General features: G+C 32.5%; 5 protein-coding genes across 7 annotated transcripts; 1 reads left to right on the top strand and 4 right to left on the bottom strand.

Moving 5' to 3' along the window:
• Window positions 1-2,844: 2,844 nt before the first annotated feature.
• RTFL12 (ROTUNDIFOLIA like 12) lies at window positions 2,845-3,401 on the bottom strand. The gene has a single exon (XM_089724661.1). It carries the CDS (start codon window positions 3,318-3,320, stop codon window positions 3,129-3,131), a length of 192 nt encoding a protein of 63 aa, XP_089580787.1. The 5' UTR covers window positions 3,321-3,401; the 3' UTR covers window positions 2,845-3,128.
• Window positions 3,402-5,534: 2,133 nt separating this feature from the next.
• Window positions 5,535-14,131, bottom strand: LOC149494430 (2-oxoglutarate (2OG) and Fe(II)-dependent oxygenase superfamily protein). 2 transcript variants are annotated; one of them, XM_089725271.1, is made up of 15 exons: window positions 13,797-14,128; window positions 13,363-13,440; window positions 12,359-12,408; window positions 12,194-12,247; window positions 11,279-11,331; window positions 10,629-10,701; window positions 10,324-10,385; window positions 10,123-10,191; window positions 9,234-9,339; window positions 8,287-8,357; window positions 7,891-7,991; window positions 7,250-7,345; window positions 6,642-6,709; window positions 6,209-6,254; window positions 5,535-5,762 (listed from the first exon to the last, which is right to left on the bottom strand). In XM_089725271.1, the coding sequence occupies exons 1-15, from the start codon at window positions 13,980-13,982 to the stop codon at window positions 5,682-5,684; spliced, it is 1,194 nt and encodes a 397-aa protein (XP_089581397.1). In that variant the 5' UTR covers window positions 13,983-14,128; the 3' UTR covers window positions 5,535-5,681. The 2 variants fall into 2 exon arrangements, with proteins under 2 accessions (XP_089581397.1, XP_089581396.1); XM_089725270.1 differs by lacking the exon at window positions 5,535-5,762 and adding an exon at window positions 5,882-6,098 and having other exon boundaries at window positions 13,797-14,131.
• Window positions 14,132-31,392: 17,261 nt separating this feature from the next.
• On the top strand, window positions 31,393-35,216 carry LOC105639274 (nudix hydrolase 20, chloroplastic). Its single transcript, XM_089724887.1, has 9 exons — window positions 31,393-31,816; window positions 31,892-31,956; window positions 32,057-32,246; window positions 32,441-32,521; window positions 32,617-32,742; window positions 33,293-33,372; window positions 33,558-33,673; window positions 33,838-33,958; window positions 34,928-35,216. Exons 1-9 carry the CDS (start codon window positions 31,496-31,498, stop codon window positions 34,995-34,997), a joined length of 1,170 nt encoding a protein of 389 aa, XP_089581013.1. The 5' UTR covers window positions 31,393-31,495; the 3' UTR covers window positions 34,998-35,216.
• Window positions 35,217-35,628: 412 nt separating this feature from the next.
• On the bottom strand, window positions 35,629-41,193 carry LOC105639273 (3-hydroxyisobutyryl-CoA hydrolase-like protein 3, mitochondrial). 2 transcript variants are annotated; one of them, XM_012223275.4, is made up of 10 exons: window positions 40,898-41,193; window positions 40,506-40,607; window positions 39,978-40,030; window positions 38,849-38,983; window positions 38,650-38,746; window positions 37,767-37,896; window positions 37,339-37,517; window positions 37,041-37,168; window positions 36,825-36,926; window positions 35,629-36,001 (listed from the first exon to the last, which is right to left on the bottom strand). In XM_012223275.4, exons 1-10 carry the CDS (start codon window positions 41,133-41,135, stop codon window positions 35,900-35,902), a joined length of 1,266 nt encoding a protein of 421 aa, XP_012078665.1. In that variant the 5' UTR covers window positions 41,136-41,193; the 3' UTR covers window positions 35,629-35,899. The 2 variants fall into 2 exon arrangements, with proteins under 2 accessions (XP_012078665.1, XP_012078664.1); XM_012223274.4 differs by lacking the exon at window positions 39,978-40,030 and adding an exon at window positions 40,216-40,280 and having other exon boundaries at window positions 40,898-41,191.
• Window positions 41,194-49,129: 7,936 nt separating this feature from the next.
• LOC105639272 (alpha/beta-Hydrolases superfamily protein) lies at window positions 49,130-52,218 on the bottom strand. The gene is made up of 2 exons (XM_012223273.4): window positions 51,718-52,218; window positions 49,130-49,812 (listed from the first exon to the last, which is right to left on the bottom strand). Exons 1-2 carry the CDS (start codon window positions 52,113-52,115, stop codon window positions 49,374-49,376), a joined length of 837 nt encoding a protein of 278 aa, XP_012078663.1. The 5' UTR covers window positions 52,116-52,218; the 3' UTR covers window positions 49,130-49,373.
• Window positions 52,219-60,948: the final 8,730 nt, after the last annotated feature.

Below are 60,948 nucleotides of genomic sequence, written 5' to 3'. Positions count from 1 at the left end.
AGCTAGTTCAATAGATTAAAATCAACTAAACGTATATTAAAATAACATCATTTTGATTTGATAGATTTTGAGGTGAAGTTGGAGCTCTGGACGTTTATGGTTGTGGACAACATTTGTAAATTTGCTTCCTAGTATATTTCATGAGCCTGTTTGGTATGGAGAACTTGTCAGTTTTGAGTCTGTGAATAGGTCTACATTTAGGCCCAATCCATGTTCAAACTGTTCATCACTAAATAAAATTGTGAATTTTTATTGGGCCTAACTCAAGCTAGGCCCAACCTCAAGTAAAAATTGCTATGAAACTAATTTTATAAACACAGGCACTTTAATTTTAAAAATGTATACACTTGTGTCAAACACTTAACTTTTCCTATGCATTTAATGTTTAAAATTCAAAATTTTAAATGGAAGAACAAAAAATTGTAATGAAAGCAGAACAAAACATTACGATGAAAGCAAAATATAAGAATAAAGTAGTTTTTTTTAAAAGGCATAAATTATTTATTTTTATAAAATTTTCGGATAAGACTATGATTTTATCACTATATTTTGGCCTAATCATAACATTATCCTGCATTTCTAGAAATACATAATTTTATCTGTATTTTTTTTCTTCCGTTATAATATTAAATCCCTTTGTCGATTTTTGAACTTTTTCGCAATAAATTACTAGTAGAATTAATTAATATTTACATATATTTTTATTAACTATTTTGTCCCTATATTTTATTAAAATTAACTAATATGATCCTATATTAAACAAGAAAAGTATAAAAAATTGAAAGAAGGATATAATAGTGTAACATAAGCAAAAGATGATGATAAAGACTGTATTTTCAAAAATGCAAGATAAGTCATGTAGGGGGCATTCAGTCGGTTCTGTTCAAACCAGATTGAATCAACTCAAATTGACTGAATCGAAATTAAAAGCATAGCAAACCGACTTGATCAAAATAGGAATTGAAACCGAATTGAACCAATTTGGTTCGAACTATTCGGTTATGTACAATAATATGAATCATTATTTTTTGTCTAATAAAAAAATAAAAAAGACAAATATATATATATATACTACTTGTTGATTTTATTTTTATCAAAGAAAGCATAACAATTATTAAAAAATTGAAAAATCATGAAGAAACGCAAATAAATAATAAAAGAAAAAGAAAAAATAAAAAAATAAATAAAAATACCAAAAAAACAATACTCGCAGTTGCAGTGTTGTTGGAGACTTGAAATTTGAAATAAGATGAGTGAGATGAGAGGGAGATAAGCGTGAGATATTAATTACATAGAATAAGCTTAGAGTCGTAGCCTGTGTCTTTAAATGAGTAGATTATATCTTTAAGTAGGACTATGGGAGAGAATTTGAGTAAGCGTGAATAGTTTATGTGAAGACGTAAAAACCCAAAAAAAAAGAAAAAGATAGTTTTAGCTCAAAATTTTGTGTTTTATTTTTTGGTTTAATCAGGTTATTCAGGTTTCTTTCTACGCAATTGAACCAATAACCAAATACCGAAATATATGTTCATATCTTATCGAACCTAACTAAATAACTTGAAAATCGAACCAAATGGACCGAATTGGTTTGGTCCGGTTCACAAAATGGGTTCCCTAAAGTCATGTATTTTGGCAAAATACAAGGAGAAAATAGTAGTTTTCTCTTATTTTTATTTACGGAAAATAAATTGTCAGGAGGAAGAATGAAAAAATTATAATCTTATCTCTATAAATAACTACTTCGTCCCCGTCATTTGAAAAAAAAAAAAATTCTATCGTTGTGTTTTGCTGCATTACAATAGTTTATCTTTCTTTTCATTTTTTTTTTTTTTAACTTTACCAATTAAATGCCTCATAAACAAGACAAAAATGTTCTTAGTCAACAAACCACTTTATAGAGATTATCAAACAACAAAACGCCATTTACTCAAATTGGTTTCACCGCCACCATCTTTATTTCATTTAAACAAATAGATGCAGAAATCTCAATCCTAAAAAATCCACCATTGATGAGACCAATTTGATATAATCGTTAACGAATTTTCACTATCAGTTAACTTATCTCCTGATAATCGACTCATCCTCTTCGAATCAAACTCCTGAAACAACCTCTCAATTCAAATGCGACTTTAACGATGGCATCAGATTTGTCCAACATGTTTTGTCGAATTCGCCCCTATTATCTCGATGCCTTATCAAGCAAATTCACATTATTTTCATATAATGTCATCAAGCATCACGAGCCCAAATGCAAGGGTTTCAGCAGTTGAAAACTGCAAGTTATTGCTAGGAGGCTTAAAGCAACTAGAGATTTCAGCATTAGAATCCATAATTAGTTTAGAAAACGAGTTAGAGATGATGTCAGGGTCAGGAGAGAGGAAAGAGATGAAGAGGAACCCAAGAGGCAGTTAAAAATGCAACCAAAGCATGGAACATAACTTGGGAATTAATTTTCAATTGCATGGGATGAAGAAGGGAAAGAGAATGCATTTTGTTATATTGTAACAAAAAAAGAGATTGAGATATATCGAAATTCAGAATTTAATTTTGATATGTTAAAGAAAATTTTTGATGGCAATGAAGAAGAAAAAGAAGATGGCTAAGATAATGATCGCAACAAAGAGAAAGGAAGATGGAGACTTTCAAAGAAGGAAACTTCGTACAGAAGTAGAGAGTTTGATTAAGCAAACACTTAAATAAATGCATGAAATGGGATTAATAGGAGTTGCTTAGATTTAATCTTATGCAATATGCATTAGAATTTTTTTTTTTTTAAAGAAAAGAAAACATAAACAAAAATAAATTAAGCATACTGGAGAAATCCAATTCAACCGAACAGGGGAATAGTTAAGGATTCGTTTTTGCAATTTGTATTCTCTCTCTGTTGAAAATTTTATACACATGATTTCCTTAATTAGCCCTAGTTGATTCTCTGTTCTCTCTATACACAAAATTTCACAATTCCTTTCTCTTTTCCCAATCATCTACCTAATTATCTAGAAAAAGAAGAAAGAGAATATGGATTAGAGAGGCATATCCGATCAAACTCGATTCGTTTTGATTATAATTTCGCTTCTGCTCTGCTCCATCTAAATCCACGGTTACTGATCTATCTCCGCGTACGCATGTCAATCTCGAATAGCATGGTCATGCCAGCAAAGAAGCATGGAGATGCAACGACCAAGGATGTAGAACCGAGTCTTCTGCTGCTTAACCATTACAAAACACCTTCTTCGAAAACTGTCTTTTCTTCTGTGACTGTGACCCTTTCTCTTGCCGGCGGAGGCCTGCGGCGGAGGAAGGTGGAAGGCAATTGACATTTGTTATATTGGGAGATGAAACCGAAAAAGGCAAAAACTGATAACCGAGACGAAGTTGAAGATGAGAAGGAATTGGTTGGAGTAGTTATGTTTATATAGGATGATTATATTATTGTTGAAGCAGGGCCAATTTGGTCCCATTTTTTGGATTGTAGGCTGCCCCACAACTTGCTCTTAGTCTCTGATAATTTCGTAGAAGGTTACTCTTTCTGTAATGGCATTATTACCCTTTTTAGAATAATTAATCAAATTGAGATTCTCCGGATTAATGGAACTTCACTGGTGAAATTTTATCAATTTTTTTATTAATAATGACATTTAAACTATTTAATTTTATTACGAAAATACTTTTTAAATTCATAGACGTTATTTCTCAATCACAAATCTATGAATCATACGTTCTATTATTTTGTTAATTTATGAATTTTACGAGAGCGTTTTGGTTCAGCTGATTCGTACAGTTGATAGTTCATTCACGTTCAATTAGATTATAAATATTTAATAAACTATTCAACCAATAGTCCCAATCAATTTACATTTTGAAATTATTTCATATTATTCGACAACTAATTTATATTTATATTATGTTTGAATTTCACTAACCTCATAAAAATAATTATTTATAAAATTATTTTCAAAATAATATTTTTTATGATCATCTTATTTATATTGATAGTTATTCAAAATAATAATTTTCTAATAAATTTTGTTTTAAAAATTTAATTAGATATTTTTTATTTATATAATACTTCAACATAAAAATAATATATTTACCATAAAATCAAAAATAAGTTGTATATCAAAATTTCTAAAAATAACTATATTTTTAATAATCATTTTACATTTTAAAATCATCTATTATTAAAATATTATCGAATATCAATATATATCAGATTAAACACTATCAATTTTCACTTGAGTATGAGCAATTGAAACAAACCCGGCCTACCCCTCATCAATTCAAAGGGGCACTAAAAGTACTAAAGAAAATCAAATTCAAATTTGATTCTCACAAATAAGTCAAGGGTATTTTGGTCATTACGGTATATAGCACCTAGCTTACTTTGCATGGTCAAATGAATGTGGGCCCTGTTCAAACATTGAAAAGGACTTGACATGACATCAAAGAGAAGCCGTGTTGGAAAGAAAACGGAGTCCCACTGCCATAAACACACATCACCCAGCCCAACGTGGGTTTTTTGTCCTTATTTGAGCCCACGTTTTTAATCTTCCGTCCTTTATAAGCTTCTAGGCTCTGTGCAACTATTTGGTGGCGGCCCAGGAACAGTGAATTTATCTCGTCTCTCATTTTATCGTGAAAATTCGCTCAGCACAGGAATAAAACTCAGAGACAGGCAGCCGACATAATAACATGGTAGAAGGGACTCGTATCGTCATATATCGGCAATTTCTCGGCCGACTTCTTATGATAAATTATACGTACCCTTCGTTATAGTTTATTCTTCTTTTACACCACCAGCAATGAAGAATTCCTTATTAATATTATCCCCATCCAAAGAAAATTTTTTTGTTACATATATTTTATAATCGAGGCACGAGTTGGCGAGTTGCTTTGGATTAATTAATTTATTTATTTTATATCTCAACAGCCAATATCCAGAAAACAGCATCAGCCGCGGACCCACCTTATCCCTAATGACGTGGATGAGAGATAACATGCCATCTTTTCTTTTCGACGACTGAGACCAGTACACATTATCTTAATAAAATACAAAACAAAATTTCATTCTAATTCCATTATATACTGTTTATTTATTTATATTTGACCCGATAACCTACCAATATGGGTGAAATTTAGGTCACGTCCCATAATTTCACCAGATTATTTACTTTAAATAAAGAAAAAACCATAATTAAAAATTAATATATTTTACCATAACTTCAATTCTATTATTTTAAAATCTCATCTCAATTCTATAGATTTTCATTAAACGAAATTTTAGAGTTTGCATTCAACCAAACCAAGCTAAATACTTGTCAATCAGGTGGTGGTCTAGTTGATCTTCTCGCTTATATGAGAAGTGAGATGCTTTGAGTTCAAATCCATTAATTTGGTAAGCCAAAGGAACGACTATCCCCTGTTGTGTAACCCGCATCGCTATTTTAGCCTACTGGATTTTCAATGAATTAAAAAATAGCGCCCAACACCTTAATTAACCATTAAATTACTTAAAAAAAACTAACAGCTCGTCAGAAAAAGAAACCGAAAGCAAGCCGTATCAATTATATGCAAACGAAAAGTTCACAATAGATAAGTTGTTAGTGATTCCCAGGCATCAAATTCTAATCAGGAAGGGAATTTATTCAATAAGCAAGCACTGTTCTATATAAACGCTACCTTTACATTTTCATGTGGTAATACTTGTCCAACAACTTATCAGAGTATTCTCCGAATGTGAGAGAACAATTTGCCAGCATCAGCTGAAAACAACACCAACCAAAATTTTAAAAGGTCATTCTCATATTCTATTATGCTTTGACGAGTACGCTACTAGAAGCTTAACATGTAATATAGTAAGGAAATTATTGGCAAGAATATTTTAACAATTGGGAAAGAAGCTACTGTCGTGTAGGAATATAACTTCTATTTCTATGAACTCAGGAAAGCGACACAGACAGCGCCTAACTTTGTTAGCATTCATGCTTTGACTAATTCCATACTTTCTTGAGCTTTTTTTTATTTTTTACCTTTTTGCTAGTTGTTTTAAAAAAAATCCCCTCCTCAAGGACAAGAATGGAATTCTCCAGCATATATTCCTGTCATTTTTAAGCTATTACTCATCCTATGTGATCTCATATATGATTTTCACATTTCACGTTCTGTAAATATTCAGATTGGTAATTCATGAGCCACGCAGATTACGTACCTCTTTGTGAATATGCATCTCCTCAGGGAAGTTGAGCTTTTCATCCCTGCAATTGGGAAAACCATTAACACACAAAACATGTGTATTCATAGAAAATTAAAAGTTCATATCATGCAAATACTAATGCTAAAATAATCATGGGACAATGATGAATCACCATGGATCTTGGTTTCAAATTCCATCATTGTTAATCCGTTAAAAATAAAAAGAATAAAAATAAAAAGTGGATAAACTAAGTTAAAAGGAACACACTCAAGCACGGCTACAAAGGGCCAAGGCTAGAAGTACTGTGAGTAGCTTCATCAGCAGCCTCCAGGTACTAATGCAACTGACTGATAGTCAATATTAAGCATAGTTCTTTCATATTGCTATCATTAAAAGTACAAGCAAAGTCATGTCAACAAACTTTTCCTTTTGTGATTCACTAACATACCAATCAGGTTGCATAAAAAGTGCAAAAGTTGATCGGTCAACACCAGAAGCCTCCTTTCCTTTAGGTGCCTGTGAAACAAACATTAAGGTATGAAAGATTAAGGAGATAAATGAAATATTTGCGCCAATTAGGCACAGTGCACCTTTGGCTTGATGTAGAAGCATCTATCTTAATTTAGGTGCTCTGACTTAAGACTGAAGAAAAATTTGAGCTCTAGTTCAAGATTGAGATACGAAAGAAAATGACTACCATTTCAACATGAAAACAAAATAAGTGACTGATAATAATCTATTGTTCAATTTGTCAATAATCCTCATTAATTAGTCGAGGATAACTCCAATCCTACAGTAACAAGATGGTGAAACAAAAAAATAATCACCCTCAAAGGCACTAATACCAAGAGGATGCTTTCTGAATGGTTACAATGGACAATTCCGTTACCTTGATTACGGCAATGCATGGATAAAGACAAAAAAAATAAAAATAAAAAATAAATAAAAGAGCAATTTTGACCATATAAACATATGATGTTGATCAGAAATAACATTTAAACAAAATAGAAATACAAGTGAGCCCCAAATTTTATGAGATCAAATTATAGACAATACCCGAACACAGTGAGGTGTTGCACAAAGAAAACCTCTTGAAAGTATTTCAGTGGTTTCACCAACTTGGTATGCTATTTCATCTTCTCCAAAGACAACCTAATGCGTGAGAAATACAGATGTTTACTTATCATTCAGAATTTACTTTTGAAAAAGAAAATCTAAACATGAACAACTTTGAAACAGTATCAGCAAGGCAATTTAATATGACAAGCGATCTTGGACTAGCAACTTGTAATTCTCATGCTTATTTTAAAGGACCATGTTCTGGAAGCAAATTTTCTCACACAAAACTATTTTTGTTGCAACCTTTCCATGATTTAGAAGACATATCCTCAAGAATTTTAAGTTAAACTCAATGCTCCAATGTCCCTCCTAATATTTGTTTGTCTTTTACAATGTCCTGTTCTTTGAATGAATGCTGATACTTCAGGAACAATCAACATTTTATCTCTTAAAATTTGTATAATGAATTCACCCAAAAAAAAAAAGTATGATTTAAAAAAAGCAACACATGCAGTGAAATTGCTCCTAAAAGATAAGCAATATGCTAGGGACATTTTGAAACATGCAATTTATTAATTTTTCATCATCATAAATAGCATTTTTGTATTAGTGAGATTTTTAATGTCAAGAAAGTATACTTTCACAATTTGATCGGTTCGTGTTTTAATATAAAGACCAGCAGCACTATCAGGGCAAGGTATTTCTACACCATCTCTCTTAAACATGGCACAGGTCAGACCTACATATTGAATTAAAATGGAAATCAGAAAACAATAGTGACAGTTATAATCTATGTATTTCAAGAAATGTATATTTCAATCCATCTACCAGTTTATCCATCAATAAAAGAAACAATGGACATATTTTAAAATCAACAAGAGAACAAGGTGCAGAAAAATTTTTGGCAAACACAAACATGGCATACCATACAAAAATAAACTATTTGTTATGCAAAATGCATAAATGGAAATAACATCAATTGGTCACTTGGCTAGTAAGAGCAATAAAAAAGAGAGATTCAAAAAATTGACTACCTGTTAGTGAACTGTGATCTGTATGCCACCCACACCAAGATGATACAGAGTCGCCATTTTGGATAGAATCACTGAAAATGGTTCTACTTATTAAATAATCACTTCCAGAAACCTAGACAAGTCACTCCATCATTTCAAATACATAAACTAAGGTACCTAGACTATTTCAAGTAAATTTGTCAGAATGCATAAAACAAAGTTATCTAATTGATGAAGTGCAATCTAGAGTTGAAACAAAAAAGTTTCTGCGAGAGGGTAAGAGCTCCAAGCTTCAAAAACCATTGCTGGAAATATGACTATAAGTTATAATAAAGAAGCTTGCATCAAAGAGCAACTGCCTGATAATACGGTGTAGTGAATCCCAATTCAACAAAACACAATTGTCTCTCATCAAATCAGTAAAAATAAAAGACTTTAATAGAGTCCTGTCGTGACATCTCCAAATTCAAGCTTAATTAAAAACCACCATAATTCCTTAAAATTCAAAGCAATTAAAAAAAATGCCTCGCTGCACTAACGAGTTGAGGGAGATAGAAATAACCATTATTAATGTCTAGTGATTCAATGTAAAACTATAGCTGATTGAGAATCTGACATCTAACTTCAATCTTATCTAAATGGGTATGCACACAAGCATATATTCCAGTTCTGGGATCCAAGATAAGAATTTCTGATTGCCTGAAATATTACTGCTGGAGTAAGACTTCTTTCAGATATAGCATGGCACATCTTCCATTTCATGAATTGTAACATGCATGCAACAAAATCAAGGATGGAGGACACAAGAACAACCATGTTTCAATGCAGCTGTGCATAACAGATTAAGATATATCAAGAAGGATCATGATGACAAAAAAAAAAAAAAAAAAAAGGAATTTGATCTTTTACAAGCAGTAAAATTGTTCAGCAATTAGAGAACTTAATGAGACAATTGTTCAGCAAGGTACCTCTCTTCTGTTGGCAAATAATAAAGCAACCTGCCTTTATGACACCTAGAGCGAAGAAGTAGTTGTTCAAGGCTTTCATCTTCATTCATTTTGATCCCCTTGGACACTGCAAATCAAAATTTGAAAAGGAAATGAGAGTCAAAAACAAAATGTATATATAAGAAAAACATAATTGCAATAAACAGAAAACAGCAGTGTTTTATGGGGGGGACAAGCAAGAAGGCACACATACAGTAGGCAATCTGATCAGTAGCATGGGCTAGATGCCTCAGTCTTAAATTCTTGTCAAGTAGCTGAAGACAAACCTTGTTTCAAAGACAAGTATAAGACCACAAGTCCCTGGATGGACTATCCAGAGACCAGAGACTGGAGCACAATCGCATACTCCACCAGCCATATAATATTTATTCACATGGAAACTTTTTCATAGGTGAAATATGAATCATGTATCAATTTAAACCATGTAAAAGCAATACTATGAACTCTAATCTCAACCAGAAAACCATCAATGAAAAATATTTCTAAATCCAGTGAAATCCTTATATATACAAAGATCCATATATATTAACCCAAGAAATAAATGGCTCTTTCCTTAGTTTGGCAAACCCCAAATGCATGATCCACCAACAAAAAAAAATTATCTGTTACCACAATGGAACCACTGCAAATGCAATGGAATTTTATGGATGTTGCCACTTCAATTTCATTTCTTGAGAAATGTTTAGATAGGTCCTCAAAGTGGTGGATTTTGTTCCTCAAGGCTAAAGATTTTTATTCTAATAATCAGTTGTTCCAATAATAATCGTGGAAACTGAGAACTAGAAAATAGAAGGTATGAACATCATAATTATTTTCATGCAAACCAAATATTGAATTCTGAAGAAATTACCATATTGATCGCAGTGATAAGCTACCATCAATCCAACATCAAGGATCAGCTTTCCAAGTGATTTAAAAGCTACACGTAAACAAGTTCGATTCAGCAATTAGATAAGTGAGACTAAAATTTTGAAAGGCAACCATCATCATGCATAATACTTCAATTTTTCAACAAACAAGCAATTAATTTAAATTATGACTCCAAACATACCAATTTCTAGTTCTGGCAAAACCTTATCAGGCCATATGTTTGATCCACAGTAATGAGGATACCTATAAGATAGAGCATCATTATCAACTATGCAAATGAACACAATTAGATTGTCGTAGATAGCATCTGTATTTGAGTAAATATATTCTTCAAAACATAACAAAAAAGTTTCCTCAGCCAATTCAGATGTTCTGTCAAAACCAACGTACAAATTAGATATCAGTTACATTTATGACCCACTTCAGTTAGTCATCACAAGTGTTTGGTTCAGCAATATAAACAAGTTGTATCCTTTCCCACTTTACCGTTCTATTAGATTGGGATCAGTCGTAGGCACATCTAGCACTGGATTTGCATAAAAGGAACCTTTGAATAAATCTGCAGAACACCAGGAAAGAATTATGAAAATAAAACATCCACCTTCTTTCACTTGATCAACTTGCTTTGTTTCATTTCAATGCAGTTAAGTTGCTACCAAATTAAAACTGATGACTATGCATAATTATGCACCACTAAATGCATTGCACAAATTAAGGCAACCCAACAAAAAAAAGATGTCTGTTTGAAGTTCCAATGGGATCAGTCATGTAAACTGTAGCTATGTTTTATCAAGTTGTGCAGCTTGTGCACTATCTTCAGTATGCTGTCAATGTCAAAAAGGTTGTAAGAGTCCCATCAGGCAGGACAGTCACCATAAAGCCTTTTGTGAACAGAAACTGCATTTTTGGAAAAACAATATTCTAAGCAGAAACACAGAAACAATCATCCCATAACATTGCATTTTCAAGTTTGCATATTTTAGCCACATTCTTGTCATGACCTGCACAATCTTCCAATATAGAGCTGAGCAAAAATAAGATTAAGAACAAGATTGTAGCCCCATATCCTAATTATCACATAATGATAGTTGTGGCAGACCAATCATATAATTCATAAATTCATTATGAATCATTACCAGGCTTCCCAGATTCAAGTTTCTCTTTTCCATGGCTCCATCCAAAGTTGTACCTACATATATGTAGTAGCAAACCAACAGTTGAGTTACTTGTGAGTGCAGTAAGCATAATGACCAATTAACTGGCTTCAAAAAGTAAGAGATGGTATTGCAATTGAAGTGCAAACATGTTGTGTTTACCCAAAATATGATCTACAAAAGGGAGAGAAGTACACAATTTTTTTGTTTGACAACCATTCTGAGTATAAGAAGGCCGTACTTGAATCGACATATACACAAAGAATTTAAAAAAAGAATGTGCTACTGACAACGAAAAACTGGTAAAGACTTCCTATGGTACAAAAAATATAGGTCATATAGCAAAATTCCATACTCACACTGTGTGTGTGTATAAGCACATTTAAACATGAAAGTAAACTCTTTTTCTTCTAATAGGTGGAAGTTGAAGTGAAAATAATGACTAAATTAAGATCAGAAAAGCAAGGGTTGAATGTATTTAAAATGGGACAGAGATTCAGAGACAATAAAATACAAAATTTTGATCCAAGTATCAACATTAACCCATTTTCTTTTCTGCATTAATTTAACATTATTGTCAATTACAGCCAATATAGAGGAAGTGTGTGCCAAAGCACCAACATGCTAACATAAATTATATTTTACGCGCAAAAAATGAAAAATGATTGCTGACTTAATATTTTGAATTATTACAATATTTAAGAACTAAAAATTTGTAGAAATACGTTTAAGATTTTTTAGGTAAAAAATTTACTTAAAAAGGAAATGAACAAAAAAAAACTTATTTTACAAAGAATATATTCTATATCAGTACGTGGGTATTTTGGCATTACTCCTTTAGGATGCATATTTAGTACAATGTCGAAGTAGCTGAATTTAATTGATTAAAAAAATTACCTGCTATTTGGATCTTCAAGCTGCTTCTTCTTCTCTTCAGGAAGGCTGGCTAATCTGACAAAAGAGAAGCATAGATTTGTAAGAAATAGAATAGACTTGATTGGTTCTCTTTTTAAATGTTTATATCCAACATGGTGAAATTGAAATCCATTTTGCAGCCTATACCTTGGCGAAAGCTGCAGAAGATTTTGACGCAATGAAGAAAACTCAGGCACCTGTTACAATAAATATCAAATTCAAAAAACGAACAAGCATTTATGCATTCAGGGAAATAACCACTGCAATGCAGGTTGATGCCGTTTCATTATTGTCTTTTTTTTCTCTCCTCATGAGAATTTGCCCTTAATGTCAATGTTGTTTTTTTCTGCACAATCATAATGTGGGAAACACATTTTCGTACTGAGCACAATGCATGCACCAATTTACTAGACTTGAACATAGAAATGGGAACCAAGCTTCCCAAAAAAGTATATGACCATATGCTACTAAAGTTTCTCAAATGCTTCACAAAGGACCTTAATTTATTATAACACCCTTCATCAGTTTCATCTAATTCAGGCCATGCATTAGCAATGGTGCATAGTGCACATATGCAAGTAATGAAAAACCATCCTTGTTAATCTCAACCATCTCAATTTTCTTTGACATAATTCACGTTCATTAGCAAATTCGTAGTTGATAAGCAGTCATATTAAAATGTACGTTCTCATAAAATAATGCAACTTGCAATGCATTTGGGGTGCCTCTTAAGATATTTGCGTTAAAAGACTTCTTGTCAGTCTTACCCAAGAATGTCTATAGAACAAAAAACTATCCATTGTATTAACTCGTCTATTGTATTTGGAACAAGAAACTAATGCATAAAGACAACATCGAGGTTGTTTCATTCAGGACTTATCCCTTAACCAGTTTTTAGCATTGCTTGAATCTAAACATTTTTTCATGTGAGCCATATGATCCCACATTTACATATATCTGAAGCCAAATCATTTAAATAGAGAAATTTTTTATTTCAGGAAATATGGCTTCGTCCACGGGTACCTCTACCTCTACATCTTGATGCAATTCAACTAAGGAAAACAAAGTTACGAAAAGCATGAGCACCATAGTGTTTCACATCATATTGAATACAAACCATTTGACAAAATAAAGAAAAAACGAAAACTTACATCTTTAACTGATAGAATCCCCAGTCCATTCGGTCCAAAACCTTCCTCAATTTTTGTTGACAAGTCTACGTTTTTGTCCTGTTCCATCAGTTTCAACAACAAAAGATTCAAAATTAGAAAAAAAGAAAAATGCATACTCAATGCACAAACAATAAATAAAATTCAACAAGTTCAAGTTTAAAAAAAACCTAAATAACACAAAATCAACGCCAATGATTGACTATCTGTTTTCATGAAACATAGTAATATACGATATAAACCCAGACGATCAAAACGAGTCAACTCAACTACAAAGTCTATCTGCTATTAACTAAACAAAAGCAAGGACATGAAGGAGACAGGCAGAACCACTATACAATTCTTTTTTCCTTTCGCTTTCCTTACTTTTCTCGGCAACCAAACAGAATCAGAGAGATAAAAACTCTAAAACTCACCTTGAGGTCGGAAAAAGGTATTGTAACAATCTTTAGAGTAGGGAAAGCAGTTTGAGACGAGCAAGACATCGTCTGACACGTAATCCTCCGGCGGGAAGAAATCTGATTGGACGGTGAAGGAGATGGTTTACAGGATGAATTGCAGAAGAATTGGCTGCGGCTTTGGGTTTTATAAAGCATTGGCATTGAGAGCAAAAGTGTTCGAGTGAATCACAAGCGTAGAAGGAAATAGCATAATCCTTGTCTGCTTTCGCTTCATTGAAATTTATTTTTGCAGTATCGGGTTCTTCTTGTCTAGGACGCAGACGCACAGTCAGTAACCCGCCCTGACACGGGACTGAACTGTCTTTTTGCTATGTTTGACCTTTTAATAAATAAATCCAAAATTGATAGGTCCAAATTTTTTTTTTTTTACTAATAAAGATTTTCTAATTAAATATAATAAATTTATTATAAAATAATATAAAACAAGAGAAAATGAATAGAGAGCAAAATATGAGAGAAATACGAGAATGCCTTTATTAATGAGAAGCCGCATATATATATAGTTACGTAAGTGGAAGTCTAATAAAAGTCATTTACAAATCAGGAAGATAGAGTTCATAATAATTAAGACTATAGACTTCTAGCTCATATAGGACATCCATTTATTTCATAACGCTTTCCATTGGATGTCCATTCTTCAAAAAACATGCCTCGTTAAAAATCTTACTTAGAAAAAAAAATTCGGTGGGAAAAAAAATTTAGTAAAAGAAAAAAAATACATTACTTTTTTCTTAAATACGATTAAAATACTATCTCATTACGAACCTTTACCATGAAAATCAAATGGGAAAAAATCTTGATTAAAGGAAAAATAGTACAATGCGTATTTACTCCCCTAATGAAGATAAATCTTGAGATCTTTGGGTTTATGCATTTCAATTTTTGTACAAAAATTCTTCAAAACTTATGATAGAAACACTGTAGTAGAAAACTTGTAGTAGAAAATATTTGATGAGCAAATCAATAATGTCATCATTTGAGTGATTGAACTTTAATATCACAATTCTCCATGTAATATTGTAGGAATTTCTCTTTGAAAAGTAGAGTGCACATACTTTGAACAAACACATTCTTGTCTTTTTTCATAAGTTGCTAAAATTTCTTCATGGTTAAAAGAAATGACAGTAATATTTCATTTCTTGAATGCCATAAAATAATTGTATCTCCACATGTGATTGAATGGCTTGTTTATGATATAATATAATGTCGATTAGTCAAGTAACCTGCATTTTCATAGCCAATCAAAAATGATTTTGACATGTTAGTTATAATATAACTCATATATATCGTGTCATGGAGATGTCAAAATATATGTTTGACTCCATTTAATTTCTTCATATCCAGGAAGAACTATATCTTGTTAATAAAATTTATAAAAATCAAGTCAAGTATGAGTAGTAAGATACATTAAGGCTTTTATTACACTAAGATATGTTATTTCAAAACAAGAGTTCTTCATAATTTTCTCAAAATGAAAAATTGTCATCTTCTCATCAAATGACCTTACTATTATGTATATAATCATTGAATAACTTAATAATATACGAGGATTTATTGAAAAATTTTCATTTATGAGATGCTCGATCTTCAGGCCTAAACAAAACTTTATATTTCTAATATCTTTCATCTCAAACTCTTTTCTTACGGAATTTATAATATTTGGAAGCTCTTCAGGAGTTCAATAATGTTCATAAATCAAATAATGACAAATTCATATTCAAAAATTTCTATAAAAATTCATGAATATATAACAATATTATTAAAATATCCTTTCAACAGATATTTATTAATCAAGAGATCACGTTAGTCATGATAGTATATAAAGTAAATATCAAAATATACTTTCAATAATAAAATATTATAAAAATAATTATAATATAATATAATATTTTTTTAGCCATAAATATCATTAAGACAATTATACCATATGTATTGAGTTTTCTTTAATTCATATAGAAATCTTAAATATATTTCTCGGGGTCTTGATTTGCTTGCTTCAAGCATTTTTCAGTATTCCATGGATATCATTATCTAATAATTTATATAAAGGTCTATATAATTTGATTGAATAAATTTTTTGAGAATTTAACTATGTCACGACCCGTTTCCGTGGGCCCGACCGGCACTAGGGTCCAGGTAAGCTTAAGGCCTCCGAGGCCCGTAGTAAGCCTGAAACACTAAAAATTTACTATCTCGATATAATATTAAACATTCAGCCCATGTTTATAGGAAAATAAATCTCAAGATTTCATTAAATCTCGGCCCAAATTTATCAGCTACAACATTCCACAATTTGAGCCCAATTAACAATACACCACATTTTTAATATGGGTTCACATAATTATATTGTCTATGTTAATACACGACTAATTGTATACAAATTCTACAACTGCGGAGTCACTAACTAATAGATATACATAGATTTTTATACATCTAGATACATAGCAAAATATTTATTGGTCTAGGAAAATTTTCTTTCTAACTCTGCGACGAAGGAACATAGCTTAACCGAATTAAAGAGAAACTTACTTCCTGAAAAATTAGACAAGATATGTGAGCTTTCTAAGGAGTAACTATTATTGCACAACGCACACATTCACATAAATATGTAAATATATATCAATCTAGTCATTCGACTAGTTATATGCTCACGCAGCCAGTCACACAAATGGCATGTCACCAGCACTCACAAACAATATCACCTTCAAATAATCACATCACGTGGAAATTAGTCAGTGGAGTCACCGAACCCCCGATGAGCCGTCCTCTCACATGGCTCATCCTCTCACATGTGCACCAGGGAGCCGATCCCCCATACTGGCCGACCAGTCTAATCCTCACTTGACCAGCCCTCTCATTGTTTTTCTATCCTCTCATTTCTTTTTCATACCAACAGGAGGCAACCCGGTGGTCTCCATCCAATCTAGATCATCAAGCGCTCACAACAGGAGGCCACCCTGCGGGCTGCAATCAAATCTAGACTGTCCGGTGCGCAACGACGAGAAGCCAACCCGTGGTTAATGGTAACGGTAATAATAGGTGCACACTGGGGCGCCGATCTCCCATTTACCCGGCTAACAGAAACAGAATCGGGATCCATATAACAGAATCAGAATATAACAGAAATCAGAATCAGGATCCGTATAACAGAAACAGTCTCACAAACCCATGGTGACCCACTTCATCCCAATTCCACACAAGCAAAGCACAAAAATATCACAACACAATTAATCAAACATTGCAATCGAATGCAGACAAATTAATCAATTAGACATCGTAATGTAATGTACAATTAAACATCCAAAATCAATGCAAATAAATAAATAAATAAATAAATAGTAGTAACAATAAACAATAATAATAAAATAAATAACAATATTAATAATAATAATGAAGATAAATAAATAAATATGTAAATAATTAAATGAATAATAAAGATAATAAATAATCAGAGCACTATATTTATTATGTACCAAATTATAGAACTAATCTAAATAAACTTATTAATTATGTTGTTAATTAAAATTTAGTCTAATTTCTATTAAAATTTCGACAGCACCTCCCCTAAAAATTGGACTATCCACCTGTTTAAATATCACAATATTATTATATATTTATCAATCAATACATACAGCCCATCCGTCGGGCAATCAATCAATTTAAAATCCCATCCTCCTTCCAAAATAACAATCATGTCCCAATGATAATAGCAATCAATCTTTACTTCATATAATTATAACTAGCTTCTATAGCTAATTACCAAACAAATGAAAGCTTTAAAACATATATAATCGAACAAAACTTATATCATTAAGTTAATTTCAATTACTTTCATTTGATAGTTTCGTAGTATCTAACTATTATAGTACTCTTTATCAAACTTTCATTTCTTCATTCTTGCTTAAAGATAATAACCACATATTTATACCTTTATTAAATTTTAAATTAGCCACTAAGAACAAATGCTTCAATTAAACTATAATTTAATGAATACCTCAACTAAGAAATCCAATTTACAACTTAAAATATACCAACTGACTAATTCTTAAAAAGAATTAGATCTAGTACTTCAAATATTCCATATCAAGCAATAATCTATATGAATTATTGAAAATAGATGCTGCCACTACCAAAAGTTTATCAATTCTCATCAAATTTAGTCATTAGAACCTCTGCATCCACAACAAGTTATGAAGAGCACATTTATTCCAACAATATAAACTTGGTTCAAGCAAAAATCCATGATTTTCTCTAACTAGAAGCTGCCATTATATCAAAGAACCCTTGAGTTATTGATTAAACTCATACATCATATGCTACTTAACCCATTTCCCACCAAGAACTTAATTTATAACTTTGTTTGCATTATACCGCAATAATTGTTCAAGCTAATTAGTTAAAATGGCATGCTGCCATTTCAGGTTTCTCAATTCTTTCGCCATTTCAGTTTATAGTTCAATTGAAATGGTACAATCAAGGTTTCCTTCACAACATACCAAGAATTCAACCAACGACCAAAAATACCTACTATCGTACTAACGAATCATCGTTTCCTTACAGAAAATTCATAATAGATTCAATAATCTAGCTATTCTATATGTAAATTCAATTTATAGCTTCCATTTATATATTATTATTATTTTTATTTATTATAATTTTTTTTTGTATCAAAATTTCTTAGTTAATCTCAATAACAGTAGCTGAGAAGTTCCATTTCTATATCAACTCTCCAATTCAGGATCAAAATTCATGAAATGTATTGAAAAGGGTTGAAAATAATTTACCCAACTCATTGGAAATTGAAAACGAAAGCAGATAGCGCGACTGTACCTATTGCGAGCAGCTCTTGGGTTTGATGCGCCGGCCGGAACAGGATGGAGAGAGTGAAGAAGAGACCGAAGCTTCTTCATCGACAAGAGAAGAATCGACGCCGCCGACAAATCAAGCAGGAGGAGGCTCGACGCGATTTTCCGATCGAAGGATGTCGCGGCTCTCCTGCACCTTCTGCGCACGCTAGAGACGAAAGAGAGATGAGAGGGGAGGCCGGAATCCGCTGTGGCGTGGAGGCGACGGCAAGGCGTGGCACTGGTCTCTGGTGATCGAAAAACGAGAGGAGAGGGCCAGGTGAGGTCGCGCGCAGAAGAAGAGGGGGAGAAGAAAAGAAAAAAAAGAAGAGAGGCGGGTCTAGAAACTTCTGGGCCATTCCGGTTCGATTTGAACCGGTTTGGTCCAAATCAATGGTTTGACCCGATTTAACTGTTCTCAAATCGAAAATTCCAACAATATACTTGGGCTTGGGCCCAACTCGCAAAATTTTGGACTCAAGTTAAGATTGTTTGGTGTTTATAGCCCAAATAGTTGAAAATCAAGATTTTTGATTTAATAAAAATTCGATAGTTTTGAAAATAAAATTACGGGGTGTTTCAAACTATATGCTTCAAGTAATTAAAATCCTTCAAGAATTTTCGTATAGATATCTACTTCAAATTAGCATATAGATAGGCAACCATTAATTCATTAGACTGAAACACCCTGAATTTTTATTTTCGAAACTTTTGAATTTTTATTAAATCAAAAATTTGAATTTTTGACGGTATGGGCCGTAAACAGTGAACAATTTTAATTTGAGTTCAAGTTTTGCAAATTAGGCCCAAGCCCAAATATAATGTCGAAATTTTGAATCGAGAACAATTAAATTTTTGAGTAATAATATGAAAGTCCAGCAATTAATCTATTATGTATATATATAAACCAATTATCCTAAAAATCAAATATGATTACTAACTATATTTTTATTTTTTTTATTTAGTTAATGGAGGAAATGTTATGAAACCTAATTATATAATTAAAATAAATTGAACCGGACCCGAAACTCAGATTGATTTTTAGAAAACCACACGAATAATCTGAAAACCAAGTGAAAAACCTGCAAACTGGGCAAGAACCGAGCCAAATCATTAAATTAGACCGAACCGGTTCGAATCGAACCGGAATGGTCTAGAAGCGTTAGCCTTCTTTCTTTTCTTTCTTTTTTTTCTTTTCCTTTCTTTCCTTCTTCTTCTCCAGTCGCGCGATCCCTCCCCTCTCCCTCCACGTTCTCCGATCACTGCACGACCAGGGTGGGTGGCGACTGCCTCCTAAAGCCTTAACGACCACGATTCTGGCCTCCCTTCACGCGGAAAGAGTCCCCCATCGGCGCGAAACGGGACTGTCACTCCGACAGCTCCCAGTTTGGATTTCCGTTGATCAAGCTTGATCCAGGCAGTTGATGGCCACCAGGTGAGCTCCGATCGATTCCTCCGCCTTGTGTGAACGATTTCCATCCAAGAAACGATGGTTTTGGTGGAAGAAATTGAAAACACCATGGTCGGCGGCGAGGAAGGGTCTGTCGGGCTTGTTCCTGCCAAACGAGCCACCGGCTCAACAAACTGATAGCAGATTTGGACTCCTCGCGAAAATTGGAGTCGGATGGTGGTGACCTTGCAATTTTCTGGGCGGTTTAAATTTTCCGGCCACCGTGCACGGCGGCTGGCGACGGCGGTCCGGTGACCGGCCGGCGACACTCCGGCGAGGCCCCAAGAGGCAGAATGATCTCCACTTCGCGTTGATCATGGAATTGAGGTCCGATTCTCAAATAGTTTATTATTATTATTATTATTTATTTTATCGTTGCTGTTATTGTTAATATTATTTATTTAATTATTTAATTGCATTTGAGAATGGATGTTTAATTGTACATTGCAGTCCAATATGTAATTGATCGATATGTCTGCATTTAATCGCAATGTTTGATTAATTGTGTTGTGATATTGCTGTGCTTTGCTTGTGTGGAATTGGGATGAAGTGGGTCACCATGGGTTTGTGAGACCGTTACCGTTATATGGATCCTGATTACCGTTACCGTTATATACCGTTACTGTTATATGGATCCATTACCGTTAGCCGGGTAAATGGGAGATCGGCGCCCCCGTGTGCACCTACCGTTACCGTTACCGTTAACCACGGGTTGGCTTCTCGTCGTTGCGCACCGGACAGTCTAGATTTGATTGCAGCCCGCAGGGTGGCCTCCTGTTGTGAGCGCTTGATGATCTAGATTGGATGGAGACCACCGGGTTGCCTCCTGTTGGTATGAAAAAGAAAAGAGAGAATGGAAAAACAATGAGAGGGCTGGTCAAGTGAGGATTAGACCGGTCGGCCAGTATGGGGGATCGGCTCCCTGGTGCACACGTGAGAGGATGGGCCATGTGGGAGGACGGCTCATCGGGGGTTCGGTGACTCCACTGACTAATTTCCACGTGATGTGATTATATGAAGATGTTAATAATTGTGAGTGCTGGTGATATGCCATTTGTGTGACTGGCTGTGTGAGCATATAACTAGTCGGATGACTAGATTGATATATTCATACATTTGTGTGAATGCGTGTGTTGTGCAATAATTATTATTCATTAATAAACTCACATCTCTTGTTTAAATCTTCCAGGAAGTAGCATTTTCTAAATCCCAGCTATAACTCTGCTCCTTCACTGTTAAAAAGAGATTCTTTAATTTTAATGTTGATATATTAAGTAGATAAATGTCTGAAGACTTATCTGTATACATCTGTTAGTGAATTCCGCAGTTGTAGAATTTGTGTGCAATTAGTCGTGTATTAACATAGACGACGTAATTATGTGAGCCCATATTAAAAATATGATGTATTGTTAATTGGGCCCGAACTGTGGAAATGTTGTAATTGATAAATTTGGGCCGAAATTTAATAGAATCTTAAGGTTTATTTTTCTATAATTATAGGCTGAATGTTTTAAATATTATATTGAGATAATAGTTATTAGTGATTCAGGCTTACTACGGGCCTCGGGGGCCTTATGCTTACCTGGGCCCTAGTGCCGGTCCGGCCCATGGAAACGGGTCGTGACAAAGTTGGTATCAGAGCTTAGGTTGGGGTTCTAGGACACAACTGCGGAGTATAGGAAATTTCTTTATGTTGGGATCGGCCGTAACCAACATAAGGAAGGAAAGTTGTGATTTTCCTCTCTAGGGATGGTGGACGCACTAGACCCTATGAGGTGGGAAAATCCACACCTATTGTGTAGATCAATAGACTATAGAAGAAGTAATTCAAGGTTTGAAGTGAAAGCAGTAGACAATAAGACAAATCCATCGCAGTACCTATAGGGGCTAGAATGGTATCAACCCTTAAGCTAGGGAATAGAGTAATACCTGATGGTAGTGGATTGGCCTGATCACCCAGTACACTACTTTTCATGTGAACTCTATTCTTGTCAGTGAGTAGGATAGTGTAGAGAATAAATAGGATTTTCATTGGTATGGTAGATTCATAAACAAATAATAACTTTGAGGTAATTAGAAATTTGTGTCTAGTTTTCAACACAGCTACTGAATTTCTTTAGAGTTATTCAAAAATATAAACCTTTTATTTTTGTTTTCATTTTATTTACCTGACATTTTAAATTTAAAACCCCATTTTAATTTTGAATTCAAATTGTGTTATGATAAATAATTTGAAATTGATTATTTATATAGAAAAGTATTTTTGAAAGCTGTCTATTTATATCACGGGGCCAATTGGATTAGATCATAAAATGAAATGATTACAAGGATAAAAAAAAAAAAAAAATTCTGAAAGAAGATTGGAAAAAGAAGAATAAGACTGGTGGTGATAATAATAAGTAAGTAAACAGTTAGTAGTCAAGTTGAGAACATGAACGCTGAAAATGTTGGGTAGCCGATTTTGGTATAGAAGTTAAGTGGCGAGTAGATGTGGAGTATAGGGTTGTTTAATGTAATACATGGAAGACATAACATTAGGAATGGATTTGAATGATTTAATGGTATAGAAATGATATATATAACGAGTTGTAATATATATGAGGAGTAAGTGGTAGATAAAAGTTTGAAGAATTTATAAATACCTTACTAGACTTGAATAAGGGAAAGATTGATTGACTAAAGATAAATAAAATAGGTAAGTTGAATATGGAATTGACGTAAGGTAGTGATAAGTAGATGCGAATCTTGAGTTAATAATTCCACATAGAGAATTGAACTTTTGTTTAAATAAGGTTCTAATTAAAATATTAGAACTGTAGGTTGTAAATTCTAATTTAGGCTATGAACAGGAAGTGAGAAGTTAATAGTAAATATAAATTGGACAATGAGGAGTTATTGAGATCAACTTAATGTAATATTTGGATGGTAAGGTAGTATTAGGTTGGGAATTAACGAAATTTAATTGAAAAATCTGTGTTGATAGGTATTAGATAAAGGTGAATATTTAAGATAGGTAATAAATACTAAGTTGAATTATTGGTGATTAGATAGATCGCGATTAATGATGATTAGTAGACAAAATAATTAATAAGAATACTCTCTTATCCTTAACAAATTAATAGGCAACATCAGTAGAATGGAAGGTTATCAAATGAGATTTAGGTTGTGAACGGAAGTGCGAATTACTAAGAGATATTATTATGGCAGTTAAATTTTCGTGATGAGTATCAAGGCGACATAAGGAATAAGCGTTGGAAAGAGAAATTGATGGTTAAGTGGAAGGAGTGAAAATTTTTATAGGATTGAGATAGCTAAGGGATGCAGTGATTTAGGAGCTGTATAACACATGAACTAATCCATAGTAAAGATATTATAGGGACAATCGAATTTGCATAGATGAGAAACAAAAACAGTTATTTCGAAGCGGCCTGTGATATAATAGATAGCAGAAGTTACAGACGATTTTGCCTAAAGTTTTGAAGTAAAGCAACCAGTTTTCAAAGTTTTGATTAATAAGGGTTTTATTAAATAACACATGTGAATTGAATGAGTTAATTCTTATGATTGTAAGTAAAGTATAATTACAATTGTTTGCCTCTATAAATTATGTTTGGCCTCCACAGACGAATGTCTAATAAAATTTAAATTTTCAAATGAAGTTACATAATTTTAAGAAAAATCTATGATATATGACATGTACTTTCCTGTTAAACCTGGTTTTATTGTCAAATATTATTCAAAGAAAGATTTTCTAAAGATTTCAGTAGCTGTCTAAAGATAGTGATTGGAGATTTAGGTAATAAACTCAAACTCTTGTGAGTGTTAGCTAGGTGGCACTAAATAAGATGGTTGGCGAGAGAATTACAATTAGAATACTTGACCCTTTTCTTTCCTAGGTTCATATTATCTACTCTCGAGCTGTGCCCTTGGTGTTGGAAGTAATTTCTGATAGCTTTGAAATTCTCTGTGTGTTCATTCTTACTCTCTCCTACTAGATTTCAATTCGAGGACGAATTGTCTTAAGGGGGGGAGATTGAAACACCCTGAATTTTTATTTTCGAAACTTTTGAATTTTTATTAAATCAAAAATTTGAATTTTTGACGGTATGGGCCGTAAACAGTGAACAATTTTAATTTGAGTTCAAGTTTTGCAAATTAGGCCCAAGCCCAAATATAATGTCGAAATTTTGAATCGAGAACAATTAAATTTTTGAGTAATAATATGAAAGTCCAGCAATTAATCTATTATGTATATATATAAACCAATTATCCTAAAAATCAAATATGATTACTAACTATATTTTTATTTTTTTTATTTAGTTAATGGAGGAAATGTTATGAAACCTAATTATATAATTAAAATAAATTGAACCGGACCCGAAACTCAGATTGATTTTTAGAAAACCACACGAATAATCCGAAAACCAAGTGAAAAACCTGCAAACTGGGCAAGAACCGAGCCAAATCATTAAATTAGACCGAACCGGTTCGAATCGAACCGGAATGGTCTAGAAGCGTTAGCCTTCTCTTTTCTTTCTTTTTTTTCTTTTCCTTTCTTTCCTTCTTCTTCTCCAGTCGCGCGATCCCTCCCCTCTCCCTCCACGTTCTCCGATCACTGCACGACCAGGGTGGGTGGCGACTGCCTCCTAAAGCCTTAACGACCACGATTCTGGCCTCCCTTCACACGGAAAGAGTCCCCCATCGGCGCGAAACGGGACTGTCACTCCGACAGCTCCCAGTTTGGATTTCCGTTGATCAAGCTTGATCCAGGCAGTTGATGGCCACCAGGTGAGCTCCGATCGATTCCTCCGCCTTGTGTGAACGATTTCCATCCAAGAAACGATGGTTTTGGTGGAAGAAATTGAAAACACCATGGTCGGCGGCGAGGAAGGGTCTGTCGGGCTTGTTCCTGCCAAACGAGCCACCGGCTCAACAAACTGATAGCAGATTTGGACTCCTCGCGAAAATTGGAGTCGGATGGTGGTGACCTTGCAATTTTCTGGGCGGTTTAAATTTTCCGGCCACCGTGCACGGCGGCTGGCGACGGCGGTCCGGTGACCGGCCGGCGACACTCCGGCGAGGCCCCAAGAGGCAGAATGATCTCCACTTCGCGTTGATCATGGAATTGAGGTCCGATTCTCAAACGGTACGCCCTAATACCTATTTCCTAAATTTTGTTTTAAACTCCAAATTTAAAACTATTAATTGATTAAGTTGAAATCAAATATAATCCTTGCTATGAAATTAATTAACTGATATAATGTAGTTACAAATTAATTTTGAACATTTTTAAATAAATTACATGGTTATTGTTATAAATAGGTGAATTGAGGGGGAAACTAAATTAGAATTAGTTAATTAGATAATCATTAGTTTAAAACTAACCGATTGTGCATAAGAAAAGTGAGGCAAATTTTAGTTGGTTAATGGTTAGATCCGAAATTTTGATTAATCAAGATTTGGGAGGCCTAGCCATTGTTGATATTGATATAAAAACCGAATTTTAATAGGTAGTAGTTATAATTAGTTATTGTTAAAATATGTTTTAGCTGCTTAACAAATTAGTTACGGTAAAACTAATAATTTAGTTAACTAATGACTTAATAAATGATCTTATATGGATATTATTAGAATTAGTTTGTAAATTTTTGATGGAGTGTTGATATTGTTGTTTTTGGAAGGAGGATGGGATTTTAAATTGATTGATTGCCCGACGGATGGGCTGTGTGCACTGATTGATAAAGATATGATAATATTGTGATATTTGAGCAGGTAGATAGCCCAATTTTTAGGGGAGGTGCTGCCGAAATTTTGACAGAATTTAGACAAATTTTAATTAATAACATAACAAATAAGCTTATTAGATAAATTTCTACAATTTGATACATAATAAATAAAGTGCTTTAACTACCTTGTCATTATCATAGTTTATTATTATTATTATTATTTATTTTATCGTTGCTGTTATTGTTAATATTATTTATTTAATTATTTAATTGCATTTGAGAATGGATGTTTAATTGTACATTGCAGTCCAATATGTAATTGATCGATATGTCTGCATTTAATCGCAATGTTTGATTAATTGTGTTGTGATATTGCTGTGCTTTGCTTGTGTGGAATTGGGATGAAGTGGGTCACCATGGGTTTGTGAGACCGTTACCGTTATATGGATCCTGATTACCGTTACCGTTATATATCGTTACTGTTATATGGATCCATTACCGTTAGCCGGGTAAATGGGAGATCGGCGCCCCCGTGTGCACCTACCGTTACCGTTACCGTTAACCACGGGTTGGCTTCTCGTCGTTGCGCACCGGACAGTCTAGATTTGATTGCAGCCCGCAGGGTGGCCTCCTGTTGTGAGCGCTTGATGATCTAGATTGGATGGAGACCACCGGGTTGCCTCCTGTTGGTATGAAAAAGAAAAGAGAGAATGGAAAAACAATGAGAGGGCTGGTCAAGTGAGGATTAGACCGGTCGGCCAGTATGGGGGATCGGCTCCCTGGTGCACACGTGAGAGGATGGGCCATGTGGGAGGACGGCTCATCGGGGGTTCGGTGACTCCACTGACTAATTTCCACGTGATGTGATTATATGAAGATGTTAATAATTGTGAGTGCTGGTGATATGTCATTTGTGTGACTGGCTGTGTGAGCATATAACTAGTCGGATGACTAGATTGATATATTCATACATTTGTGTGAATGCGTGTGTTGTGCAATAATTATTATTCATTAATAAACTCACATCTCTTGTTTAAATCTTCCAGGAAGTAGCATTTTCTAAATCCCAGCTATAACTCTGCTCCTTCACTGTTAAAAAGAGATTCTTTAATTTTAATGTTGATATATTAAGTAGATAAATGTCTGAAGACTTATCTGTATACATCTGTTAGTGAATTCCGCAGTTGTAGAATTTGTGTGCAATTAGTCGTGTATTAACATAGACGACGTAATTATGTGAGCCCATATTAAAAATATGATGTATTGTTAATTGGGCCCGAACTGTGGAAATGTTGTAATTGATAAATTTGGGCCGAAATTTAATAGAATCTTAAGGTTTATTTTTCTATAATTATAGGCTAAATGTTTTAAATATTATATTGAGATAATAGTTATTAGTGATTCAGGCTTACTACGGGCCTCGGGGGCCTTATGCTTACCTGGGCCCTAGTGCCGGTCCGGCCCATGGAAACGGGTCGTGACATAGACGCATTTAGAATTTTCATAAATTGCCAGACTAATCAAATATCAAATTATAATTGTATCCACCATATGACGATATTTATCATCATAATCAATGTCAGTTCTTTGCAAAAAAATATGTGCAATAAGTTTGCTTTATATTTCATGACTTTATTTCAATTTCGCCCAAATATATATTTATATTCTACTGGGTTGACATCTTTTGATGCCCATATTCAATTTTCAAATTTATTTTTCAAGTAAATTAAATATCATACGCGTCGTTCTATTTTGGCCAATCAATTCTATGTCCATATTCTCAATAGACAGACAGTTCTCAAGATCTTCATAATATTTCAAAAAAAAATTCAGCGCTATATCATAAAAAATATTGTCAACATTTATTTTATATTGGTTTCATCTTGTCTTGATATGATATAATTTATAGAGATCTTATAATTTTCATTGATTTTAGATACCTAAGTTTCTTCGGAAAACTTATTAGTTATGTCTAGGATTTCTTTTAGAATTTACTTTTTTTAGAACTTGACCATCTTCAATAGTTGCTCCTTTTCCTTTTCTAGGAAAAGGAGCAACTATTGAAGATGGTCAAGTTCTACCACGCTTGGAACCGATCAGTCTACCACGCTTTAGGCGTGCCTTAGACTCATTAGCATAAACAGTTTGTCCTTTAAAAACTTTAATTCTAATGGGAGTATTTTACAGCTAGTTTGTGAGATTTAATTATCTCTTTTTGAATCAGTAAATATATATGGCAACTAATTTGCAAATGAATTATCTTTTAAAATTTTAAATTCACACTACCTTATATGAGGATCAAGATATAATAACGATAATTCTTTTTCGATCAATTATTCTTATAGCTACTTATTTTCTCTCGCTAATGTCAGGATCTATAATAATTAGCAAATTTGACTATAAATAACTTTCTTTATTTTGAAAGTTCTAGATAGATATATGTAAATTCATACCCAACATATTTTTCAATATTGTTTGAGGATCCATCTTAGTGCATTGTGGTGGAGCAATTAGAACATACGCCGCACATTCAAAAATTCATAGATGAATAATATTTGGTTCTTGATCTTAAACCATTGTAAAGGGAATAACTTATAGTAACTTATTAGTCTGATGCGAGTATGTGCTACTATATATAATAGTATGCTGCTCTACAAAAATAAGGAGCTTTATTCTCATAATAATTGTTTTGCAATTAATTGCAATGATTTATAAATGATTCTACTAAATCATTTTTGAGCATAAATAAAATCAACAACAGGTTGCCCTAAATTATTTCAATTAACACATGCTACAATCATTAAAGGCCGATGTGTAAATTCACTATTATTTTCAAAATAAATTGTTGTAATAGTATAATTTGAAAATTGTATTCTTAATTAAATTATTTATGCAAATAATCATACAAGCTTCTAGCTACATGTTGATAATAATCTTTGTAAACTTCAGGTTGCAAGTTAATAATAATAATGTAACAATATTTTGAATGTATGCATAATATATCCAAATAAATTGATCAATAGTTTATCTTTATCTATTCCGGAATACAAACAGTTCAATTTGAACTCTTGATGATTACTCAATAATTAATTTGCTTTGAAAACAAACTAAAAATGAAAAATTTATTACAGTTGAAGAAACTTTTGGTTCTTCAATAAATATTCATATAAAGATTAAATGTTCCTTTTCGCATCATTATTGATCGGGATGGTCCAACCGAACATGCTAAATAATAAAATACTTAGATTTATAAACTTACGGTTTATAATCATACTTATTTTAATCATTATCTCTATATGATATCCATTTTGATGAATATCTTTGGAATGATGTATTATGCATAAAATTCATTCCTTTAGGCAGTAATATTTATTCTTCCAAAGCTTTTAAATACTCTTTTATTATCAAAGCCAAACTTATTTTTCAATATTTTTGTGTATAATAAGTACATAATCAAATATATCCATATATGCTACATTATTTGTACCACTTCTAGTGGTAAAATCTATTCTTAATTATGTGGCCACCATAATTATTAAGATCATTACTTCAATTGCGGTCTTATTGATACTCTCAATGACAAGTATTTTTTTTCATTGTTCATGTTCACACCTAATATTATATATTATTGCATTCACTTCAGAGAATGCAATCTAGTTGGGTGGATTTTACTACTCCCATGTTTAATATTATATGTCATTCCATGCACTTCAAGGAATGGAGAAAATCTAATTGGACAAGCTTCATGATATTAATTAGGAGCTCAATAATAAAAGGACATGAATTAAATCCAAAGTTTATGATAAAACTTTTTCTCTCGATATTACTATTTCGGGAGCATATTTGAGGTATAAATATCATTCACTTTAGAGAATGCATCAAATGTAGTTGGGTGGATTTCATGACTCTCATGTCTAATATTATGTGTGATTCCATGCGCTTTAGAAAATGGAGAAAATCTTATTGGACAAACTTCATGATATTAATTAGGAGCTCAATAATAAAAGGACGTGAATTAAATCCAAAGTTTATCATAAAACTTTTTTTCTCGATATTGCTACTTCGTGAGCATATTCGAGGTATAAATATCATTAACAATTTTAGATCAAGAGCTAATATGAGCTCCAAACATAATAACAATAATATCTTAATTATATTTAAGAAATAAATCAATTAATTCTCAAAATTTGTACCATAGGGATAATATATGCTAATATAGCAATAATAATATAACAATAAGACAATAATCTCGATATTGCAAAATTAAAATAACTTACAGTTTTGTAAGCTTTGCAATGATAAATGCATCAATTCATGACGAGCTTTTGATAATTGTACCTTCCTTTCAAAGCATCCCAAAAAACAAGCGAATATTTAATTATTAAATATTCAATAAAAAAAAATATTGCCTTTGCAATATTTTGATTAGATCTTGATTTCTATCCTTGACCCAAGATCCATAACATTTAGTATTCGTGATAATAATTTATGTTTATAATATTAAGACGTATAAATTCAAGTTCATAACATTTGACAAAATAAGATAATTATAATAAATAATAAAATAACCTCAACAAATGAAAATTTTAAAACAAATTACTAAACAAAAACTTGATAAAAAGTCAAAATTAATACTCTCTCCGTTCCATTTTGTTTGCTTGCTTTTTTTTTTTTTTGATGTCTCAAAATGTTTGCAAAGTTTTTAAATTTGTAAATGTAAACAATTATTTATTTTATAATAACTTTTATAATTATTCATTAAATGAAAAATTTTTATTAATATCTTAATGAGTTATTAAGGATAAAAAAAGACAAACTAACTTTTATTGACTAAATTTTTATTATATACATTTTGTCAAACTATATAAATAAAACATGACCAAAGGAGTATCAAATAATACTAGCAACGGCCAATAATTTTGACGCAACGAGTAACTGTAGTCATATTTAGAAATTCTCTCTTAAATCAATTAAATTCTACTGCAGTTAAATCATCATGATTGAAAGCCAATAGCTTTCCTAGGCTCATCAATCTGCAGATGCAAAAACAAAGACCAAAGCTTTTGAATAATAAAATATAGTAATTATGATTTATAGAAACAAATCACAAACATACATATCAAATTCTTTTCTTTCAATTCTGGTGGCTAGCTCGCGTTGCCATCATTGAGTAGAAACAAATCACAAACATACGTATAACTTAAACAACTTAATAGACTATATTTTAGAGTAGATAATTATATACAAATGAAGTTAATAATTTAAATAGTTCAATATAGATAATTAACATTAAATACTAATTAAAATATTTAAGTTTTCCAATCATAATATAGAAAAAATAAAAAAAAAATTTAAAATTAAAAAAAAGAAAAATATAATGCTGAAACAAATATTCATAAATTTGATATTCATAAATATTCTATTTATTATCCTAAAAATTTTATTTTAAATAAATTTAAATTTAAATAATTAAACAAATATATTCAAAATATTTTAAATGAATTTTTCACGAGTGCGGATGATAAAAATTTAAATGTATTTAGACAAAGCTAAAATGCTTGCGCCGTGGCACTGCCGCTTAACGGACTTTCAACGCTTCAACTATCCTCTCCCTCCGTCCAAGTTCCGTCTCTAATGGCTGCCTCCGGTATGTCCCTCCGGCACCACCTCTTTTCTAACAAAATCCGTCTCGCATTTCCTTCTCTCTGCGTCTCAAAATCCTTCATATCTCATCCAACGACTCAAACATTTCCACTATGCTCCATTTCTAACTATTCTGCTTCAATACGATCCAGTTCTCGCTCTCCACCAGTTATCTCTCATATCAGTATTAGCAGCAACAGCAGCTTCACTTGGGACGACGTCGAAAAAGTTTCGCAACCTGAATATGTCCCTAACGATTCCTCGGATCTCTCTGGCTTCTTCGAAAAGATCCAATTCTGCAATCGGGGCTTTGTACTACCCCTATTCTTTTTGGTTGCTAAGAAAGTGCAAAATTCTGTTCTTATTTTGAGATTGTAATGTTTGCAGGAAATGCAATCTGAGTTTATTCCATTCATTATTGAAGATGAAATTGTTGGTTATGTACATTATGGGTAACTTCTTTTTCTTTTTCTGTTCGTTTTCCTGTTTTTCAATTTCTAATGCCAATCCAATTATAGATTTAGAATGTCGTTTTGAAACTTTTATGTGCAGTTTTCTTGACCAGTTGAGGAGGTTCAAGGATGTATTTCTTTTCCCTCAAAGTAATTCTCATGAAGGCCGGTTTGAGAGCTATGTAACTTTAAATGAAAGGCTAAAAACGCCAGAGGATAGGACTAGAGTTGTTGGAGAAGTTATTAAATGCTTAGGGGAAGAAGAATTGATTCCAGGTATACGAAATGAGGTATATTGCTATCAATCACTACATCTTGGTATCCATTTTTCGTTCTTGTTTTATTTATATAAAAAATTAGAGTTTGACATTTTAATTATGATTATGCAATGGATAATTGAACATTTCTGGAGTTTTAGGTTTCAGCCGTTTCAGTTCAAAGTTATGTTATATGGATGCTTATTGATTTTACTGGTTTTGATCAGCTATACCCTGTGGTATCATCCTTTGATTCGCCGGTCTTTTTTTCATTGGAACGTGCTGCAGCTCCTTATTTTGGAATAAAGGTATGTTTATGTAGCTTGTATACTTTGATGTTCTGTGTAATTTGTATTTCTTAATCTTTGAGTATGGATGTTCTTTCTTCTTCTTCTAAGAATAGGCCTATGGAGTTCACATGAATGGCTTTGTTGAAAGGGATGGGGAGAAATTTCTATGGATAGCAAAGAGAAGTGAAGCGAAACCCACTTATCCAGGGATGCTTGATCATCTTGTTGCTGGAGGAAATGTTTGTAACTACCTATCAATTTTACTCTCTCATATCTGTATTCGACTTTTGAATTTTTGAAGGATATTGTCTCTTACCTCTTCTGGAGGTTTTCTTTAAATTTTTGTGGTCTTTTTGATGTCTTAACGTTCTTTGAAAGACAGTCATTTTTTAATCAAGCAATGAAGCATGCTTAGTTGTTTTAGTGAGATTAAGATAAAAGGCTCCCAAAATTCTAATTTACAGCATATTATCTAATAATTAATAGTTTATGATTAGAAAGCTCAAAGTACTAAAATGACAAAGCTTTTGTGAACCATGAGATCTTAAAGTTGAACTGAGCTTTCAGCATGTAATGCCTGTGTTAAGCCTCATGAAGTTTAGAAGTGAGAAGAATTCTTTGTTACTATATATTGTAGGGCCATATATTGGATGGAAACTGGATGAAACAGTCTGATTTAGACCGCTCTCTTGCCTTTTGGTATAAAAAGATTAATTTTAAGACTGCCCTATATATTTTTCCCTTTATTTCTAAGACTCTTACATATTATTTCCATTACGGCAATGGCAGCCACATGGGATCTCTTGTGGAGAGAATATCATAAAGGAATGTGAAGAGGAAGCAGGAATACCTCTATCTATTTCCCATAAGTAAGTTTTCTCTAGCCATGAATTATCAAGCATGTTTCATACGTCCAGCATGCCTTGTATTGTATTGTATTGTATTGTATTGGCTAGGGAAATCCATGGGGTGGCAGATTTGTATCTAGAGTTGTACATGATTCTGTTGCTATTCTCTTTCTTTCTGATGGGTTCACAATTGTTTTTTCTGGCAGAGCCATACCAGTCGGTGCTGTTTCTTACATGGATATTGAAGGTTATAGATATAAGAGAGATGTTCTATTTTGCTATGATCTAAAACTTCCTGAAAGTTTTATACCAAAGAATCAAGGTAAAGCTGTTGAATCTCTTCTTGCGTTCGGTCAGTTATAATTATATGTTGGTATCCTTGAACATTTTTGCTTCTAAATTTGATATTTTGAGTATTTCATCCTCCTGCAAAATGTTTCTCTGCCATCTTTCCAAATCCTCTATGATGCTGTTGAATTGTTGCAGATGGAGAAGTGGAGAGTTTCAATTTAATGCCTGTGAAATATGTCGGTAATGTTGTACGGAGGACACATTTTTACAAGCCGAATTGCTCTCTTGTCATCATCGATTTCCTATTTCGGCATGGGTATTCATTCTCTATTGTTGATGCTGTTTGTTTTCGAATCTTTTGACCCTCTTGATTTGACATTTTCAAATATAATTGAGTAATTTAACCTCAAAGATAGCAGTAACCTATTTATTAACAGTATTTATCCATCCATGCCACAAAAATAATCATTTTCTACATGAAATTATGCTAGTTCCAGGTCAGCGTCATCCTCTTTCCTTCATGAACAAGAAACTCTAACCTATTTCTAGAACGTGTTAGGACCAGAAAGTCAATTGGAATAAGAACTATTGCCTTTCATATTTAATGGCCCTCCCAACTGGGCAAGAGTTCAGCCAGCGTTTCTGCCTCCATATGTAAAAAAAATCATTGCCTACCATCCTTTTGAGAAGCCCCAAGCTTGAACTCAAAGCTTCCATTATGGCAAATACGTATGGTTGAAGAGAAGCCTGCTATAGACTTGAGTAATTTTATGGCAGAGCAAAAATCTATCAATGACATTGTTTTTGACACATACTCCAGTTGCAGGAGTTCAATTTTCCTCGTTTTTCCACTAACATGTTCATTGTAAATCACACGGAAACTTGCTTGAGTTTACTCATTCTTTTTTATCTTAGATTGTTCGACCTTGTTATGGAAAGGTTGAAGAGGGAGCAAGTCTCTATGTGTAATTATAATCCATTTCATTTAGACCTACATAAATTGTGAAGGTGATCAAATCAAAATCTATCTTAGTAACCCCTCACCGTTGCTGCTCATTACTGGGCTTATCATTGTTACGTTTGGAAAACGATTACTATAGGCATGACTTAAGTGAGTGCCTCCGAAGTTTTCCCCGTTTTAAACTTTTAATTAGGTCAGCGCTTGTTTATCGCATTATAACTTTTTGAGAGATGGACTTGTCAAGTTAAAATTACCAAATAATACACTCATTTATATTAATGTGATTTTCCTTTTAGAATTCTAATTCACTTGCTTTTATTGCAGGTACATTACTCCCGAATGCTCTGGGTACTTGGATCTACTACAAAGTTTGAGGAGTGGAGATTGCTCCTAGAAATATCAGATTGGAATCACTTTGGATGAGTCACATTTTCTAATTGCAATACACCCCTTTGTCTGAAATTTTTTGTATGACTAGCAAAACATGCCATTCTGGCATCACATGAATGCTGAGGATGCCTACATTAGACACTTGATATACATGTCACATATCCCATCGCTTCTTCAAAGTATAATCACAATGAGAGACATTTGCCTTCAGGCTTTAGCTTTATCTATTTTTACGTCTTCAATCAGCCTAAATGCAGTGAGAGGTGACTGATGCTGTCTTTCTATGCTGCTATAAAGCGACAGAATTTTTCGACTTAAGCCTTCACCTCTCTTTGAATAACTTGCAGATTATGATCTGTATGGCTAAACATGTTTAAAGGGCACTAACCAATGGTGGTTAACAAAGTAGCTTGGAATCATCTTCTCATTTTCCTCAATATTTTTTTTTGTAATGGAAATTATTTTTCAGCTGGTAAATCACTTTAAAGTTAGGTCGAGAAATGTTCTTTTCATTGGAGCAGGGCATCACTCCATTGAAGTAACTTGTAATGGCAAAAAACAAGCTTATAATGGGAAAAAGTAACGGTAGGGCTTCAAGAACAGGCGTCTTCCACAGACTTGAGCTACAGAAAAGATAAAACATAAACACGTCCATTGAACATTCTCCTGCTTTAATGACACTTCCTTGAACAGTACGGATTACAATTGGACAGATGAAAATAAAAACCTAGTTTGGGTCCACTCACAAATCCAGCAATCACTAGAATTTTTGTGGAGTGGCAACCACAACGACCAACATTATTTTAAGGTTCGTCTACAATAGCAGCAGCAGCGATACTATTCCATAATGTCTCTCCAATGCTTCTGTTATCCAAGCGAAGTAGGATATAATTTCACGTGGAACACTCACACAGTCAACTCCTCAACCTCTGGGCTAAGTGGTCTGAAGAGAGAATCCACTTCATTTTGATCAACTTCTTCCAAACTTGGGGGATTCCACCTTGGATTCTGTAATTCCATGGTTAGTAATACCATTAGACCAAATAATCCAACACAATATGACAAACTGAAGGGCAAGGAATGCACATTTTAACGTTTCAGTCTTTCAGATAACATAAAGGATTTTTTAAACCATTGATGGTGAGAGAGGAGGAGAAGACAGTCCCATTTCAATACTATGATAGCAGCAGCAGAAAATAAAAAGAAAATTTATTGAGAAAAAGGGAAAACTTTATTTGATTAGTCTGTATGGAGAGGACCAGACTCCTTATAACTCTGATTAATACTTCAATAATGATGAAATAAAGAACAAGAAAACAAAATATACATACTGACAGGAAAGCAAATCAAATCCTAAAGTAATTGGGAAAGTGGGGAAGCGGATAAGTGAACTGCAGCAGAAAAACCAGGCACGTGAAGCAGTTTCTATACTTTGAGAAATTCCAGCAACTAATTAATTCCATCTTCTCTAACAGTTTTGACTTCTTCCAAACGCTATAAACCCATGTGCAAAGCACTTGAGGAGTTAAATTTCTTTCTTGAATAAGTTTTCAGAGGCGGGTTTGTATCATACTAGCACTGAACCCTATTTTTGTCTCCACTAAGCTAACTAGTGAATTGTAATTTTGCTAGTGTCTCTTAACTAAAATCCAATAATGTGAACCACTTACGGAATTTTATTTAATAATTGCTACATTATATCGCAGTAGTAAGTCGGACAAAGATAGAAATTAGTAAGCTAGCTACTAGTAGCAGAATCGAGTTTCAATTCCACCACTCCAAAACATAGTTACAAAATTGTACCATAGAAAAGAAATACAGAGAATAGAACCTGATCCTTGTCCACCAAGACTGCCCTGACCCCTTCAGCAAAATCATTTCGCAGAGAAGATCTTAGGGCAATGCGATATTCTGTTTTCATCACGCCATTTAACTGGATGCAACAAATTGCCAGCAGAGCACAGAGATCACTTTGTGAACTATGCATTGTTTGGAATAGGAATTTATAGCAAAATAAAGATGGTGAAAATCATAGCTGCAAGCTCACAGTGAATAGTTCATTGTCGGGTTTTCCATAGGCAGATGCAACTTTGGAGAAATAATTTTGTGTCAAGGAAAGAGAAAAAGGAGCGCCCTTTCCAATTCCCTGAAGTGCATCATTAGCCCACTCCACCACTGTGAAAAGAGATGATAAAAGATTACAGTGGAGTAGAAAAGGGGAGGTTGGGGAGAGAAAATCAAAAGAAGTTAATCCAGACCACAGGTTACTATCAAAAACAAGAAATAGGGGGTTTAATGCCACCAAAAATCAAAGGTTTAGCTCATTTATAGACTAATTATCTAACCTTTGGCATCACCACTCTGTTGATGTTTTTTCAGGTCTTCAATAATCTCACTCACTGACTTATTTGCGCCAAAGGTTGAGATTATTCGAGGCAAAAGCAACTTCAATTCAGCTTCTGACTCTGGTTCACTACTGTACTTTGCTAAAAGTGCTTTGATATCATCATGCGGATCCTGGGAACTGTATTCAAATAGTATATACTTCTTTAATGAGAACTTTGACATTGATTCCTTCATTATTTAGAACCAAATCAATGCAGTAGTAATATCAATGCAAGGTGTTCTTCCCCTTCTAATTATTTTGGTGAATTGCTATTATTTATAATGATTTATGACAGTTAAAAGAATAACTATTACTAAAGCAGTTCTGCATAAATACTGTTACTTTTCACCAAGATTAAAATGAAAGGAAAGGTTCTGCAGGATGTACAAGGTAGTTGACAAAAGGGCCTCCTTCAACGAGGCTAAATTCCCAGAAGGCACATAATGTGATCCAAGACCTACAAATAGTGCATCTGAGGGTGTAGAAATCCTCTTGCCAGTCAATCCAAGATAAGCACCTGCGTCAGATAAAATATATCAAGGACAAGAATATGATAAACTGTTCTGCAGAGATGCTAGTTATCAATATAAATACAAATGCCTATTCTATAAACTGTCAGCCAAAGTGACAAAAAGTTAACCATCAATTCCCGTATAAGATAACTAGGCTAGTCAACAGGATCTTATAACTCTTCAGAAATAGAAAGCACTAGATAGGCACCATAAATTTGATCTCAAATTATGATCATTTTTTCTTTTCATTTTTGAGTGTGGAATGTTTAAAAATTTCTTTCCAGAAAACCATACAAATTACAATAACTATATTAGGTTACTTTGCTACCATGCCCTCGTTCCACCCACCCCATAAAAAAACCACCATATCAAGTGTCGGTCCTTTTAAAACGAATTCCCAATCTATATGTGTCAAGAAGAGAGCAAACGCCAGATTCTAGTTCAACAAAGGAAATTAAACACTTTTCATAACCCTATGAACTTAGGTACAAGTGTTGTGCGAATATGTAAGTCTTACGCTTTGCGCTTTTTGCCCATACAGTTAGTGGATTAGCAAGAACTATTTTCTTCCAGCATAGGATGGTATAAGAAAGGAGGTTTCCTAGTTGGGGCTTTTCATCTAAAGCGAACAGGATGAAAAATGATTTGGAAATTTCTTCCATTTTATTTGTGTAAAACTCAGCTCCCCTCATCAGAATCATAGAGAAGCTTCACATACAATAGATGATGAATAAGAACAACAGACATAAAAACCATACCAACTGATCCTTCTCCTGGACTATGTGCAGCTATATAGGAAAACCCAACATCTGGGAACAAGCCAATTCCATTTTCTGGCATCGCGAGAACAGTTCTCTGCACATCAGTGCACAGAGTATACAAGTTAGTGTAGCAATTTAAGATTGCATTCTTAAAAATCATAAGATTTATAGGACATCCATTTAACTGGTATTGTACCTCTGTTACAATCCGGTAGCGACCATGACCAGAAAGGCCAATTCCAAAACCCATTGTTATGCCATCCATAAAGGATATATATGGTTTCTTGTAATCAGAAATTTTGCATATTAGAGAATATTCCGCAGTAAATACCTGACAGACAAAGGAGCGCGAGGCATATTTAGTTTACTTAAAAAATAAAAAAATTAAAAAAGAACTCGATGCAAAATTTTTAGAAGCCAACTCAATATATAAAAAGAGCCAAGCAGCCAACAAATACATAACAATTCAAAATAGACGTGGGACTAGAAACTCAATTCAATGCAGCCAAAGTAAAAGTGCTAAACTAAGTTTTCCATGAAAACTGCTGTATATGTCATTTACTGATTTACTAAATAACTACTTCATTATAAAATAATCACTCTAAAGTCAGATTGCATATATACAGATTTTTCCACATTTTTATTTCAATCCTTCCTATGCAATAACGAAACAGCGGGTGTTGACCACTGACATTATCAATCCAATACTAATTAGTTTATCAAACAAAAAGGGAAATATACAAAAGAAAGCATGCAGAAACAGAAACAAAAAGATAGCAATTGATGCAAATAGAAAGAAAGAAAAGAAAACATCAATTAGAATTCCACAGTACTTGCAAGTTACTATTAATATTGCAGGAAGCATTACTTAATTCTATGTAGATTGTTGGTCCTATATATGTGTTCAGCTGAGCATAAGCCTTGACACAACCACCAAATTATTCTTCTTTGATTTGAGAACGAAAAACAGGTTAAGCAATAAAATAGATAAAATGGTTCATTGAGTCACAATGTGATCCTCCTTTTTTGTTTTTCATGGATAACCATTGGAGACACTTAGAAATCTTGATATATTAACTCTTGGAAGTCATACCTAATTGATGTCATCCAAACTATAGGGAGAGAAGTTGACAGCCTGACACTACTGTTTACCACAATAGAAAGTAGTAACATGAAAGTTGATCAAATGATGAATTAGAATTTTATACATAGACTTTGACAGCATGAGCAATAGAGGCAATATGGCAAGGAAGCCAACTTGTTTCAAACAAACATAGTGTGTAAGTTTATGAGACAGTGATATAACTAAAAGAACACAACAAGACCTCAATCATATCCGAGAGATGTTTTTTGGTGGTTATTGTCTTCACATCACCACCTGCATATAAACTAGGACCTCAGTACTCAATTAGACAAGCACTGAAAGAATGAATCAAACAACCATAAACTGAATAGGGGAAAAGTACATATAGATAGCGCATAGTTGGTAACAGCACAGAAACACAGAATAAATATAAAGAACCATATTCAGATAAGAAACAGAGCAAAAAAGTGCAAAAGCACCTTCTGCACAAGAGGTGTATTTTTGTCCTTTTGAATTTCAGCAACAACCCCTTTAATATCCATTCCTGCATAAGACATTGATGATTACCCTCAAAACGTTCCCTTACACTCGATAACCCACACAACAAAGAAAAACAAAAATTACTAAAGACAAATGATATTAATAATAATAATAATAATAATAATTTACGCTTTCAGTTCAATGAAACAAACTTAAGAGAAGCTCTATTTCTAATACTACAGATTATCGGATAAAGGGGGGAAAAACAGGACTTCCCACTATATATTACCTGCGCAAAATGCACGAGGAGCGCTGCCTTCAACCAGAACACATTTAACCTTTGGATCGGATTCCCATTCGTCGAGAAAATTTTTGTATTTGACGTCCATATCTACATCATAAGAAGGTTACATGTTCATATTCGAAGTAAAACCAAAAACCAAAACCAAGCAAAAACGATGACCAAGAAACAGAAGATTCCTGATTTCCTTCTATTATTTGGAAATTCGAATATCCAATTCAAGCCCTAACCTCATAACAACACCAAGCTAAGCCTAAATACTCAAAATTGGATCCAAAACCATCCATTTGATATATTTTTCATTGATAAATGAAACTTCAAAATTAAAATAAAAATGAAAATAAATTAGAGAGAGAGAGAGAGAGAGAGAGAGGAATCACCTAAGTTCATGGCATTGAGAGCTTTGGGGCGATCGAGAGTGATGACAGCAACGCCGTTTGGATAAACATTTCCTTTAACGAAATCTTCAGAAGCAGAAGCCATGATCGCGAAGCTGCGATAGGACAGAGAGGACTTGCAATGGAGAGGAACGTTGAGAGAATTCAATGGCAGAGTGTGAGGAGTAAAAATAATTTTTGACTTGAAAAGGAGAACTGATGCTGAGAGTAAGCTTTTCATTTTTGTGCAAGTAAAAAATCAGTGTCACAGATTTTCTGTGAGAAATGTATTTCTGAAGTTGGACCGGTTTACAGTTTACCCATAAGATGATTATATTTGAATTTAATGGGCTTTCGTGTTTTTAATTAGGCCCAACTCCTATTGGACCTTTGAGTCAACTAATTTACCTACGACCTGGTTATTAGTTTTGTTGCCGTCATCAAATCGGCAGGTCGTCCCCCTTGCAGAAATTTGTCAGTGCCACACCGTCTGGTGGCTTTGTTTTGTTGTTTATGGCTGTCTCCGTATTATTTATGGTGTTCTGTCGTGGTCGTCACTGACTTCTGAGGACGGACACAGCTTGAACACCGTCGTTCATTCATTCACTCACTGCTCCGGAAGAACAATGGGGAGTAAAACCTATATAGCTTAAACACAAATAAAAAGCCCAACTATTTTTTATGGTTGGATAAAATCTTTTGATTTAAAAAAAAAAAATCTTGAAAGACAAATAAAAAGTGGGTTAACTCTTCAAATAAACTTTATTTATAAAATTAAGAATTTAAAATTTAACTGATTCAAGATTTAGACTCACCGTTGTTGGAAGAACTAATTTTTTTTATGACATGCATTGTTTGCTATCATTGTTCGTCGTTTACTCATTATTTATATTTATCAATTTTTACCTAATTACCATTATACTCCAAACATGAAAATGCCTCGTTATTCAGAACAATAGCACATTTTCCACCCTCGCAAATCTTTAAATAAGAAAACATACAAAGCATGTAGAATAGTGAAAATCAGTAACTTGGGTCCATATGTACAGAAATAAAAGTCCCATCCCCCCTGTAATTTATGAGGAAAATAAAAAAAAGAGCTGCCCTGGGATATATTAAGGTTGAGAAAAGGGTCAAAGAACAGCAAATCTCTGTGTTTTGGAAATTATCAACTTATTGATTTCTGCAAATTTATTTCATTTTGATGAGAAACATGATTATAACTGAAATGTGAAAATGCAGTGTTAATATTTAATTCCGCAAAAAGTTTAAGGGCTGCAAGAAAAATACACCAAATTTCTGGATAAATTTCTGTATATATTATGAAAAAAAATATAAGAACTGCCTTGCACATGCTTGCAAACTGCCTCAGACATGCCTCTCTCTCATTGTCAATTACTATTTAAATATTAAATATTTACGCATTTTGCTTAGTTTCAGGGATAACCATGTACGTACGGGGCTCCACAATATATATATCTGTCTCTTGAATTGAATGAGTAGCCATTTTTCATTTATTTATTTATTTATTTTTCTTTTTATATATAGGGCTCCATACACACAACATGGATCTGTGAATAATTAATCTCAAATAATTCCACAATAACCTAAATCGTGCAAATCACTAGATTCAACAAAATAGATTGAATAAGAAAAAGGTTGCGTACCTGACATCGTTGTTTGTCGATCTTGATGTGTAGAATTAGGTTTGCAGCCTTCCAGAGAATTGAAGAATCGATTTAGCGGAAGCAATACGAAAGGAACGTAAAACTGAATCGTATTCAACTCCTCTGGGGACCACGACCTTTATATACCTGTAGGGTTAGTACAATTCCTATTTCGGTCCTTTAACGTAATAGGAATTATATAATGGTCTCTACACTTAATATCTATAATTAGTTGATACCTCAATAGTCAATTATTCACAATCAAGACCACATTTAAAATTGACTTTACAATTGGACTGCTGTACATATTTAATTTTACATATTAAGCCCACAATAGAAAATTAAATCCAACAATCTCCCACTTGGGCGAACATATGTTAAATAAAATACATACACCAAAATGAGCTCAACAAACGCAGTCATACAAGGTATCCAAAAACAATCTCGTCCATTAGTTATATTGATAAAGAGCTGAAGAAACATTCGCCATAGATCTCATGACTAAGTTCATCATCAACTACATTACCAATATCCCTAAATGACATAGATTCATTATAGAAGTGTAGCATGAAAACTACATGCAATGTGATCATCATGTCTGTTTCCAACTGGTCACCAACAAAAGTGAGATCAAGCAAAACAATAATAATAATAATACAGAGTGTAACCATCAACCAAAATGAGTACTCAACAAAATTTCATAATAAAACATATCCAAAACAAAATAGAGCATTCAAAAAACATAATGCAAACATAAAGAGCAAACTCCCACTAAAACTAGACAGTCTCAAACAAAACGATACCCATATGAGCGGTGTGCTCATGGAAAACTTTTGGTATCACTGCCTTTGTAAGCGGATCCGCAATCATAGAGTTTGTTCCAATATGCTCTAAGGATATCTGTCCACTCTGTACCCTCTCCTTCACAGCCAAGAACTTAATCTCAATGTGTTTTGATCGAGAAGAGCTCCTGTTGTTGTTGGAGAATAAAACGGCTGACCTGCTGTCACAATACAACTTCATTGGTCTTTCTATTCCACCTACTACACGCAGCCCAGTGACAAGGTTTCTCAGCCAAATAGCTTGATTGGATGCCTCATAAGATGCTACAAATTCAGCTTCCATGGTGGAGGTTGCTACTAGAGTTTGTTTCACACTCTTCCAAGAAATAGCACCGCCAGCCAATAGAAAAACGTAGCCAGATGTGGATTTTCTACTGTCTTGGCATCCAGCAAAATCAGAATCAGTATACCCAATGATCTCAAGCTGATCTGATCTCCTATATGTGAGCATATGTCCCTTAGTCCTCTGAAGATATCTCATGACTCTTTTGGCTGCTTTCCAATGATCCATTCCTGGATTGCTAAGATATCTACCTAACATGCCAACTATAAAAGAAATGTCTGGACGAGTACAAACTTGAACATACATAAGACTTCCTACAGCTGACGCATAAGGAACCTTTTGCATTTCCTGAATTTCAAGTTCACTCTTTGGACATTGTTGATTACTAAATTTATCACCTTTTGCAATAGGGGTATCCAATGGTCTAGAATTCTGCATACTAAATCTCTTGAGCACTTTATCAATATAGCTCTTTTGTGATAATCCAAGAATACCTCGAGAACGGTCTCGATGTATCTGAATCCCTAAAACAAAAGAAGCTTCACCTAAATCTTTCATCTCAAAATGCTTTGAAAGAAAAACTTTGGTTTCATGCAGCAAGACTTTACAATTAGTAGCAAGAAGTATGTCATCCACATATAAGACCAAAAAGATAAACCTACTCCCACTGAACATATGGTACACACAATTTTCAACAGCATTTGCCTCAAAGCCAAACGAGACAATTACTTGGTTGAACTTAAAGTACCATTGACGAGAAGCTTGCTTGAGTCCATAAATGGATTTCTTTAATTTGCATACCAGATGTTTTGGATCTCCAATTACAAAATTTTCTGGTTGCACCATATATATTGTTTCATCAATGTCGCCATTGAGAAACGCAGTCTTAACATCCATTTGATGAAGCTCAAGATCAAGATTTGCAACTAAGGCCATGATTGTCCTAAAAGAATCCTTCGAAGAAACTGGAGAGAAGGTTTCTTTATAGTCAATCCCTTCCTTTTGAGTAAAGCCTTTTGCTACAAGACGTGCTTTATATCTTTCCACATTACCTTGAGAATCCCTTTTGGTTTTAAATATCCATTTGCAACCAATGGGTTTCTTTCCTTCAGGTAATTGAACAAGATCCCAAACTTGATTGTCTTGCATAGACTTATACTCTTCGTTCATTGCCTCAATCCACTTATGAGAGTCAGAACTCTGCATGGCATGATAGAAACTAACTGGATCATCATCTATCATGTCTACAGTATCCTCATGTTCCTGAAGAAACACTATATAATCATCTGGAATAGCACTTCTTCTCTCCCTAGTAGATCTCCTCAAAGGCATTTGAACAGGCTCTAATTCTTGAGGTTGTTGAATTTGTTCTTGAGGAAGAATAGCATTGTCTTGAATTGGATCTTGAATAGCTACAGGAGCAACTGGAGTCTGTACGCTATCAGAAACAACAAAAGGAATGAGAACCGAATCATCCTTACTTGGTTCCTCTTCAAAGACAATGTTTCTTTCTTTATTTCTCCCTCCAAAATCAACATCCTCAAAAAATGTTGCAATTCTCGTTTCAAAAAAAGTTCTGGAAGTAGGATTATAAAACTTGTAACCCCTAGACCGCTCAGAATATCCAACAAAGTAGCTGCTGATAGTTTTGGAGTCCAGTTTTGTTTCATTCGGCTTATAAGGCCTTGCTTCAGCTGGACATCCCCAAACATGAAGATGCTTTAGACTAGGCTTACGTCCAGTCCAAAGTTCATAAGGTGTTTTAGCAACTGCTTTAGATGGAATCCTATTGAGAAGATAAGCTGCTGTCTTTAACGCTTCACCCCACAGAGACTCTGGTAAAGTAGAATGACTAATCATACTCCTTACCATATCCATAAGAGTCCTATTACGTCTCTCAGATACACCATTCATGCTGGGAGTACCAGGCATTGTATATTGAGGGACAATTCCACATTCCTGTAGGAAAAGCGCAAAAGGTCCTGGACGTTGTTCGCCTGAACCGTCATATTTACCATAATATTCACCACCACGGTCAGATCGAACAGATTTAATCTTCTTTCCTAGTTGATTTTCAACTTCGGCTTTATAAGATTTGAACACGTCCAAAGACTCAGATTTTTCATGAATGAGATATAAGTAACCATAACGAGAATAGTCATCAATGAATGATATAAAATATCTTTGGCCATTTCTAGCTGCAATATGGAATGGACCGCAAATATCTGTATGAATCAGTTCTAAAACATTGGATGACCGAATGGCACCTAGTCTCTTTTGTTTAGTCTGTTTTCCTTTAATACACTCAATACAAGAATCCAAACCTGTGTAATCAAGTGTATCTAAGATACCATCAGAAACAAGACGCTCAATTCTTGATTTGGATACATGACCCAAACGTCTATGCCAAAGTACAGCTGAGTTATCAATATTCAACTTTCTTTTGGTACCTCTTGTAGTAACATGCAGGGATTCATGATAACTAGTATCAACGTCTAACATATATAGATTATCACATTCATTCAAGCAACCAGTACCCAAAACTTTTGAATTCATAGATAAAGTGAATACACTGTCTCCAAAAGAACAATGAAAACCAAATTTGTCCAAAAAGGAAACAGAAATCAAATTCCTTCTAAAAGAGGGAATAACAAAAGTATCTATAAGATCCAAAAAATAGCCAGTACTTAAACATAATCTAAAATGTCCAATTGCCTCTACTTCAACCAGATCGCCATTTCCCACATAGACGTATCTTTCACCGTCAGTTGGCTTTCTGTAGTTGAGGCAGCCTTGCAATGAAACACTTATATGAGCGGTAGCACCAGAGTCCATCCAATAAGTGTTTTTAGGAGCTGAAGTTAAATTAACTTCACAACAGACTAAAACAAGGTACTTACCCCTCTTTGCAAGCCAAATAGCAAATTTAGGACAGTCCTTTCTCAAGTGATCCGTCTTTCCACAAAAGAAGCATTTTGGCACATAAGGCTTCTTTTGTACTGGATCTACAGCAGTAGCAGCAGCAGGTTTCTCAATAGCCTTTTCAACAGTCTTTGCAAAAGGCCTCTTTCTTTTCTTGTTCTTGCCCTTCCCAGCTGAAGAAACAAAATGAGCACTCTCTCTTTTGTTAGAATTCATCTTTTCCTCCTCATCAACACAATGAGAAATGAGCTCGTTAAGAGTCCATTTATTCGGCTGACAATTATAGGAAGTCCTAATTTGTCCATACTGAGAAGGAAGAGAATTCATAACCAAATGGACTAAAAGGTCATCTGGTAAAGCCATACCCAGCGCCTTCAGTCTCTTTGCAATCTGAGACATGCTAAGAATATGCTCCCGAACACCACCATTGCCAGCAAACTTCATGGAGGTTAATTTTCCTAAAAGTGTTCCCACTTCGGCTTTGTCATTCTTGACATAAGCCCTCTCCAGCTCGGCAAGATAGTTTTGAGCATTGTTCTTTTCAGCTGAGACAGAGTCTCGAACATGTTCTGGGACTCCTTTCTGCATGATCATTAGACCTAAGCGATTAGAACGCTCCCACTTCTCATACTGAACCCTTTGAACATCAGTGCTCGTATCAGTAAGAGGAGCAGGTTCGTCCATCCTGAATGCAAGATCCAAATCCATACAGCCCAGAAAGATCATAATATCTGATTTCCAAGACTCAAAATTTGATCCCTCAAGTTTAGGGACACAATCAGGATTAAATGACATGTTAGCTGACATTAGAGAAAATAAACAAATAGATAAGTATAAGCTCACAATCCACAAATGAAATAATTCACATAAGTAGAGATTAAAAAATGGAAATAAGATACAGACACAACATTAATATTCTCATCTTTGGATGTAAAACATTAACTTGTAATTAGTATCTCAACGCAGCAATCAAATATTGATAACATAGTCCTGACAAATAATAAATCTTCCTTTGGGCCGATATATCATTGTCATGAAAATAATCAAACAATTATCACATACTTATTGCCAACATGTATTCAAAACTCAGCCAGATAGCAACCTTCCTTTGGGCCGATTAACTATCCGCAACGAATTCTAATACACCTGTCTAATATTCTAAAATAAATCAATTCAAGCAATAGAGGTCACTTTGGTGACTTATTGATCAAATCAATTTATTTTAACAAATATCAAACACAATAGGGACTTAATCACTCCAAAATTTAATCTCAAGTCGACAAATTAATTCATTTAATTGTAATTAAAACAAAACAATTGCAATTAAATGAATTGATTGTCTAAATATTTAATAATCTAAAATTATTTAGCCCTAAAAAAAATTATAATCTAGTCTTTAAGTCACTAAATTAGAGACTAAGTTATAAAATTGGACTAAATAAATTTGAATAAATAAAGTTCGGGATCTAATTTAATTAAATATATATCCATGGGTCTAGACGAAAGAAAACAGGAAATTAGGGGCCTAATCTGAAGTTACAGAAAATTAAGGGGTCTAATCTGAAGTTACAGAAACTTAGGGGCCTAATCCGAAATTACAGAAACTTAAGGGCCTAAACCGAAATTTTCCAGGGACCTAACTGTAATTTGCCATCCCTAACCCTAAAAAACAAAAACAATAACAGGTCCGCCGCCAACCAAAAACGATCTGAATTTTTTTTTTTTTTTAAACAAAATCCGGCCAGAAGAAAAAAAAAAAATATATATATATATATATATAAAATATCAAACGAACAATTAATCGTCAATGGCGTTTGTTCAAAACCTCTTACCTGTTCTTGGGGAATCCGAAGAACAGTGAGAAAAAAAAAAAAAAATTTTTTTATTAAACAAAACCCTCAATCCGTAAACAGTAGGGTAAACAAATAAAAAACATACGAAAATCAATCTAAAATCTAGCAATTATGCACAAGGCTCTGATACCACTTGTGAATAATTAATCTCAAATAATTCCACAATAACCTAAATCGTGCAAATCACTAGATTCAACAAAATAGATTGAATAAGAAAAAGGTTGCGTACCTGACATCGTTGTTTGTCGATCTTGATGTGTAGAATTAGGTTTGCAGCCTTCCAGAGAATTGAAGAATCGATTTAGCGGAAGCAATACGAAAGGAACGTAAAACTGAATCGTATTCAACTCCTCTGGGGACCACGACCTTTATATACCTGTAGGGTTAGTACAATTCCTATTTCGGTCCTTTAACGTAATAGGAATTATATAATGGTCTCTACACTTAATATCTATAATTAGTTGATACCTCAATAGTCAATTATTCACAATCAAGACCACATTTAAAATTGACTTTACAATTGGACTGCTGTACATATTTAATTTTACATATTAAGCCCACAATAGAAAATTAAATCCAACAGGATCTGCCATAGACATGCCTATCAAGTATATATTACATTTCAGAGTAACAAGATCACATAAACAAAGAAAATCCTGAACATTAAATAACAGAAAAGAAAAAGAATTTACAAATATTAATAATAAAACCAACAAATCCCAACTACATAATCACACTCATATATAAAATACAGTTAAACCCACAACACTAATACAAACCAAAACCATAATGTTACATTAAAGTCCTACTATTTAATTCCTTCCATCAAATTATGAACACACAAGAACTACCCAACAGAAATTTATTATTCTTTTACCATATTTTGCTCCTGAAAAACCAGAACAGAACAGTCTAATTGTTTGCAAGTCCTAATGCCCCATTAAGCACGTCAAGTAACTGCTGGTGTGCCGTTAGATGAGGGAAATGGCCATCACTATCTATAATCTCCACCGTTGATTTTGTCTTGATCTTCTCTTGCATGTAGTATGCAACTGAGTTTGGCACAACAATGTCGTTTGATGGTTGAATTATGGTGCAAGGAACCTGAACCTTTTCAAGAATGTCCCTTTCATCGGAGTAAAACACAGTTTTGGCTATTGAGAGGGCAATTTCAGGCCTCATGTTAGACAAGCAATTTATAAACTTCTCTACTGATTCAGGATCTTTTGAATCCATAACAACAGCAGCAAAGCATGGAACCCAGTTTTGGAAGTTGGTTTCTATGTTTTTAATTAAACTGTCAATATCTGAGCTCTTGAACCCTCCTTCATAATTATCTGCATTTATGTACCTACACATCACATGGAAATGCATTATCAAGAATTTTATATATACATACAGAAATCATAATCTAAATTCATTGCTCCTAGACTCAATACTTAAATATAACTCATTCGCGATCAGGACAGAGCTAGGACAATTATTTTGCAGGATCTAATTAAATGAAATTTTTTTTTAAACATTTAGAGGGCCAAATATGATTTTTCTATATTTTTTAGGAACAAAATATAATTTTTTATAAATTAAAAAATTCTTTAGGTGGTCCGGCCCGCTTCAGCCCGCAAGAGCTCTGCCCTTGTTAGGGCCCCAAACAAATTTGATCCCTTCAAATCATAGAGCGTAAAGGTTTTTATGCATTTCCAAGGATCAAATGCATTTTTAGAAATCGAACTCGTGCTCTCACTCGCAGGCAATTACCATTTCAATCTCCAATGAACACATTGTTGGTATCAAATAAATCTTTAAAAATTTGTGGTATCTTGAAAAAAGAAAAAGAAAAAAAGATTTTATACACTAGGCCGGCAACAAAAATTTAAATCATAAAAGGTATAATTAATTAACAAAAATATATTTATTTGTTTGTTTAGGGTTTTGATTTACATAGAGAATGGACTTTGGTTTATACATATTTAAATTATTTTCCAAATTATAAAAATACGATGTTAAACCTAAATAAGAGCCTAATGGTAATACTTAAAAAGAAAATTCATGGACTACATAAACGGAGCACAAAGACAAGAAGACAAAGAAGATGGCAGCATCATAACTAATCTTGTTCGTTTCCACAAGTTTGGTTGTCGTTTTGTGGTAGTAGATGGTACATCAATTTAATCATCACAGTTATATTTCAATTGCTCAAACGACAGGATCGCGTATATATATAGGTTTCTTAGTATATTTTTATTATGTTGTGCCTTTTATCTTCTAGTATAATTATCCCAACCACCCATCTAATAGTGGGGTTGCAATTTCAATACCCCACAAAATAAACCCTCCCTATGCTTTTAAATTGTCCCTATAATCATAGCCTTCATCTTTTCCCCTTAAAAGAATTTTTATTGTCCTGTACTTCAACACTAATAAATAATTTATTTTAAAATAAAGTTTACATATATTAACTATTTAGAACTGCTCAACAACGATTAAACTCTTTTTTCTGAACAAAATGCAAAAATCATGATCTAAAGAAAAACTGTTTCAACTATAAATATTAAATACTCTTAGTATTCTTCAATCATATTGACAACAAAGAGTAATTACTAGAAAAAAGATAAGAAGTAATAAGGGTTAGTAAAACTATAAACACATTAAAAAAAAAAAAAGAGATTTACGAAATAAAGCTAGCAAGAAACTAAAGAAATTATTCACTGTCAAAGAGAAAACAAGTTATTACCATAACCAATAGCTGGTAACGCTTATTTGAGTTTAACCTATGATTTTTTTTGTAAAATTAAGGATTCAATTTATGGAGAGACAATCGTGAACTCTAAAATAAGATTAATCTTGTATAAAAAAGGATACGAGAATATATTTAAAAGAAAAAAAAACAAAACAAGCTATATCTTGTATTGGTTTTTCTATATATATATTTATATAGAAAATATATAATATAAAATTGGAATTATTTTCTCAGGACTAGTATCATCTGAGTTTGAACCTTCATATTTCATATATAGTCGAATAAAATATGGGGAAAAATAAAAAGAGATCAACAAAGTTCGATAAGATGGATTGTATTTGAGGGCGGAATTTATTTGCAAAGTTAAGATTCGAGATCTGAAATTATCACTCTTAAAAAAGAATTTTAGTTGAATATTATTTTAACCAAACCATGAAAACATATCGGCAAACCAAAAAGAAAAAAAGAAAAAATTGGGTTTTGAATCAAGAAGAGTAACAGTAGTGACGTTTTTACCTGGGAGAAGCTGCAATAAGTATCAATCTCTGAAAAAGGTCAGGCCTCTTAATGGAAGCAATGCAACCAATCATACCAGACATGGAATGACCAACAAAAACTAGTGGTGATTTAAGGTTCATCTCTTCTATAAGAGAAATTAAGTCGTCAGCAAAAGCATCAAAAGAAGAGTACTTTTCAGGGTCAAAAAGCCCTTCTCCTTCTTGATTTTCTGTAACAGCACTAGAAAATATCCAGTCAAAAACCAGAATCCTGAAATGCATAGACAAGTTTGGAACTATTTTATCCCAAGCACTCTGATCTCCTCCATACCCATGTGCAAGAACCAGGACTTCGCTACCGGAGCCGATGATTCTTGCGTTCATGGCTTTTGATAGACCTATTTCAAGAGCCACCATGCTTGTCTGACGAAGAAAAACAAGAAAACAATGGGTTATAAGGGAAAAAGAGAGAGAAAATGGGTCTGGTAGTTGTTCCTGTGTATCGTATTCTGTTATATAGGAAGAGAGAGACGTTTAACACTAAATAATTAAGCATAATACCAAAAAGAATAATAATATTAAGCAAAGAGTGATAGATGCAAGGGAAGGGTCACACTTCATGCCGAAACATAAAATACAGTAGTAATTTCTGACCTTTAGATTATCATTAAATCAATCCTAGCCATTAAATGTTGAATTGGTTACCTGCTGAGCAGGTTCAAGGGGTAGCTTTTTGTTTTGATTTTCTCAATCCATTATTTTATTTCAAAAGCTGCAAATAACTCCTTGAGCCATCAATTTTCATGTTAATCATTCTCATACTTTCTCATGATGCTCTCGTGTGAATCGGTCATTTAGCTCCAACATTTTACAAAACAAATTTTACTACGTATTCACTTAATAATATCCAAAAAAATTCATTAATTTAACTTTTTTTTTTTATTCTTTTGAAACTAATGTTAATAAATTCGCATTAATTTTATAAATGAAATATTAATGTTTTAAATCCTCATTTTTATTTTTTTGTCATTATTTTATTTAAAAATATAAGAACCAAAAAGGTTTATAGTGAAAAGCGAATAAAATATTTATTATTTTATTTTATTTTATTTAACAAAATAGTGAATAAAATGTTTCGTAAGACGGTTTTATTATTGAACCTCCTCCTCCTAATTTCTATTTCTAATGAACCGGAATATGTTTTATGAATTTGCAATGTAATTTGTCGCGGTGGCTCAGAGAAATATTATACATAAAAAAAAAAAAAAAAAGCCCGCAAACAGGCAAAATGTGCTATAGAAATGGCTCAGAGAAAAGGTTTTTAGTTATGAAACTTCAACTCCTCTCAAGTCTTTTCTGCATAATTATTAAGCTCAAAGGATGGGTAGCTAATTAATTGGCAACTATCAATCCGGTATGGTTCCAACTCGCTGACTAAATTTCAGGATTGGATTAGATCGATGGAGGGTGGCCAGTCATTTCTTGGGACTAGGACCATATTAGGTGCTTTCGATTCCAATCTAGAGGTCAATTTGAAATGGATTCCAATCCAGTCGATTTTAGTTGGGTTTCAATATAAATTGAAATAGCCATTTTTGAATTAGACTATAAAGGATTTTCTTTTAACCAATCAAATTCTTGACAGCTGAAAAGTGATGGTTTGGTAAACTTCAAAAAACATTTATTCACTAATTATCATGCCAAATATAGATCCACTTTCTTTTAAAGAAAAAATATCTGCGGTTCTCGAATTATATCGAAATCAGTATAGATTCTGTTATTTTCAAGAACAAATTTTGAGGTTTTAATTTTTTGCTTTCGAATAGATATTTTGATTTGTTCAAAACACAAATTTCTTTTCCGTCAAAATATAAGTAAAAAATATAAATGAATCCTTAAATTATATTAAAATTAATATTTAAATCCCACTGTATATTCAAAAATATTCACTATCACATTTGTCATTTATCACATTTCTAATTTGTGAACTAAAGTTTGTTCTCGATGAATTCTTGTAAATTTTAGAGATTTCTTTTAGGCTAAATTACAAAAAAAAAAAAAAAAAAAAAAAAAAAAAAAAAAAAAAACAAAAGGAAACCTGAACTTTGATATTTTTTTTTTTTACAAATTTATCCAATACTTTTACTTTTATTAATTACTACCTCAAGTTTTTTTTTTTTTTTATCAATTACGGCGTCCATCCAAATTCTATTAGTTTGTTACTTATTCGGCCATTAGTTGGCCCACAATGCGCTAATTCACATCTACATTGCTAGTTTTGGGCAGTTCACCATTGCTTTTAAAATTTCTAAATTGAAAAATTGTATTGTTGAGACAATCACCTTCTCATCTCTATGTAAACTTAAAAGAATTTGGTACAGTTATTATAATTAACAAACTCTTGATAAACCCTCGAGCAACAATCCCAAAGTCCACCAAATAAGTTTCTTTATCTCCGAAGCTGCATTATTCGATCACACTCAATCAGACTCTATGCCAGAGGCCAGAATCGATAATAAAAAACAAGTATATTGTATTCATAGACAAAATTAAAAATATTGATCAAATTTGAAAAAAAAAACAAATTTCAAGCTTTTTTAGTGATTAAACTTTCTTTTATAACTATTTAAGTGTTATCATTTTTAGCTTTAGATTCTTGAAGATTTTAAGGATTTATTTTATTCACTATCAAGATAGTGGGATGTGATAGTCATTTTTTGAAGTACCAGACTCATGTGTTAATTTTGATATAATTTTGAGAGCTATTTATATTTTTTCTATGGCAATTAAGGGAAAAAAAGTTTACTTTAAAAGTATTTAGGCCTATATATTCATTTCAATATCATTTAGAGATCTCAAACGATAATATTCACTGAATTTGTGATAATTTTTATGGTGAAAAGGTTTGGAATTCGAAACTTCTTGATCCCTACATCATCTACAAAAGATAAGAAAACCAATCGGATCACACCTAATTGACTTCTTTTAATTTGTTTAAAATTATAAACTTGAAATAAATTATTAAATTTAGCATTTAATAATTAACATGTAACAAGGATACACTCTGACATCGAATACGTGCATTTTAAAAATTAAATTCAATTAAAAAAAGTTTTTTTTCGCTGACAAAGATATTTTGATTAATAAAATAGGGATTAAGAAGCAAATCTATTTGGCAAATTGAATTAACTTTTAAAAATTTCACTGTACTTTCACCGGGAAAGGAAAACAAGAAAAAAAAAAAAAAAGAATAGGTCCATGTTTAACGGTCAATACATGTGTCTTATGTGAAAAGAAAAATAAAAAACAGTTAATTGTCTTATTTCAAAAGAAAAATAAAAAAACAGTTAATACATGTGTCTTGGCCTGATACAGGACAAGCTCACGGTTAAGAAATACGGGATGGCATGGCAGATGAGGGGTTAATTTCACTTGAAGAAGCCAGACTATATACCCGATCATTTAACAGGAATCAATTTCAATTTATAATTTAAAATTATTTAAACTTTTATATTTATGAAAATAAAATACTTTTAAAATTTTCAGTCGTAGCCACGTATTTAACGTATAACTTTTTTATTAAATGAAAAAAAAATACTATTTTTCGGTTTTTGTTTTTTCATGTCAGCCCTTACATCCCTCTCTCTCTCACAGTGCAATGTCATATCCATTAAAAATAGAAATGAAATTTGACAAGTAATGAAATAAAATCGGGATGAAATAGGATATGAATCCATCATCTTTTTGTCACCAAGGCTCATCTTAGCCATTATGTTAAGGCTCTTAGATTCATGATACGGACGAAATTCCGATTCAATTAGATGTTTCATTTAAAAATACTGATCCCAACGAGTGTAAGTGAAATGGATAGGATAGGAGTCAATCACGCCAAAACACGTGGCACGTGAATCTTTGACTGATCATAATTAAATTAGACCAAATTCATCAGGGCCGTTGGGATCTTAATGACCTTGACTTTTTTTGGCCATTCTTTTTATTGCTTTATGGTAGGCCGCCCTCCATGAGAATAATGTGTCTAAAATCGAATCCATGCTTTACTTTTTTTTTTTTTTTTTTTTTAACTAAAGATGCGTCGATGGTATTTGATTTTGATAAAATTGAGAATTTTTTTTATTCTAATAAAAAAAAGTTTAAAGTATGAAAAGCTTGTAATTTGAATGGTGAATTAATATTTAACTATAACAAGTGGAATTGTGTAAGATTATTGATAGTCTCAAAATATAATGTTAACGAAAATAATGATTACAAGACTACTGAGAATATAGAAAAACATTAACTCTTTTCAAGGGACTTGGCCTTATATACAGAGCTGAGATTAGAAATATAAATGAGTCGAACCGATTGGTGAGCTATTCGAGCTCGGCTTGAAAAAATTCAAAAAGGTTCGGCTTAAATCGAGTTTGAGTCTACTCGTTTAGCAATCGAGTCGAGCTCGAGTCTAATGATATTCAGCTCGAAAACTCATCAAGTCTTATCGAATTTTCATAAATACATACTTATATATAATATTATTTTAGGTTACTCGAGCCTCGAGTATAACTCAGACTTAAAATTTTTCGAGTTGAATTCAAGTTTAAAGTCAAGCTTGAATCGAGCTCAAGTCGAACCTAAACCTAAATTTTCAGGCTGGTTGAGTTTCAAGACAAGCTAAAATCTATCAAGCCGAGCTTCGAGCTCGGCAGATTCGAGCTCGGCTCGGCTCATTTACACCCCTAGTTGAGATGTGGTTAGTTACACGAGGGATTTGAGAGAGAAATATTAAGGGGTATTATTTCCTAATATAAAGTCATGTCTGCCCATTTACAGATTACTCATTTATTAGTAGATTAATTTCCTTTTAGCTAAGTATCACTGTTGTCTATCAAATATTATTAATAGTATTTGCAACCCTAAATTAATTAAGCATTTAATTTATACAAAATTGACATTTTATTCATTCGTATAAAGTTATGATTATTTTTACAACTCATATACTTGGTTATGGACGTGCATTTCTTAACTAGATGATGTATGCAATTACATACATTTTTCTTTTTCTCTATTAAAAAATATACTTTCTCGGTCCATAAATATAAACCATTTATGAAAATAATTAATTTCTCTAGATTATAATAAATTATTCATTAATTTGAGTAATTTATCATTTATCTCACATCATTAATCATTAATGTGTTTAATGAATATAAGGGCAAAACTGAAAAATATTTAAGAGTAAAATTGAAAAAAGTTTATTAAGTACTTCTTCATATTCTCAAATCAACTAATATCTTGTGAATAAAAAAAAAAAAACTCTAAAACGAGATAGAAGGAGTACATTCTTCATTTATGGCTTCATTCATTTGATCATTTACTCAAATATCTTGAATTATTATAAGTTTGTTATTTTTACTATTTATAAACGGATTTAAATTTCATTTGACGATTTTAATAAAATGTTATACAATATAACCAAATGCATATTTAATACATATATTATACTAAAAATCCATTTAAGTATATTGCATTATATTCTATTGCGTCTTACCAAACAGAGCTTTGCAGTCCTAGAAATATTTTTTACAATGATTCTCGTTTATAACAATTTTATTATGTTACTATTTGCAAATTAAATATTTTGAACTACAATAATAATAATAATAATAATAATAATAATAATAAGAATCAACTATATCACCAATAACAAACTATAGTCTATCATCCAATTTCAGGAATAAAATTATCTCTTGGCTGTATGTAAGTTAATAAGAGTAGCTGTAGTAGATTCTTCATATCATATAAGACAAGTAGATGATGCTAAGGTTAAGTGTTTAACTTGTACAAACAAATCTAATTCTATTATTAGGGTTTTATAATTGGGTGCAATGTGAATCCTTGTGGGGCCAAGAAAGCTGAACCACAAAAGAAAAAAAGGATTGGTTGGAGTGGTTGGGTGGATCTGACATATATGTGTTGAGGCTTGAGACACAAAAGGACCATTTTGTCTTTTGTGTTAATTGGAGTGATGTTGGGATGTGAGTGAAAAACAAAAGATAATGAGTCCAAGGCCTACCTTTTCTCTCATTAAAGTTTGTGGGCCCCAATCATGTTCTCCTCCCCTATTCTTCCTTATTCTATTGGGAAATTCTCATGTCCAGTAATGTCTTTGGTTTCCCCTACACCCCACTTCTTCTTCTTCTTCTTCTTCCTCTATGCGCCATTCTTTTTTTCTTTTTCTTTACATTGAAATTGAATTTTTATCTTTTCAAAAATTTTTATGATAAAATAAAATTAAGAAGTAATTTATTAATGAGAGTTCATCAATTGTTCAAACATTATTCTTTTCCAATGAATTATCATTTTAATGAGTGAAACTTTGCAAATTTTTAACTGCAAAAACAGTTTTTTATTTTTTAATCTTTTTCATTGTGAAAAAAATGCTATTTTTAAAATAATTTTGGGAAAGGTTTCATGATTGAAACTGAAGATTGTTCAAATCTTTTTCTGTGGTGGTGTGGACGAGATCTTGATTTTTATATGTCCTTTTCTTGAACAGTTTCGTGTTTTACAATTTTGGAAATAACTATAAAGGGCAATGAAAAGGATATACATTTCTACGATTTTATTTATGTTTATGTTAAATTTGTTTAACATCAAACTCAAATATGAAATCCTAAATTAAATTTTATGTTTGATTAATTTTTAGAATTAATCTTCAATGATAATTCTTAAATAAGATTAAATTAAGAACAGACGTGTGTTGTCAAATTCGTTCAAGAAAAATACATAATTTTGATACTATACCTTCAGATTAGCTTCACAACAGGACTAGATTTTAAATACTAGTAGACAACAAAATAAAGATTGAGCTAGATTTTAAATATTGTTAAACAATATAAATAAAATTTAGGAGAGAAAATTTATATTTTGAAAAATTTGAGTCCATGACCCTCCAAACCTTCTTGTAGTTCCACTTGCTAATTATAGATAAAATAACTGGAATTACCTCAATAAGTAGCTATGGTAATGAAAATTGTAAACAAGAATTGTATTGTACTAAGAGAACCGAGTAGTAACGGCTCTTTTTTGCGTTTGGAGCAAAAGATAAAAAACTAAATGCTGACCGAGAATTTCAGACTTTAAATACATAAGAAATATGAGTTTTTGACCGAATGTAACTTATTTTGAAACGGTTAAGTAGCAGTTGGTCAATTCTCAATAATGTTAATATCAAGTATATTTACAAATTGAAAGAACTTTTCTTAATAACAATAATAATATGTATAAAATAATTAAAAATATTATTAAATTTTATAGCTAATCTTAATTATAAAATATAAAAAATAATAAAATGACTCGAGATAAATAAGATGTCACAATCAAGAAACATCTAGTGACATTTACTTCCATATATAAAAATTGTACTATTATTGTAACAACAATTTGTCCTACACATTTAGTTGTTGTCCCTTAGCAGGAAATCTACAAAAACAAAGCACATTGGACAAATAGAATTGGGCAACGTTTGTTTCTGAAATATATATATTTCCTTAAAGGCTTTGAATTGATTGGAGAAGATAAGAATCACCAAATTGATTTGAAACCCATTATTTTATTGACATGTGAGAGAAGATAAGAGCTTCTATTATGTTCATGTCAAGAATTTTAGACCATAATTTATTGACCAAAAATTGCCTTTTGAGAAGGTCAATAAAAAGTGGTTCTTTGGCACTTGTGTTTGTTTCTTATGCAAAACAACTAATCTTTGTTTGTTTGTATTTTATTTATTTGGTTGGACACAAAGTATCTTGATGTTAAATAAATATGGTAGATTTGGTCTTTTTTAAAAAAAAAAAAAAACATTCGGTATCTGAAATCTATTGGCTTGATTAATTTAGATTCGCATTGGATATGTTTATAAAAGAGGTAAAAACACTCCATCTTGAATAGTTTAATATTATAATTAAAATTTTCAAAATATTATTTATATTTGTTAAATTAGATTTGAACATTGTAAATTTTAAAATTATTTATCTATAAATCAATTATATAAATATTAAAAATTGAGACATAAAAACATACAAAACTAAATATTTATTAGAATATTATTTATTAATATTTATTTTTACACTTGGCATTTCATCTTCTCATAATAATTTTGTCACGTAAGTTGTAACTGTTATTTTCAATTAATTTTCATTAGAATATTTTTATTATTGTAACTATTAATTGTCATTTATTTCTATCATCATATTCTTATCATTTAAAAGAAAAAAATTAATACCATAAATTTAAATTTTATAAGTTTCTTTAAAAAAAATTTTAATAAAAAATTAAAATTAAATATAAAAAATGAACATTTATTAAAATTGTGCATGGCAGAATCATGTGGCTACTGTCAAAATAAATCAATGAATGGATTGAAGTAACTGGGCGTGAGAGTATGAGGTTTCCATGAATAGTGCGGCGTAGGCCATGTGAAGTGAAGTCGCTTTTGGGCGACAAATCTCCAACAATACGTGCTCACTGTTAACGAATTGTCACCCCACCGCGCAAAGTCTTCCCTTTTTTTTTTTTTTTTTTTTTTAGAATTGAAATTATTATTTATAGAAGCGAGAATCAAATTCTTATCTTCAGAATCCTGAATCTAATCGAATCATAAAATTCGTATAATTTTTCAAACTTAATAAAAAAAAAATCGTAGATATATTTCGGCTAAATCATTTAAAAAATTTCAAATTTTACCTATAATTTTAATTGTAGCTAAAATTCAACTTTTTTTTCTCATAATATCTTGAATTTCTAACTTTAATTATGATAACACCTTAATTTTAAATTGTATTCAATTTTAGCTTCTTAATTTCAAATTATGTCCAGTTTAATGAATAAAATATTATTTTCATTCGACTTATATTTAATCTTATAGTCAGGTTAATAAAAAATTTATTGTTTAATAATACCCTAACTAATACTCTCTCTGTTTCAAAATATAAGTAGGTTTTTGCACATTGATTAAGAAAGCAATTAATTCTCCTAGATTATAAAAAATTTAAGGGTAATTTGACCAAATTATCATTTATCTCAAAATTAATAGTTGTTTGTGAAATATTTATTGTATTTAGTGTAAACAAGGGCAACATTGAAAAAAAAAAGTAATTTATTACTTATTGAAATACCAAAACGATTTATATTTTTGGCAAAATAATAAACCAAAAACCACTTATATTGTGGGAATATGGAGTACTAGTTAGGA

The sequence above is a fragment of the Jatropha curcas genome, chromosome 8, assembly GCF_041381405.1.
Source record: "Jatropha curcas cultivar XTBG-Jc1 chromosome 8, XTBG_Jcur_1.0, whole genome shotgun sequence".
Classification (NCBI taxonomy): Eukaryota; Viridiplantae; Streptophyta; class Magnoliopsida; order Malpighiales; family Euphorbiaceae; genus Jatropha; species Jatropha curcas.
This window is presented reverse-complemented; position numbering and strand designations above follow the sequence as displayed.

Coding starts and splice junctions, on each gene's coding strand:
- LOC149494430 (XM_089725270.1), bottom strand. CDS start 13,982: ATGCCAATGCTTTATAAAACCCAAAGCCGCAGCCAATTCTTCTGCAAT. Junction 13,441..13,796: donor TACCTTTTTCCGACCTCAAG/GTGAGTTTTAGA, acceptor CTGATGGAACAG/GACAAAAACGTAGACTTGTC. Junction 6,255..6,641: donor CTTTTTATGCAACCTGATTG/GTATGTTAGTGA, acceptor TCCCAATTGCAG/GGATGAAAAGCTCAACTTCC.
- LOC105639274 (XM_089724887.1), top strand. CDS start 31,496: ATGGCTGCCTCCGGTATGTCCCTCCGGCACCACCTCTTTTCTAACAAA. Junction 31,957..32,056: donor GTTGGTTATGTACATTATGG/GTAACTTCTTTT, acceptor TTTTATGTGCAG/TTTTCTTGACCAGTTGAGGA. Junction 32,743..33,292: donor ATCTTGTTGCTGGAGGAAAT/GTTTGTAACTAC, acceptor CGGCAATGGCAG/CCACATGGGATCTCTTGTGG.
- LOC105639272 (XM_012223273.4), bottom strand. CDS start 52,115: ATGGTGGCTCTTGAAATAGGTCTATCAAAAGCCATGAACGCAAGAATC. Junction 49,813..51,717: donor CTTATTGCAGCTTCTCCCAG/GTAAAAACGTCA, acceptor TGTGATGTGTAG/GTACATAAATGCAGATAATT.
- LOC105639273 (XM_012223274.4), bottom strand. CDS start 41,135: ATGAAAAGCTTACTCTCAGCATCAGTTCTCCTTTTCAAGTCAAAAATT. Junction 40,608..40,897: donor TCTCAATGCCATGAACTTAG/GTGATTCCTCTC, acceptor CTTATGATGTAG/ATATGGACGTCAAATACAAA. Junction 37,169..37,338: donor ACAGAGTGGTGATGCCAAAG/GTTAGATAATTA, acceptor CTCTTTTCACAG/TGGTGGAGTGGGCTAATGAT.
- RTFL12 (XM_089724661.1), bottom strand. CDS start 3,320: ATGTCAATTGCCTTCCACCTTCCTCCGCCGCAGGCCTCCGCCGGCAAG.